General features: G+C 38.4%; 5 protein-coding genes and 3 pseudogenes across 5 annotated transcripts; 2 read left to right on the plus strand and 6 right to left on the minus strand.

The window, feature by feature from the left end:
- Window positions 1-1887: 1887 nt before the first annotated feature.
- Window positions 1888-2769, minus strand: LOC139106204 (uncharacterized; annotated as a pseudogene).
- Window positions 2770-19495: 16726 nt separating this feature from the next.
- On the minus strand, window positions 19496-21542 carry LOC139106205 (uncharacterized). Its single transcript, XM_070662768.1, has 3 exons — window positions 21441-21542; window positions 19696-20134; window positions 19496-19599 (listed from the first exon to the last, which is right to left on the minus strand). Exons 1-3 carry the CDS (start codon window positions 21540-21542, stop codon window positions 19496-19498), a joined length of 645 nt encoding a protein of 214 aa, XP_070518869.1.
- Window positions 21543-22853: 1311 nt separating this feature from the next.
- On the minus strand, window positions 22854-23667 carry LOC139106206 (uncharacterized). The gene has a single exon (XM_070662769.1). It carries the CDS (start codon window positions 23530-23532, stop codon window positions 22870-22872), a length of 663 nt encoding a protein of 220 aa, XP_070518870.1. The 5' UTR covers window positions 23533-23667; the 3' UTR covers window positions 22854-22869.
- Window positions 23665-27211, minus strand: LOC139106207 (uncharacterized). The gene is made up of 2 exons (XM_070662770.1): window positions 27115-27211; window positions 23665-24503 (listed from the first exon to the last, which is right to left on the minus strand). Exons 1-2 carry the CDS (start codon window positions 27209-27211, stop codon window positions 23665-23667), a joined length of 936 nt encoding a protein of 311 aa, XP_070518871.1.
- A 178-nt stretch (window positions 27212-27389) lies between these two features.
- On the plus strand, window positions 27390-28019 carry LOC139106208 (uncharacterized). Its single transcript, XM_070662771.1, has one exon. It carries the CDS (start codon window positions 27390-27392, stop codon window positions 28017-28019), a length of 630 nt encoding a protein of 209 aa, XP_070518872.1.
- Window positions 28020-42701: 14682 nt separating this feature from the next.
- Window positions 42702-44360, plus strand: LOC139105927 (uncharacterized; annotated as a pseudogene).
- Window positions 44361-44892: 532 nt separating this feature from the next.
- LOC139106033 (uncharacterized) lies at window positions 44893-46688 on the minus strand (annotated as a pseudogene).
- LOC139105928 (uncharacterized) lies at window positions 46317-47534 on the minus strand. The gene is given in 3 exon segments (XM_070662288.1): window positions 46317-46437; window positions 46513-46693; window positions 46786-47534. Coding segments are annotated over 3 exon segments (549 nt in total). The 5' UTR covers window positions 47033-47534.
- Between the last annotated feature and the right edge of the window lie 24555 nt (window positions 47535-72089).

The following is a 72089-nucleotide window of genomic DNA, read 5'->3' on the forward strand; positions in this document are numbered from 1 at the left end:
ACTCCCAACTCTGCGGCTTGCGCCGCCGGTAAATTAGTGGTCGTCTAATGTACTACTAGTAAAGCGGCAAACTCAGGATTGGTGGTCGCCTTAAAATTTCGGCGCAAACTTGTCGATTTGTCACAATTTGTTGGAATAATAAAAATCTTTGTTCCAAATTTATGCAACACTTTTTGTTTTCCCGGACAACGGGTGAGCAGGCCGCCGTAGGTTGGCCTGTAAGGGTATTGCGGGTCTGGTAGAGAGTCGATATAAAAGAGCTGTCTGTGTTTAGTCTATGTACAGACTTTATTTACAATTTATACAATGTATTTACAACGCTCGTAACGACACGAGTTGTCGCGTCACGAAATTTACATGAACTTGAAATTTATATGAATTTGTTTGCAATCGTGCGATGAGTTTGTTCGTGGTCTCACATTGCCGTCGGTGGCGGGGCCTGGTAAATTGTGGTTAGTGAGAGCACATTCTGATGTGGAGATTTAAAAATCCTCAACTGAGAATGAGAACACTTCTTTCCTTGAACTCCGTCGTGCGATGGAGGTGCCGGTGGACGAGCAAACCTCCTGTGGCGTAGTGCGTCGCAACCAGAGTCCGAGTGTCGGCCTAGAACACTAGGCGAAAGCAAAGCACGTTTCGCTTCGTGGCGGCTATGGATACCTGGGTTGGTCGGCGGATGGAACGCGAGAAGCAGGCAAGAAGACTTGGTGAAGACGTAGAACACCCCCTGTAGAAAGCTTCTCCGGTTCGACAGCTACTATTGCTCCGGATCGTGTCTCGAAAACGGATTCCAGGAAACAGGCACTTGGTTTTCCGAACCTCGTTCTTTTATCTCAGAAGAACGACGCGTTCGGTAAAAATTCGGTGCGGTGGGATTACTTCCTTCTGTCCGTTGTTTCTCGCGCAACTTCTGCCGTCGGCCTGTCACGAATTAAACCCGTCGCAGGTCATCGATCGCTTCCAAACATGCTCGGATCTGCTTGATGCTCGATTTAGCCGTGGTAAAGCTTTGTCGTCCGAGCATCTCGTTTATCGTAGGTGATAAGCGCGGTTTTTGGTTCGGCTTGAAAAGGATGCGGAGCGCCTTACGTCCCATCTTCTCACAGAACAGTTGATTGGTACGAGGGAGTCGGCTGGTGTTTGCCGGTAACAATACGCATAATCGTATCGTTACATTTATAGTTTGACTTATTTTAGTCTGTGTTCCGATAATGGTTGAGTTTCCAAAAAAATACTCTGGTTACAACAAAGTTATGCAGCTTACTTAACATTATCGATGTAATAAGTAAAAAACATTTCTTTTTATTTAAAAAAACTGTTTTTTATTAGTATTGTAAAAACGGAAGACATTTTAGTTTTCTCAAGGTCATTAAAGCATATCCCTCTAATTGTTCTGTAATTGTGATAATAAGTGTCATCTCTCTATCTGTAGCCATTTTCGACAAAAACATGGTGAAGTTTTTATCACACTTATCCTGTAAAATTGTAATATATGTATGAGATATTTTCTAACGAGATAGAAAAAAATTTGATAAATCTGAAGGACACGGGCGACCTCACGGATTGACCTGAAATTTTTTTGTGAGATAGATTTCCACCTCCTGATAACAAATCCGTAAGTTAAAAGTGTCGCTTGCTTCTACTTTAAAAAAAAAAATTTTTAAGATCGCAATTTTTAAGGTTAGAAAATCCGTCACAGCACTCGACAAAGATCAATGCTGGGGCACATATACGTTCCACGCAGACCAACCTGCTATGGTTGGTTAGAGTTAGGTTTCGTTAAACAATGCAGGCACACATATACATTCCACACAGACCAACGTTTTATTAAAAAATTCATAAAACAAAAAATTTATACAACAAAAAATTTATAAATCAAAAAATTTATTATATTAATTTTGTTATTATTAATATATTAACTTTAACTTTAAATATTTCACCTGTGTCTGGATCAACGAAATTCATGGAATGATTTACTGTCAAATGTTGGAAGCCTTTACTGCTTAAAAAGTTATATGACTTTCAACAATCTGACATTATCGTTATTCCAGGCAAAATCCATGTTTCAATTAATTTAGTTAATGTTCCTTCAGAACGATCTGGAACTGGTACTAAAAATATTTTCTTACTTTCTCGTTCGTATCCGCCAAAGATCCATTTTCCTTGTATAATTCGGCCACAATTGTATTTCCTTTTGCCAATTTTAGCCTCATCTATTTCAACAATTTTACCTGGGCCTCCAAGTACGGAACAGTTTTTGGTTGTCCAGTCAATACAAACCTATATATTAATATTATAATATATTATATATAATATATTAAGTAAATTTAATAATACTTACTTTTCGGCAAAAGGAAATCCAATCTACAACCGAATGGTCAGAAAGTCTTAATTCTGTGCATAAAAAACTATGCCTCGGTGGTTTCAGCATTATAAAATATGCACTTAATCTGCATATTGTTTCGATATTTAGTTAAGAATTGCTAAACCATGTATTAATTTTGCCACTGACTTTAAAGTTACAATTTATTTTAATTTTTTTTTGTGCTTGTCTTTTTCATAGAACACTTTATAACATTTAAGTAAAAAAGTTTCTTTATCGATTATTAATTTTGTATTGCACTTTGAACACAGTATGTCATTTTCAATTATTTTATGTTCTATTAAAAATTCAAATTACTTTTCTCTGTTACAAGTTACAGCTAAAAATTCGTACAGCTGCATTGTGACAAATGAAAAATAAATTGAAACTAAATGATAGTTTGTCATTGTAAACATTTTAAAACAAAATAAAGTTATATAAAACAAAAAAAATTTTGAATTTGAATTTAATAAACATATACTGTTATGAGAACGCTAGGGATATGCGGAATATGCCCAGAAGTTGAAAGTAATCGTTAAAAAAATGTAATTTTAAATATTTGTAAATTTTATTAATATTGTTACAAATTATAATTTGTTTTATCAATTTTTTAATAAAACGTTGGTCTGTGTGAAATGTATGTGTGTGCCTGCATTGTTTAACGAAACCTAACTAACCAACCATAGCAGGTTGGTCTGCGTGGAACGTATATGTGTCTTAGCATTGATCTGTGTGAAGTGATGTGACGGATTTCCTAAGCTCAAAATTGCGATCTTCAAAGATTAAAAAAAAAAGTAGAAGCGAGCGACACTTTTAACTTACGGATTTGTTATCAGGAGGTGAAAATCTATCTCACAAAAAAATTTTAGGTCAATCCGTGAGATCGCCCGTCTCCTTCAGATTTACCAAAAATTTTTTAATAAATAGTTTATGTTGTCGGCGTATTCTTTATTTAAATCTTGGTAAGAAATACAGAATATTCACTTTAATGTTCGTCAAAAGACTGATTGCCAGTCGAGTCTTCGCTGAGCCTCTTGATTCACATCTTTGTCACCAAGGGTTTTCGCGGTAATCGCCGATCATGTTTCATCTCACTTTACGCATTTACTTCTCGCTAATCTTATTTAATTTATTCGCTTACAATGGCAATATTATAATTTGGCGGTACATTATGGTAAATGAAATAAGATATACAGGGTTGTTATATCCCGAGCCCTTGGCAACAGAAGACTCGAGAATAACGTATAAGCCTCGCACGCGCGCGACAAGTTAGCAAAATCGGCAGAATATCGCCGATCAAGGTAACCCGTCATTTCCGACCAGGACGCGAGGCTTCTAGAACATTCGCGGTTGCCACCCGCAAATTGTTGATTGCTAAAAATTTTGGCTTAGCAACAGCACGGTATATTAAGGAGCAACCGCGGCCCGAGCGGGCAGTCGCTATTCAATATCAAACCGCGTGGCGTCAATTGCTGTAGTTAAAAGAAAGAAATAAAAACAGTGCTACGATAATTACTAGAACACATCTTTTTATTTATTTCGCATTACATTATCCGGAGAACGGACCCCACAGCACCCCCCGTGGTGCAACAGGGTGTCCCGCGGAAAGCGGAAAATTTCTCGGATGTAGGTAGACATTAAGAATATAATTATAAAAATTTAATACCAATTTGTTGAATTCGCGATCTTAACATTAATACGAATTTTTATAACCGAGCGAATAAGAGCGCGCTCTTAGAAGCGATCCACGCCTAATAGCATTGACTCTACCTCAGCTTTTTTGTCGCTTAGCGATTGGCTGATCCCTCCTTCAGCGGGTCGAGTGAAGGTAGGAGCCACGGATAGGAGACGGCGGCTAGCGTGCGTAAGTTTTAGGGTGGTGTGCGTGAATAACATCAAAGCGCCTACGTGTGCCGTAGAGCGCCGAAGAAATTGAGAAAATGGGGAGGGGAAGTGGCGAGGCGCGTTCTTTTTATTAGTTTTAATTACAATAGTATTTCGCTATACTTACCGCACCACCTATCGAGGTAGATAGTTTGGCGGCGCGATTTTTTATAAATATTAATATTTTTATTGAATTTATGTTTTAAAATTACTAACAACTTTATTTCTTATTATGCCTGTCTAAAGGTTGAATTTCCAGCAGAACCGAAAGGCATATTGTCGAACAGCCCGTGGATTTTTATAACCGTAATAGAAAATTTCGTTGTATTTCGTTGCGCGGTAAAATGTGTTGCATCTGTGTGTAATGGTACGAATGCAATCAATCTTCTTTAATAACTTTATAAATTAATGTCTTTAGACAAACTTAGTTTTTGGGCTACGCGGCGCATTCTATTTGTCGGATTAAAAACTTCTATGCTGCTGCGACGCTAAATCTTATACAGAATTATTTTAAACGGTAACATTAAAATGCAACAGTTTTCAACTACCTTTGCTTATTTATCGATAGATTCTAATGTTACCGATTAAAATAGTTCCGTATAAGATCTGTTGTTGCAGCAGCGTAGAAGTTTTTAACTTTCAATTGTTTTGTCTCGATTGCGACGTGTCTTTGTGTGCCATCGTAAAGTATTTCTGTCGGTGCAACTTCGCGTTTGTAATTTCTCTGTGACAATGAATTACTCAGCCAACGATTATACTAATATGATCATTTGCTACGGTATGGCCGACGAGGTAACATTGGAAGCAAGGCGCCTATACATTGATAGGCATCCGAATCGTGGAAGTCCTTCTGTAAATACGATTTTACGGTGCGTGTGACAAGTACGACAAACGGGCTACGTAGGAGGAGAGCGGTGGCCGAATTACGAGCGTCATGTTTAATGGCGTCTAGACGACGAAGAAAACGTGTTACGCGAGTTTAAAGAAGATCCGTCAAATAGTGTGCGTCGCATAGCCCAAGACTAGGATTATCTAAGACAGTAGTTCATAGAATTCTTAAAGAAGATGAGTAGCACCCATACCACTACACACGAGTGCAACACCTTTTCCGCGCGACAAAATGCACCGGGAAATTTTCTGTGAAAGTATATTTATTTATTTATTTACTCCTTTTAAATACGACGCGTTTATTTAATAATAATTTATAAAACATTTGTAAACTTCTTGGCACAGTGCCGTCGAAACGAAGCCTTTTCAGAACGTATTTTGTGGACGGATGAAGCGATATTTACGCTTAACGGCGTATTTAACTCGCGAAATTTTCTATTATGATCACATAAAAATCTACAGGCTGTTCAACAAAATTCGTTTCAGTTCCGTTGGAAATTAAACGTTTGGGCAGGCATAATAGGAAAAAAAATGGTTAGTAATTGTATAACTTAAAAACTTAATAACAAAATTATTATTTATACTATTTATTTTTAAATTACACCGTATTTTTGCCCCCGCGGTTAAATGGGCAGAAGTACGCCCGATTTTTGAAAGAGGAGTTACCCGTACTTTTAGAGGAGCTTTCTCTGCAAGTACGGGGAACTTTAATCTTTTAGCAGGACGGTGCTCCTGCCCATTTTGCTCAATGCGCGTGGACTGTTTTGAACAACATGTTTCCCGATCGTTGGATGGGCAAAGATGGACCGATTACTTGACCAGCGCGATTCTCAGACATAAATGTCGTAGACTATTTTGTCTGGGGACACAGTAAAGCGCGTGTCGAGCACGTGCGGGAGGGCACTGTAGAGGAGGTTCGCAATGAATTCATTGCAGCCTTCAACACAGTGACTTCCGACATGGCACATCATGCAACGCAACAAATTGTTCGAAAGGCCAAACTGTGCCTATAAGCACAAGAGCAGCACTTTGTTGAACAATTGTTGCGTTGAATTTTTAATTTAGATTGGGCCTACTGGGGATACCACGTAAAAAAAAAACGCGCCGCCAAGCTATCTTCTACCTCGATAGGTGGTAAGGATAGCAGAATAATCTAATTGAAGTTAAGAAATTGTAACGTGGTAATTTTATCGGTGGAAAGCTCGTTGGGAACCGGGGTACGAGTCAAAAGAGCGAGATGTGATTAATGTACAAAATAAAGTAATTTATTATAGAATCAAAGATAATAGTAATAAAATAACACAAGATAAATGAGAGAACAGAATTAATACTATATGGAACAAAAGAAAAGTAAATTAACGTCAATAATACAGAAAGTTAAGAATCTATCAGTCTACTCGAATAGTCGATTTACAATAATAGTCCGCTACCCTACTAGTCGCATACATACAGAGTAGGCCGACCAGGCCGCGTCGCATGGGTAGAGATACGCGGTCGCGAGTCGGCAGCGCGGTGTACAATGTGGGCCTTTTAGGCCGTGTCGTGCGGACAGAAGTACGCGGTCGCGAGTCGGCAGCGCGGTGTACAAAATAGGCCGTTTAGGCCGTGTCGCACGGACAGAGGTACGCGGTTGCGAGTCGGCAGTGCGGTACAAAGTGGGCCGCTTAGGCCGTGTCGCACGGACATAGGTACGCGGTCGCGAGTCGGTAGCGCGGTGTACAGAGTGAGCCGTTTAGGCCGTGTCGCACGGACGCGGCCGCGAGTCGGCGGGGCGGTGTGCGCGGAATCGTACACGAAATGCGGAGCCCGAGGCAGTCTGGTAGAGGAAAAGCTCGGGAGCGCCCGAGTCTAGGAGGTCGTGGCTTTGAAGGCCGGGTGAGCCCGGTCGAGGACAGGCTCGGGAGCGCCCGAGTCTTGGAGGTAGCGGTGTCGAAGGCCGGGTGAGACCGGTCGAGGACAGGCTCGGGAGCGCCCGAGTCCTGGAGGCAGTGGTCGTGAAGGCCGGGTGAGTCCGGTCGAGGACAGGCTCGGGAGCACCCGAGTCCTGAAGGTAGCGGTGTCCAAGGTCGGGTGAGCCCGGTCGAGGAAGGCTTGAAAGCGCCCAAGTCCTGGAGAATCGGTTTCTGGAGTGCTCTCCAGCGAGGAAAAGGTGCCTAGCTTGCACTCGAAGCGATTTATATACCAGTTGGCCCGAGAGTGGGGAAAACCCCCCTCCCGAGCGGTCTGTGGCGGTGCGCGGTACGGGCGGTTGGGCGGCCCATGTCACCGACTACGGTGGTCCGCGCTACGCGCTGCGGGCGATTGGCCCGCATAAATTAAAAATGGACGGTGTCCGCGCTAACTTAGGGCGATCGGTGGTAGTCGCGGCGCGGGGTCTGACGTTAGCACTAGCTTAGTGGCCTATGGCCACAAAATAATTTTGAATTACGGTAATTTTTTTATCGTACGTTTTTCTAAATACTCGCTACTTCCCCCGCGTCCTCGGCGCTCTACAACACACGTACGTACGCGCTTCGATGTTATTGTACAGTGACTGGCAATAATGGCCTGTCGCACTGCGGCGACGGCGGCTCCCGCGCGTGAGGTGGGGTAGTGTGCGTGAGACCTCACCGCGGGTCGCGTACGTGAGGCAGGGAACGCCGAAAAGAGCGAGAGGACGGGGGAAAATTTGGTGGGAGGTGTTCTCATGCTCTATCCCGCTCGCGACCCGTGCGTGTGAGAGAGAAAGCATGAGTGAAAGCTAAGAAGTTATTATAGGCGCACCTCCGCTCTCTCGCTTGCACGCGTTTGTGTTTATACGGGCGCGCAAGGATAGAAGTATATTGCAAGAGTACGCTATTAATTCTAGCGTATACTTTAACAAGGGGATTATCAAGCCGCGCCCCCCGGGATTTTGTTAAAAAAAATATATGTTGTTTGGCATCCCTTCCCGATATACGCGGTACAATAAGTCTTGCCAATGCCCATTAGTTAACGAGAAAAAAATTATTAAAATATTGCGCGTGTGTAATCTACCGAGACGATAAACCTAACTTCCAACTGTTAGCGTGGTCGTGCGTTGAAGGCGCGCGGCTAGAACGCTGGAGGTCTCGAGTTCGAGACCAGCTTTTTTGAATTTTTTTTTTTTTTTTTTAATATATGTAATTAAAACGTCGCAACAAATATTTTATTTAAATAAATTAATTTCTAGTATTTAATAAAAAAATAATTATTATATACTGTCACGATAATTTTTTTATTCTCTCCTCCCGGAGGAGAGAGTCGTGAGCAAAAAGGGACGACCGTGCACGGACGAAAAATCCGTGCACCGACGTGCCACGAGGGAAAGGGAGGGAGGAGGGGTCGCGGTACCTCGGCCGTATTCCGGCGCGGGACGGCGGAATCTCGCATGAACACGATTTTTGGGCGCCAGGCACGGGCTCTGCCGTGCCAATTTTTATCTCGGACTAGTTATCCGGTCCTCGACAATTCCTACCGAATTCGAATCGCCGTCACGCGCGGGGGCTAGCCCATTCGAACGGAGAGGGGCGGGGTATAGCGCGCAGAATTCTCGGACAAACGGGAAGGACGACACAAAATAAGGCGTACGCGAACACGACTATAAACAGAGGATCCGTTTATTAAGTTCAACGGAACAAACAAATATATAAAAAAAAATAACAAAAATTAAAATAAGCGTACGAGAGCTAGATCTTCTCGCGTCGGCCCTGGATGCTGTGGTGCCGGCCACGCGTCTCCCCTGCACGCGACGTGCCTCCACGGGACACCGCGACACGCAAGACTCTACGCGAAAACTCGCCTGTCGTCCGCGAGCTCGCTGGGTTTCAGTTCCCGACCTCGGCCGCTGCCGAGGGCTCTCCGTGTAGACGCGGGGTACGACAGTCTCTCAAATTATTACAATGTTTCGCGCAAATAAATCGGGTCGGTGTCTCCCGCGGGGTCCCGCCACCGGCCCTCAGACGCCCGCAGACTGCCACTCTTTAACGTTAACTCTAGCCTCACGACAACGATCTACCGAAGAAAATTACCAGGCCCGCGTGCCCGTTCTATGTGGCCGGGTGTCGTCTAAAGCCGCGTCGGTCTCCCCGGGAGGCGGAGGGCCGTACAAGATAACAATTCCGCAGTGCGGGTGGAGGATCTCACCGAAATGTGCGTCCCGGCTCCTGCGTCGTCCTCGCTCTCTCGCCCCTCTCGTCTCTCCGATCCCGATCTCGCTTCCGCTCGCTCGCTCCTATCACTAGTGCCCTCACTAACGCTTATTCTATCGCCCGCCTTGGTCGCCGGTCCGCACGGAAGAGAGCGAGGACCGCGCGAATTTTCGGCACGAGGCCCGGCGTATCCCCACTCTCGCGCTTCGCGGATTTTTCCGCGCTACGTTGCCGATTTCCCGCGCAAGCCGCTGCCCCCACAGAGCCCTATCGGCACTAGCCGGTTGGCGCGGGTTTCGGATCGTCCGTTGTCGCAACAATTCTTCCGCAGGTGGTTTTCGGCGTGGAAAGGTGCAGGCGACAAGCCTCCTCCACGGTTCTCGGGATGGGTGGCCTCCCATCCTGGGCCCGTATCCGGTCACCCTTTTCTTCCGGAAGTTGGCGCCCCCGCCTATGGCCCGCTCCTCTCGGCGAGGATAGTCGACATCTCGGCAACATACGGTAATAACATGATCCAAAAATCGCGATCATTACTCTCGGTTTCGCCACCAACCAAAAAGAAAACCCCTGGAGGCTTCCGCGACCCCTCCCCGCTCTCGTCTCTCCCGCGACTTCCTTAGCGCCACTGCGCTTTTGTGACGGCCGCGGGGAGCTGCACCGAAGCAGCTAAAGCCGCCACGTCACAATACATATATGTTTAATCACACTTTTAATTCATAAAAAATAAAATACTTTATATTACAATATATTATATTTTATTAAAATAATATATATATTAATCGCTGTGTGTGTGTGTGTGTGTGTCGTGACACACACACACACACACAGCGATTAATATATAAAAAGTAATTATTATGTACATATATGTTTAATCGTACTTTTAATTTATAAAAAATAAAATACTTTATATTACAATATATTATATTTTAATTAAAATAATATATATATTAATCGCTGTGTGTGTGTGTGTCACAGCGATTAATAAGAATTTTACAAAATGGTATAAGACTTTTCTATTTATTTTCGGAAGCTCTACCTACCATTAAAAGCGTTTTTACATGAACGTGGACACCTTGTATATACATATTTGTTACATTACATACATTTATTTATTAAATTTGAAATTAAAAAGTTAATTGTTTTATTTTTTAGTTTTACAAATTTTAGAATAATATAAATCATAAAATAAAATAATAATAAAAATAATTTGTAATATATTATACAATAATATAAATATAAATTACAAGAGAAAAAAAATTATGAAAAGAATGGAACACAAACCATCTGGTTTTGTAGTTTGTCACTTAGTTCTGTGCACCACGTCGTGTTTCAAAAAATAACTTTAACACAGTGGCAATTAATAATCATATCTGTTAAATTAATAGTATTTGCAATCAGAATGGAGGCCGACACTTTTCGAACACTGTATATTTATATTAATTTTTTTCTAATAAATATTATATTATTTTAAAGGGTAATAATTTAATGTCTTGTATAAGACAAAACAAAAGATGACCTCCATTCTATTAAATAAACGTGCCACAGAACACGCAGAATCATTCAAACTACTTTCCGTTCGGCTGTTTAAAAAGAAATCATACATTTTTTTAACGACGGCAAACTGGCTACGTAACAATATTTGTGTTAAAAATATTAATTTATAATTTGTTTCTAAAAGACTTACCTACCTCAAAGAATTTAATTTTATATGATGCGACACACTATATATAAAGCTACTAGTAATGTTTTTTTGTAAAATATATTTATTTATTATTTTCAGGCAACTTCACCTAGAACTTTGCCGAATAGCTCGGTATATAAATGATTTTTTTGGAATGCAAATGACTTTGCAGATGTTATCTTACTTTGTTGCTCTAATTAGTATGTTTATTTTTCAATATAACGCAATAGTGTATCTAAAATTAATATTTGAAAATGATACCGCATTAAAAATATTTCTTGCTACCAACATGTGGTTTATTATATATTTAATACAAGTCTTATTACTGAATTATATATGCGAAAGTGTTAACACTAAGGTAAATATATTTTATCAAAAAGAAATTGTTTTACAAACACAAAAATTCTACATAATCTGTGGTTTTTCTAAAAATTAAAATTTTTTGATAATAATTGTATCAAACTTAATACAAAAATTAATTTTTGTTAAACGCAAAAATGCTAAGTTGTTATTAAAATAATAACTCAAATATTATTAAAAAAAACATAGTTTTTAGTCTTTTGTGACCACTGGCTTCAGATGAAATAAAGGTTTTCAGATAGAAGCCGCGTTGAAGAACAGCGTTGATTCGACGTTTCGCAAACATTGCAGTTAGCATCATAAAGGCAGACGCTCCGATACTGAGCATACTTGTTACTGGATGGTTTTCTCTTTTTTTCTTTCCCTATGTACGGAGGGAGCAGAACAAGTGTGTATTGCCGACTGTTTAAAAAAAAATAAATGTAAGTTAATATTCATTTCAAGAGCATAGAGTTCTTTTCTTTTTATTGCTTTACTGTCGCCAGACTATTTACTGCATCTTATCCGGTCACGTAGGCAATCGGATAAATGATACACTTTTCAAAACACACGTACAGACTTCATTATGTGAAGTTTGTGCCGTAGAGTGCTGAGAAAATCGAGAGGGCGGAGGAAATGGTAGTGGGGCGCGATGTTTTAACTCCATTCTTCATCAAAATATGCAATGGAGAGAGAACGCCATAAGCGATGCACGGGATCAAAGCGGTATACACTAGCCCTCTCGCTCGCACGTGTTTGTTTTAATGGGAAGCGTAAGGACAGACATGTATGTTGCTCGAACGCTATTATTTCGGTCTGTTATATTCGCTTACACCGCACGCGGTCTGATTTATTCGTATACACCGCGAACGCTAATACTTTTTATATTCATATGTACCGTGCTTCGGAATTGCCTTCAAACTTAATGGCGTGAAAATAATTTATTAATATTATATTTAGAAAGAAAACATGTTGTTTTTCTCAAGACAGCGAAGTATTAAATTGTCTTTTTTAAGACAGTAACATATATTTTTAAAATTAAAATGATAATTTTATTAATGAACAACATGTTTTCTTTCAGATCATGATATAAATAAACGATATTTCACGTTCTTTGGATCTCGGCGCTTCGCGGCACACGTACGGGCTTCGTTGTGTGAAGCTTGACGCGCTAGGGCACGCATGTCACCGTCTCCACAGACCAAAATGACTTGTGCACCGCGAAACACTATTACTGGCAAACAATGTACATTTTTCAGCATAAGCAAGGTATCTTGTATACTCCCAATTTTTCCAACTGTGGACTTTAGTCTTTGGGAATGGGGAGTATCTGGTGTATTTTTCTTTGAAATTTAAAGATCACCTTAAGGTTGTGTTTACTCAAAACCTTGTTGATGCGTTCTATTGTGCTTTGGATGTACGGGAAGACCACCGTCTTAGTCTTTTCTTTCTCTTTTTCTTTCTGTAGTTCGGTGTTGTTAGGACTGTAGAATTTATTTTTTAGGTTTTTTATTATTCAGTTCATGTGTTTACCGATATATCCGTTTCTTGTTAGGGTTTGTTTCAGGTGGTCTTGCTCCCTATTTAATGACTTCGGTTCCAATATCATAAGAGCTTTGTAAACTAATGAGCTGATAACAGAGTTCTTTACGTAGGAATGGTAATGGGAGGTGGCATGAAAATATCTGTTAGTGTGTAATAGACTTGATGGCTTAGCGTACCGTCACTGTCTATCAGTACATTTAAAAAAAAAATTTGGCCAATGTGTTCCGTTTCCCATGTGAATTGAATACTTGAGTGCTGGCTATTTAGAAATGTGAGGAATTGTGAAAAAGTTTTCCTACCATAGTTTCAAAGAACAACGGTATCGTCTACATATATGTGGCGGATCTCTCCGACGTCACACGCCGGATGACGCCACCTCATACATTACCGGTCGTCCGGAAGAGGAAGCAAAATTTTAATCCCGCGGCCTTTCTTTTAATATTAGTCACTCCGTGGTCATCGTCCAACATCAGCTTTTGTCTCGGAACTTCCCCGGTTGATTACGGTTAATCTCCCGGGACTTTCCCGATTTACTTTTCTAAGACAACGACTCGGAAGGCTCGTTGCGTCAGTCGAGCCCTCAGAGTCTCTCCGAGTTTCAGAGCGAGCACATCGCTAAGCTGTCGTCTTCCACGACACTTAATATTTTATACTGTCGATCGCATTACAGTTTGTGCATCGAATACATACGTGCAAATTACACTGCGTGCCCAAGCCTGGCCAGACCTCTTGCGAATCACGAACTGCGAACTGCGAATTACGAACTGCGAACTGCAAACTGCGAACTGCGAGTTCCTTGCGTCTGCTGCTGACAGCATCTTTCCGCCGCTGCGGAATACAGATAAATCGACGTGGTCTATACCGACCCGCTCTTATTTCCTCAAATGAGAGGATTACTTTTCTTTATTATTTGTGTGCTTCTTTTTATTACTTTTATAATCGCGTGTTATTTTCTTTACTTATTTGTTAAATATATTTGATTATTAATTGTGAACTGTCAAGTGTTTGCCTTTCTGTCCTAACTTGTGACTCTCTTACTCTGCACGACTTGTAGCGCCGGCTGGACACCGTCAACGTCCACAAATCTAAACCACTGGGCGGGTTTAAGTGAAGCAGTTTTGAGAACTTTATTTTTAAAATGCTCTATATAAATGTTGACTATAATCGTTGAGATTGAAGATTCCATAGCGACCCCGAAGGTTTGTTCGATGAATTCTCCTTAAAACTGAAAATAAATAGATTCTAAACAGTGTTTTATTAATGGAAAGAGGTTGGTGGGAATTTTATCGGACTCCTTGATAATATTTAGGTTCCTTTAAATTGGGACGTTTGTGAACAAGGAAATCTCATCGAAGTTGACCAGAAAGTCGTTACTGTTTACTTTGATATCGGTGATTCTAGTCACAAAATCCATTGAATTTCTGATATGAGAATCATTTAGTCCCACATGTATTTGGAGAAGATTGGTGAGATACTGGACTAGTTATTAAGTGGGGTCTTCAATTTTGCTGACTATGGAGCGCAAAAGCACCGTTTTCTTGTGGATCTTGGGGAGAGGTTAAAATCTGGCGGCTAATGAATTCCGTAGATCTAAATTTTTGATGGTTTCTGAAGAGAAGCCGGCATTTTTGAGAAGCGTGGTTGTTGTTTTTTCTAAGCTTAATGTAGGATTGCATTTGAGTTTCTTGTAGACGTTGTGATGAAAGAGCACGGTATTAATTTTCGTGCAGTAGGCATTCTTATCTATAACCACGGTGGCGTTGTCTTTGCCTGCTGATAGAATTACAATGTTATTGTAGTGTTCTAAATTGCAAATGTTAGCTGTGTATGATGTTGTTTTCGCTGCTGTAAGTAGGTTGTAGATGATTGTTTCGAATTGGCTAAAAATTTTTTCTGTAGGTATTTTGATTGGGGCTGTAAAATTAATTCTAATATAGTTCAATGAAATTAATAAAGTGCAAAGCAGATATATCACATTTTTCTTTTTTATGACGGTGGCTCCGGAATTATTTAATTTATTTATTAGTTTTTCGACATCTGCATAGAAAGTATTTGTATCTTCATAACCAGTTTCATCATATATCAAAAAAAGAATTAGTTCAGTGATAAATACAAAAAAAATAAAATAAAATAAAACAAGCAATTCTTTTATTAATATACGTTATTAATGTACAAAAATGTGTGCTAGTTTTAATATTAATTAAAAATTATTAAGGCTTTACTACACTATCTTGCTTCTTTGTCTTCCATTAGATAGCATTTCCATATAATTTTATCACTATTCCACTTGTTGATTTCCTGTCTATTTTATTTGCTGCCCAGTCAGCATTCACGAAGCAATTTAATATTTTATTATTTTTATTTTTTTGGTATATTAATTTCATGCTTTTAGTTAGATAGAGATATTTTTATATTCTTAAGCCATATTTAAAGTAAGTTTCTACATACCAATTTTGAAAGCAACTTAAGTAATTTACACAATAATTAACGTTTGGACGTGTTCCAGTGCTTACGTAAAATAATGCTCTTATTAAATTTCTATATTTTATATTGTTGCATACTTACTGTGCTGGCTAAAGTTTTAAATTTTGTTCCATTGATGTATTATGTAATTTGACGTTATTTATATTGTATTTTATAGCTAATAATTCTATATAATTCTCCTGATCTTGTATTATTATTCCTTTTACTCTATCATCTTCAACATTAATTCCTAAGTATGCTTTAATCTCGCTCAAGTCTTTCATGGCAAATCTCTTTGGTAATTGTTCTTTTATATCATTTTTAAGCATATTTCTATGTTGGTTAAATCGACGACGTAGAAATGATGAGACAAGCTTTCCTTAGACTAAGAGATATATATTTTATTTACAATATGTACAGTTGTGTTCGAAGTTCGTTTAAATTGCGCCCACCGGCGCCTTTACAAAAATCAAAATGAGGCGAGTTATAGTCATCGCTAACGATACGATATGTGGTGGGCCGTTAAGGTGACTCGAATTGGCCTTCACTTTTCATCTCCGGGTAGCATCACAACTTCGACTTTGGACGAAGATGTTGTTGCCCACGGATTCACTTGGGTTCTGCTCTCTGAGGCGTGTTGTATTGTTCGCTCGGTAGTTGCTAATTCAACCTGGACTCTTCTCTTTATTTGTGCCGGCGTTGTCAGTGGCAACGGAGATAGCGCGGTAGAAGGCGCTGCGCTTTACCGGGAACTGGTATAACGCCAAATCTGGCGTCTCCCGGCGCTAGGAGTATTCGAGGAGGCCGAGTAAAGCTGGACAGCGTATAGTTCGCCAGCTGTGGCTTCCACTCCAGGAAGCTGAAAGTGTGCGTGTTGTGGAGGTTTCATCGGTCCTGTCGGACTTCAATATTCCTACAAATGGCTGCTGAGACGAGAAGACTTGTATGAATGTTATCTGCGGTGCCCTGGCGACCCCGACAGGTGGTGATGACGGGCTAGTTGGCACCAATTCTGGAGTCAACGCAGTCTTTGTTTTGCGCCTTTCTCGTCGTATCTTCTTTCTCCCGGGTGTCCCCTGCTCAGGATTCGTCTCCGTTGGTGTGGCTGGCAACGACATGCGTTGGCTTCTAAAATGTGCTTCCAGATATCGAGCACTATCTTGTCGGCTAGCGTAATCGTGCGTCTACTAGAGTACAGACTATGCTTTTAAAAGGATTTTCCGATCACCAGGATCATAGTGATAGTTCGAACTTGCACGGCTCGTCTTATACAGGGTGTCTTATACTAAACGGACATAATTTGAGAAGTAGGTAGAATTGGTCTAGACGAATAGAAAAGTTTTAAATAATTTTGTATTTTTTGCAATAATAACCGAATTAATAACATTTTAAAACATCAATCACGCCGCATGAAATAGGCGTAGTCTTCTCACTGTGCGATGCACTTCCCACTCGGGCGATGCACGCCATTTGATTACTGTTTGGGGACGAGACAAGCGAAAACGCGCGGGCGAGACGAGTGACAACATGCGGGCGAGACGAGTGACGACGCATACCAGGGGCAATGTGAGCGTGTCGAGACATACTACCATGCTATGCTTTATTAAATTTAACGCGTAAATAAAAATTAAGTTATTTAGCTTAGAAACGCTATTGTTTCCACTCCACTTCACGAGGTAAATAGCACGGCGCGTTTTTTTAAGTGGTATCTCTATTAGGTCTAATCCACTGTTCAAAATTAATGCAATAATTGCTCACAATGTTTTCCTTGTACTTGAATACATAATTGAGCTTTTTTATTAATTTGTCGAGTGGCACGCTGTACCATGTCTGGCGTGATTGTACGGAAGGCCTCTAATATCGCTTTACGTACCTCCTCTACGGTACAATCACGTACGTTTTCAGTTAAATTTTTGACAATGTGCATTGCAGATACGCAACGTTTGTAAACACAACCAAAATTTTGTAAAGCCTACAAAAAAATTTGATAAATATATGATTAACCAAATATTTTGTTCCGCTAAGAAAAAAATTTGGTTCTTTTTTCTTTAGTAGCTATAACCAAAGTAATTTGTTTGTGTACAATAAATATATAGGTATTAAATATTACTATATTTTCAGTATAAAATTATTATATTTTTATATAATAATAAATTCGCTATCAATACATTTTATTACAGAGGTAATATTATAACAATCAAACTTACAAATTACACTTTTTCAAATGTTTGTACGCGACACGCGATAAGCGTATAAATGTCTACAAAAACCAAGTGTTTCTAAAACTTTGTAACGATGCCCCCGGTAAGACGCATCGTTCCCGGATAAGAACTACCGGAGGCCGAGACGACCACCTTCTCGGCCAGGATATGGAGCGCGGGGCGCTCCCGAAGAAACTAATCATCGGCGCGGCAATTTATTAACATGTTAAGGTATGCGCGCAAAGTCCCGCGAAACGGACTTACACGAGCGGCTCCGAGCTCGGCCGAGCGAACACGCTGCGTTTAGTACCGCGGAATACCGCGTCAAGCGCCACGTGCCGGGATACCCCCGGCATTCGCCTTTTTCATATAAAGAGGCGAATTTGTGCGAACCAAGGTCCTTCTTGATCCTTTCGCCTCGCAGCGAACATCCGGACCGACCGACTCCTAGTGCGAAGCACAAAAACGGGGTAGAGCGCACTCTGCCTCGATCAGGCACTCCTGACGCTTGCTCAAGAAGTCTCCTACCCGAAAGTAATCATCGATACGCACGATCGGCTCGTGGGGTGAAACGCACTTCGCCTTTTTCGAGTGATCTCGATCCCGTGTCTGCGATCATATTACCGAGGCAACTTTTCTATCGCACCGTTGCACAAAACCGGGGTGGAGAGATCTCCGTCTCGGCCGAGCACTCTCGGCTACTGCAACACCGAACAAGTGCTCCATCTTAATCTGTTCCGAACAGCGTTCGCGTCGCGATCTTCGACATCTCGCGCCTACCGCGTCCCGCGTCTCGTACGCGCTCGAAGCCACGTCAAGGCTCGCGATCGCGGATAAGATTCGCACGATTAGCCCCGCGATCTATTAGGGCGTTATCTAGGCGGCCGTTTGAAATTATTATAACGGCCCGCCTATCGAAGATCCGCGTATCGATAACCGCCGTATCGATCCGACGCAGAAACGTTCCTGTCCACGCGACACCGTTGCATTTCTAAATTCTGTTCTTTCATTGTTCTATTCGGCGACGTCTCAGCTACGCGTTCGTCAGATTGTTATTTCTTAATTAAATAAATACTCAATTAATTGTTAACTCAGTCTCGGTACATTTACGGACATTACAAATTCTATTTCGAATCCTGATTTCCCGGCGAGCATATTCGGACATTTACCGCAGGCCCGATATTCGAGGCACAGAGAATTACGGTCGTTTCAACTTGTACAATAAATTACGGTTTTTTTTAATTTAAATAAATAAACTGGATAATACCAAACGTTGGTAATACATCCACTACACTTAAAATTACCACGCACTGAGGTTTTATTAAAATATTTTTAATTTTAATCCACGAGACAATTGTGTAAGTTTCCGGTAAGTACTTTTTAAATAAATCAAAATGAAGATGAGTATATACAACATTATTAAAAACACTTGGTCCAACATTTAATTTTAATTGATGTTTTAACGCAAGAGTATAGGCAAATTTTTTCTAGATGTTATAATATGTGCCTCTATTTTTGATTCTTTATGCTTTGCCTCAAAATGCATACACCAAACATTTACTAAAGGCCCTACACGAGTCATAAGTTGTGGGTAATGTAACATATTATGATGTTTGGTTTTAAACGTGTTATCGAATAATCTAACATAAATTTCGTAATGTTCCGTTACCAAACATTGTAAATATTAAATTTCTTCCACCGAAGTACATTTTGTATTTAAAATATCAATTATTGCTCTTAAAGTAAGATATAATTCTCAGTGAAGATCATTTACGAGTACAAGATCGCCGATAATTAAACCAAAATATTTCATAAAACGCATTACTTGAGTTGCAGAAAAACCTAAATAATAATTTTTTAATTTTTATTTTTTAAGGAAAGGAATACGATTGCCTAATGTGCTTACGCTAAAATTAAAAGCTCCGATACGGTTATTTAAATTTTGAAATGTAAACAGCTTTAAGTTGATATATTGTAAAAGAATTTAAGATAAATCGAATTCACTAACTCCTTCATAAATATCGTGCATTATATCAAAAGAACTGTTTTTTAAAATGTGAAAATCTTCTATTTCATTAAGTACACATACTTTATTTATACCGATTGTAGTAACATCATGTTTTTCAATATCAAATTTGTAATTCTGCATAGTGCGTAGAAGCTAAGGTTTTTCATATGTTGCACTCAGTAATTCATTACGAGATATTTTACAAGTTGAACAAGGGTAATTGGCTGAAAAAGATTCCACGAAACCACTAATTTCATAGCGACCAAGATTATCAGCTACAAAAAGACGACAATTTATACAAATATCTATATTTTTATTGGTCGTGTAAATAGGGTGCGTATGTAAAAATCTTAATTCTTTAATTAATGGTAGAAAAGTATTCCGGTTCCCAAATTTTTTTCGATAAGTACTAGAAAATAATAGTGAAATATATATATTTATAAGTTGAGATTGAACATTTGGAGGTATACAAGGAAAGAAATAATATATGGCACCAATTTTATGAGTGCCACTTTGTGAACCAAGTAGATCATTGACTTTAAATTTGTCATAATAAAATATAAGAGAAATAACTATTCTATTGGGATACTTTTTTCGTAATTGCTTTGAAACGACCTATTAATTTTGTGAACCGAATATCGGTTTTGCGAGCGATTACTCGGGGCACTCGTCGGGATACAGGATTCGATTGATAGGTCCGTGAAATGCACCGAGACTAGATTAAGTAATAATCGACGAACATTTATTGTATCAATAACGATGACGTACGTTTGGAAAAACGCCGTAGGTACAATGATCTAATTACGATAGATAATACGCGAGCGCTATAACAAAGTATCCAGATGGTTGCAATAATACACGCGGGTGAACCCGCTTTACAATACTTATGTGTCGCGTATTGGTGGGCGCGACGATCGGCGGAAGCGCGATAAAGCGCGGATCGGTGGATGATCTTTTTCGGGAGGACCGGTGGTACGCGGGCCGCGTGCGCCTAATCGGCAGGCGTGGTTTGCGAGACGCGAGGCGTGCGACAGCGGAATCGCGTGTGCAAACCGGCTGCGGTTCGGTAGACGCGGGTCGACGATACTCGATGAAGACGCGGATAACAATGTCGATGCGTAGGCGCGGTTATTAAATCGCGGTTGTTCGCGGCGGCTAGAAAGAAGATGCACTTTGCCAGGTGTCGCTTAGTCGAGAGTGCTCGGCCGAGGCGGCGAACATTCCACCTCAAGAATCACAAAGGTGCGACGGGAACGTATGTCTGACTGGCGATTTGTTCGTAGACGTCGGGTCGAGAGTCCTCGAAAGAGGTGAAGTACGCTTCACTCCGTGGATGGTGCTTGTCAGGAAACGGATCGGTTTCTTGTTCGCTTAACGACGAACGGAACGAGAACGGTCCCGCTGAGATCTGACATTGTCTTTTTATAGCGGAAAGAGACGATGCCGGATTTCCGGGACTCAGCGGAATTCGTGACGGTTCTGATTCGTCGCACCGAGGCCCCAAAAAGCGGCGCGATTGGAAACGACGAGCCTCGGTGTCGTCGGCGCGTTTGACGGACGCGTAATACAGAGTATTAAAAATGTTCGGGGCGCACCACGCCCCGGGTCCCCGCCGAACGGTGTTATGTTTGGCGGTCGGCCGATATTGTGGCCAGAACGGTGCATCGCCGGGTGCACCGTTACAGCTTAAACGATTCAGCCTGAATTATATTTGAAATACCATTCAAGTCTATTAATAAATTTTACATGTAATTTAACAATGTATGTAAAAAATTAGGTAAAGTAAAGAAATTTTTGTATAACTTGCTTTATAGAAATATATTGACCGGTTACATTAGTAGGAACAATAACGTAATTTGAATTAATTTTTTTCCAATAGTTTGTTGTCCAATTACATACGATTGTGGTTCTATTAAAGTACCTTGCTCTCTAAAATATTTAAACCGCTTAAATTCTGGATCAAATGAATCGGATGGGTTTTCAAATAAATAGAAGATTTGTTTAATTTTAATTTCGGTCTCATTATCGGTATTTTTGACAACACTTAAAATATTTGGCTTTAGATAACCAAATATTATATTGTTGACAAATGTGCCCGTAGAATTAATAATTGTTTGCACATGAGTTCTATTCATCGACGATTCATTATAAAAATTAGAAGCAAATTTGGTAGTTTTACGTAATAACTGATCCTTTAAATCCACAAACTTTTGTTCAACATTGTTAAAATCAAAATTTAATTTATTTTTAATCACAGATGAATCAGAAGTAAAAACATCGAAATCTCTATAATTATTATTATCATCTATGACTGATACACCAGAAGCAAGAGCTCTTATATTCTGAGAAACACAATTATCTTCTGAATGATTAGTAATTAAATAATTTTTAAAAACGTTTATGTTTTGAAAAATCCGATTACAATTATTTTGCATACATATGTACTGATCATACGTTTGAGATATATGAAATAAGGGAAATCGACGTGTAAACATGTCAATATTTTCAAATATTGTTTCATATAAATGACATCAAAACATTTTTTATAATATAAACAAAACTGCAAAATGTGCTTTTATATAATTCTATACTTAATTTTGTAGAATAATATATACGTGAAATATAAGACTAGAGATATATCTTTAAATAAACTTCCGGTTCCGGTAGCATAAATGAATGTTGTGTGTCTGTGAGCGGAAAAAATAAAATGGGCTAAGGTTTGGAAGTTATTAAAATTTTTTGCAAAGTGGTGGAAATTGGGGTAGAGAGTGATGTGGGAAGTAAGGGTGATTGGAAGGAAAGGAGGGGAGCAGGTAAAGAGGTAAAAAATTGCGTTCTAATTGGAGAAAAGGAAAAAAGGTTAGGGTAATTTGCAATTTAAAGTAACTAATTTATTGAGAATAGTCGACATAGAAAGGAAGGTGTAGATAAAGAAAAAAGTGACGAGGTAGCCAGGGTTAAAAAAATCAAAAGTAATAATGTCGGTAAAAGGAAACTAGGGGTAAGGTAGAAAGAACGAATTAAAGCAAAATAATGAGTGACGATTTAGAACAAGAAAATAAAGAAAGGGGGAAAAAAGAAGACGTAGATTCTAGTTTTTAGGTTTTCGAGGCCATAGACTTTTGTAGCAATGGAGATTTCCGAATAAGAGCCGCGTTAAGAGACAGCGTTGTGCCGACGTTTCGCAAACTTTGCAGTTTACATTATCAGGACAGAAGCTCCAATACTGAACTTGCTTGTGGTTTGGTGGTCCTGATATACCTCTTATTTTCCCCTTCCCTCGTTGTGACTGGAGGGGGAGAGGCAGTGTTTATTGACCAATCGTATTGTTTAATTGATCAGCTGGTCAATTAAAAAAAAAACGGGAGGGCAGCGTGCCAAATTGGATTAAATTGCAAGCCTTTGTCTCGATTGAGATTTTCTGGGTGTTTCATAATCTCTAAGCCTTCTCGATGTTTTCTGGTAAAGTACTCTTGTGAGGGTGCCAGTGTTGTTGCTTTGTCGTATTGTACTGAATGTCCTGTCTCTATCCAGTGTTCTGCCAGGGTTGATTGAGAGAAGTAGCGGAATTTGACGCACCGCTGATGTTCTTTAATTCGTGTACTAATCTTCCTCCCGGTTTCTCCTATGTACACTTTTCCGCATGTGCAAGGGATTTTGTATACTCCTGGTTTGTCCAACCGTGGTCTTTGGTCTTTGGGGTTGGGGAGTAGTTGGTGGATCTTTCTTTGTGGTTTGTAGATCACTTTGAGGTTGTGTTTGCTCAATACCTTACTAATTCGTTCTATTATATCTTGGATGTATGGGAGGACCACTGTCTTGGTTGTTTCTTTCTCTTTTTCTTTTTGTGGCTCGGTGTTGTTGGGACTGAAGTGGTGGTGATGAGAGGTGGCGTGGAAATTTCTGTCGGTATGCGTGGGTTTGCGGTAAACTTGGTGGCTTAGCGTGCCGTCGCTGTTTCTGCTTATCAGTACGTCTAAGAAGGGAATTTGACCGTTGTGCTCTAATTCCATTGTGAATTGGATGCTTGGGTGTTGGCTGTTTAGGAATGTGAGGAATTGTGGAAGAGTTTCTTTGCCGTGCTTCCAGATGACGAAAGTGTCGTTTACGTATCTGAACCACTTGGTGAGTTTGAGTAAAGTGGTTTATAGGATTTTGTTCTCAAATTGTTCCATGTAGATGGTGGCTATGATCGGTGAGATCAGAGATTCCATGGCAACCCCGGTGGTTTGTTCGTAAAATTCTTCTTGAAACTGAAAGTTAATAAATGTTAAGCAATGTTCGATTAGTGGGAAAAGGTTAGTGGGTATGTTGTTGAATTTCTTTATTATGTCTATTGTCTCTTGGATTGGAACGTTTGTGAACAAGGAAACTACGTCGAAGCTGACCAATATGTCGATGTTGTTTAGTCCGATGTCGGTGATTTTGCTCACGAAATCCCTTGCGTTCATGATGTGGGAATCATTGAGCCCCACGAGTTCTTGTAGAGGTTTGGTGAGGTACCGTGCTAATTGATAAGCTGGGCCTCTGATATTGCTAACTGTTGGGCGCAGAGGTATCGTTTCCTTGTGGATCTTGGGAAGGCCGTAGAGTCTAGGGGCTGATGAGTCTCGTGGCGCCAGATTCCTAATGGTTTCTGAGAAAAAGCCGGCTTCTTTGAAAAGTGTGATTGTTTTCTTTTCTATTTTTGATGTTTGGTTCCGTTTAAGTTTTTTGTAGATATTGTGGTCTGTGAGCATGGCTTTGATTTTTCCGCAGTCGTCGTCTTTGTCCATGACTATAGTGGCGTTGCCTTTGTCTGCTGGTAGAATAACTATGTTGTTGTTTTGCCTTAGATTGCGGAGTGCCAGTCGTTCCTCTCTGTTTATGTTTTGGTTGGGTAGTTTGACTTTTCGTAAGATGTTGGCTGTGTGTTGTCTGATGTTGTTTCCCTCTGTTGTGGGTAGATTGTAGATGACTGTTTCTATCTGGCTGATAATTGCTTCTGTGGGTATTTTGGATGGAGTTACGGCAAAATTGTGTCCTTTAGCTAGGATAGATATCTCGGATGGTGATAACGTGTAGGTGCTAAGGTTTTTTTACTGTGTGTGTCATGGCTGTTGTTTGGGTACTGGGTTCGATTCTCTTGAACTTTTCTTTTAATTTCTTTGTTCTTTCTTCTGCGCATCGCATGGCCTGTTCGTGCGTTACTCGATTGAGTGTTTGCCAGGTCTTGGTTTCTATTGCATTTGAAAGAGTCAAGTGTAGTCTGAACAGTTTTTGGAACGTTTCAGATATGTCTTTTTTGGTCGCTGAAATTTTTTCTTTGATTAGTTTTAATAACGCTTGTCGAAAAATAGATTTTGATTGTTTTGATTGTGTCACTGGATTTTTTAATTGAAAACACTTTGGTACCACTTGTTCGTTGCGGCACCGTTTTAGGAAGGTTAGTGATGTTTGCACAGTTTGATGTGCAAGGACTTTCTTAGTTTGGTAAATGCATTTACCGATCCTAGAATAGCTTCTGCGTGGAGGTTCTTAATTCTAGTTTTTAGGTTTTCGCGGCCATTGACTTCTGTAGCAATGGAAGTTTCCGGATAAGAGCCGCGTTGAGAGACAGCGTTGTGCCGACGTTTCGCAAACATTGCAGTTCGCATTATCAGGGCAGAAGCTCTGATACTGAGCTTACTTGTGGTTTGATGGTTCTTATATACCTCTTTGTAACGATCGCGAATTTGAACGTCGCGCGGTCCTTGCCGGATTTAAGGCTCGCCGGAGCCAGGATCCGTGCGGGCTACGACGGAGCGTAATAATTCGGGTTTTAGTTGCGGCCTGGATCGACGGAAACGCCCGTCGGAGAGACCGAGGTTGCTCGGGCTGACCCGAGGAGCAACGGTCTGGAGCGCCCGACCGCGGCGATGCTGGCGACTGGCTGTCGCGCAGCGGATCCGTTGTTGGACGAGAGCGCCCATCCGGGGGATCGTGTAAGCACTGAGTGCCCCTAAAGATGGCGACAGTCGGGAGCGCTCAACTGCGGTGACGCCGGAGGCTTAGAGACCGCGCGGCGGGTCCTAGACTTGGACGGGAGCGCCTGTACAAGAGAACCGAGGTTGTCCGGGATAACCCGCAGAGCGGCGGTCGAGAACGCCCGACCGCGGTAGTGCTGGCGACTAGTTGTCGCGCAGCTGATCCAGTGCCTAGCGGAAGCGCCCGTCCGGGGGATCGTGTCTAGCACGAAATGCCCTGGAATCGGCGGCAGTCGGGAGCGCCCGACCGCGGCGGTGTCGTCGGTGGCGTGCAGTACGATAAATCCTAGAGCCTAGACGGGAGCGCCCGTCTGGGAGATCTCAGTAGCCCGGACCTGGTAAATGCTTTTACCAAACTAAAGAAGTCCTTGCACATCAAACTGTGCTTACTAACCTTCCTAAAACGGTGCCGTAACGAACAAGTGGTACCAAAGTGTTTTCAATTAAAAAACCCAGTAACACAATCAAAACAATCGAAATCCATCCTTCGACAAGCGTTATTAAAACTAATCTGTACGTGATCTTGCACGATCACGTAAATTTCAAGAAAAGAATTGCTCAGTAATGAGCTCGACGCGTGATTCAAATGAGAGGGAACGAGAGAGTGATCCGGTCGCAGTGATTGAAAGAAAAAGAACATTTAAATAATAGAAGAATTGAAGCAAATATATTTAAACAATCAAACAAACAAAAAAAAAGTACAATCTCGATTTTGAAGACAAGGATAGAATTTAACGAGCGCAAATCTTCCTGACCCGGCTTGTCCGTCGAAAATCTTGGAAGCAGACTAATGATCTACCCGATCGTCGGAGATCTTGCCGCGTACGACGGAGATCTTGAGAGCGCGAGCCGATGATCGCCGCGAGCGCGAATCCTTGCACTCCAGCGATAGCAACAATTGATAATAAAATTGGCGCCGGAATAATTAATTTAATGAAAAGCGAATTCGACGATTTGCGTTTGAAAGCGCAAGAAAAAAAAGAGAGAGACTAGTCGAAAGTCTTCGCGCGAGAGCGAGCCGATAAACGTAGGCGATACGCACAGGTGCGGAGTTCGAGCGAAACTGGTGATCTTTTGCGGTACAGAGCCTAGAATTGTCGTAACCCGGCGACGAAAACAAGGCGAAGTCAGCGAAATATTCAGTTTGAACTAGATTAGACTGACTTCTGCCAAAAACGAAACGCTTTGAACCATCGGCGATTCAAGGAGACCGACAAAATCAACAAATACGCAACGGTAGATTCGAAATATCGCGAAGCTGGAGCGCATACTAGGCGAAAGAAATATAATATAATTTAAACGCGTTGAAATTCATAATCGAATGAACATAATCAAAGAAAAAATTTCAGCGACCAAAAAAGACATATCTGAAACGTTCCAAAAACTGTTCAGACTACACTTGACTCTTTCAAATGCAATAGAAACCAAGACCTGGCAAACACTCAAACGAGTAACGCACGAACAGGCCATGCGATGCGCAGAAGAAAGAACAAAGAAATTAAAAGAAAAGTTCAAGAGAATCGAACCCAGTACCCAAACAACAGCCATGACACACACAGTAAAAAAACCTTAGCACCTACACGTTATCACCATCCGAGATATCTATCCTAGCTAAAGGACACAATTTTGCCGTAACTCCATCCAAAATACCCACAGAAGCAATTATCAGCCAGATAGAAACAGTCATCTACAATCTACCCACAACAGAGGGAAACAACATCAGACAACACACAGCCAACATCTTACGAAAAGTCAAACTACCCAACCAAAACATAAACAGAGAGGAACGACTGGCACTCCGCAATCTAAGGCAAAACAACAACATAGTTATTCTACCAGCAGACAAAGGCAACGCCACTATAGTCATGGACAAAGACGACGACTGCGGAAAAATCAAAGCCATGCTCACAGACCACAATATCTACAAAAAACTTAAACGGAACCAAACATCAAAAATAGAAAAGAAAACAATCACACTTTTCAAAGAAGCCGGCTTTTTCTCAGAAACCATTAGGAATCTGGCGCCACGAGACTCATCAGCCCCTAGACTCTACGGCCTTCCCAAGATCCACAAGGAAACGATACCTCTGCGCCCAACAGTTAGCAATATCAGAGGCCCAGCTTATCAATTAGCACGGTACCTCACCAAACCTCTACAAGAACTCGTGGGGCTCAATGATTCCCACATCATGAACGCAAGGGATTTCGTGAGCAAAATCACCGACATCGGACTAAACAACATCGACATATTGGTCAGCTTCGACGTAGTTTCCTTGTTCACAAACGTTCCAATCCAAGAGACAATAGACATAATAAAGAAATTCAACAACATACCCACTAACCTTTTCCCACTAATCGAACATTGCTTAACATTTATTAACTTTCAGTTTCAAGAAGAATTTTACGAACAAACCACCGGGGTTGCCATGGAATCTCTGATCTCACCGATCATAGCCACCATCTACATGGAACAATTTGAGAACAAAATCCTATAAACCACTTTACTCAAACTCACCAAGTGGTTCAGATACGTAAACGACACTTTCGTCATCTGGAAGCACGGCAAAGAAACTCTTCCACAATTCCTCACATTCCTAAACAGCCAACACCCAAGCATCCAATTCACAATGGAATTAGAGCACAACGGTCAAATTCCCTTCTTAGACGTACTGATAAGCAGAAACAGCGACGGCACGCTAAGCCACCAAGTTTACCGCAAACCCACGCATACCGACAGAAATTTCCACGCCACCTCTCATCACCACCACTTCAGTCCCAACAACACCGAGCCACAAAAAGAAAAAGAGAAAGAAACAACCAAGACAGTGGTCCTCCCATACATCCAAGATATAACAGAACGAATTAGTAAGGTATTGAGCAAACACAACCTCAAAGTGATCTACAAACCACAAAGAAAGATCCACCAACTACTCCCCAACCCCAAAGACCAAAGACCACGGTTGGACAAACCAGGAGTATACAAAATCCCTTGCACATGCGGAAAAGTGTACATAGGAGAAACCGGGAGGAAGATTAGTACACGAATTAAAGAACATCAGCGGTGCGTCAAATTCCGCTACTTCTCTCAATCAACCCTGGCAGAACACTGGATAGAGACAGGACATTCAGTACAATACGACAAAGCAACAACACTGGCACCCTCACAAGAGTACTTTACCAGAAAACATCGAGAAGGCTTAGAGATTATGAAACACCCAGAAAATCTCAATCGAGACAAAGGCTTGCAATTTAATCCAATTTGGCACGCTGCCCTCCCGTTTTTTTTTTAATTGACCAGCTGATCAATTAAACAATACGATTGGTCAATAAACACTGCCTCTCCCCCTCCAGTCACAACGAGGGAAGGGGAAAATAAGAGGTATATCAGGACCACCAAACCACAAGCAAGTTCAGTATTGGAGCTTCTGTCCTGATAATGTAAACTGCAAAGTTTGCGAAACGTCGGCACAACGCTGTCTCTTAACGCGGCTCGTATTCGAAAATCTCCATTGCTAAAGAAGACGTAGAATTGAATGAAAGGTAGAAAAAAAGGAGAGAAGAAGCTTGGACGACCATTTAAAGCGGAATACTGGGGAAGGGATATATCGAATAATCTGCCGATTATTCGATCTTTCAAAGAAGGAGAAAAAAGGAAGGAAAGACAAGGGGATAATAGTGATCTAGATAAAGCGGAAGCATTTAAGAAGAGTTTGAAGATTGGAAGATTACCGTTAAAAGTAATAGGATCGGAGAGAAATCTGATGGAAATGGATAAAAACGGGGAATCTAAAAAGCAAAAGACGGATTTAAATATGCTTGATATTGTAAGAGAAATGAGAATAGCTTTTGAGGCAAAAAGAAAAGAATTAAGAGAAGAAAATAAAATTGAGAAGGAGGTTAAAAAATGGATTGAAAATTTGAGAAAGGATTGGGAAAAAGAAAAAGAAATGTTAGTTAAAAAAATAGAAGGATTAGAAAAAAAATAAAGGATAAAGAAGAAAAGGAAAGAAAGAAAGATTTGGAGGAAAGTAAGGTAATAAAGGATAATACGGACAAGGATATACAAGAGATAAAAAAAAAAGTGGATGAGATAAGGTTAGAAGAGAGAGTAAGATTGTTGGAAATAGAAAAAGAAATAGAAAAAAAAAAATAAGAAAATGTAATGTTATTATAAGAGGGATAAAGATAAAGGAAGGAGAGGCAGAGGGTATGAAGAGACAAGTAGAAGAAATAATAAAAGATTTAGGGGTAAATGCAAAAGTAGAGGAGGTTAGAAAAATAGGAGGATTAAACAAGGGCGGTTTTGATATGGTTTGGGTGAAATTTGAAAACTTTAAAGAAAATCTAGATGTGATAAAAGAAAAAGGAAATTTGAAAGACAGAAAGGAATGAATAAGTGATGATTTGACGATATGTGAAAGCAAGGTGGAATGGAAGATAAAGGTGAAAGCAAAAAAATTAAAGAAAGAAGGAAAAAAATTAAGATTGGATATATGAAACTATGGGTGGAAAATGTAATGTGGATCTGAGATAATGTGAACGAAGAACTGATGTAGTTAAAGAGGAAAGGGGTAAGAAGAGATAAAAATAGAATATAAAAAGAGAGTGAAGAAAAGAACACAAAGGAGGTTTTTTAAATGGGTGCGGGAAGGGAAGAAATTAGAAGAGAAAGTCGGTGAAATAGAAAAAGAGAAGAACATTGGAAAAAAAGAGCCTAAAATGATAATTATAGATGATAAAAAAAATAAATCTAAGTATGAAAGAAAGAAGAAAAGAACTTTTAAAATAGGATTTTGGAATGTAGCAAAAGTTTTGAATAAAGATGAGGATTTTTGGAAGGAAATTGAAGAATGGGATGTTGCGTGTTTGATGGAAAGATGGTTACAAGGAAAAGGGTAGAAAAGTATAAAAAGAAAAATGCCAAAAGGATATAAGTAGAATGTATAAAGGCCTTGAAGCAGAATAAAAAAGGAAGAGCAATGGGGGGTATGTTGGTGGGCTGGAAATTTGATCAGGAAAGCGATAAGAAGGTAATAATAAGTGAAGAGGAGGGGTTAGTATTATTGAGAATTTGTTTGGATGGAGAATGGTGGAATGTAGCAGAAGTGTATATAAATGGAAATTTTGAAAATATAATGGAAAAATTGAAAGTTTGGATGAAAGATAGAAAGGAAAAAGAGAGAAGTATTGTGGGGGGGGGCTTTATGTAAGAACAGGCAAAGAAGGTGCAGGGATAGGAAATAATATGCCAGAAGAAGGGAAAGAAGAAAAAAGATGTTCAAAGGATGTAAAGATAAATGGAGAAGGAAGAAAACTATGTAGAATTTTAGAAGAATTAAAGTGAGAAATTTTTAATGGTAATATGGAAGGGGATGAAAAGGGAAAATGTACATACATGGGAGGCAAAGGTAACTCAGTAATAGATTATATAATTAGAAATGAGGAAACAAGAGAGAGAATGTTAAGTTTAAGTATTGGAAATGAAATGGACTTAAACCATCACCCACTGATTGTACAGATTAAAGGGGGAAAAAACGGAAATAAAGTTGGAAAAGAAAAAATAAAAAGGGGCCATGTAGATTATCCTGGACGAAAGAGGAAAAAAAAAGTTTAAAGAAAAATATAGGGGAAAAAGGGGTGAAACAGATGGAGAAGAGACAAATTGGACAAATTTAAAAGATAGAATTAATAAAATTAAGGAAGTTGTAAATAAGGAAACTAAGAAAAAAGAAAAAAAAAGGGGAACAAGCAAAGGAAGGATGGTGGGATGATAAATGTAGAAATTATAAAAAGGAAGTTAAGAAAGTATTAAAAGAGAGAGAGGAGGGAAAAGGAAGGAGAAGGTAAAAACTATAAAAAAATAAAAATGGAATATAGAGAATTATGTAAGAAAAAAGAGAAAGAAGAACAAGAAAGATGGGAAAGTGAAATAAAGAAAGTAGGGTCGGAAGGGGATGTGTGGAAAATAATTAATAGAGGAAGAAAAAGAAGGAAGGAGTTTAACGAAAAAATTAAAATGAAAGAATAGAATAAACATTTTAGGAAATTATTGGGAGAAGTGGAATAGAGAGTGGTGGGAAAAGTGAATTCAAGAAAATTAGATGAGGAAGAGATGGAGATTGATTTAGAGAAAGTAGCCAGAGTAATGAGAAAATTGAAAGGAAGTAAGGCCACAGGAAGTGATGGTATAGAGAATGAGGTATGGAAGTGAGGAAGAGATGAAATAAAGAAGGAGTTATGGGAAATATGTAAAAAAAATATGAGCAGGAGATGAAATACCACAGGAGTGGAGGGAAGGAACGATTATGCCAATTGTTAAAAAAGGAAATGGTGAGAAAGTAGAAGATTATAGAGGAATAACGTTGACACAGACAGCGTACATAGTATATGGAGCGGTATTGGCTGAGAGATTAAGGAATGATGTGGAAGAAAAAAATATTTTGCCGGATAGTCAAGCGGGTTTTAAAAAAGAGATGGGAACAATAGATCAAGTATATATTCTGAATTACTTTATTAATAAGAAAATTGAAGAAAAAGAAGGAAAAATTATAATTACTTTTATAGACATGAAAGCGGTTTTTGACTCAGTGGACGGAGATAAATTGATAAGTGCCATGAGGAAAAGAGAGGTAAGGGAGGGTCTGGTGGAAAGATGCGAGGAAATTTTGGAAGAGACAATAAGTAAAGTTAAAATTGATAAAAAGGAAGAGAAAAAATTTTGGACAGATAGAGGGGTAAGACGAGGATGTCCTCTGAGCCCAAGTTTGTTTACGTTGTTGATTGTGGACTTAGATGATGAATTAAAAAAGGAGGGATGGGGAGGGGTAAGAGTTAAAGGGAAAAAATTTTACTCGTTGGCGTATGCAGATAATATTGCTATAATGGCAGAAAGTGAGGCGAGAATGGTTGGGGTGTTAAAGAATTTAGAAAAATATGCAGATGAAAAGGGATTGGAAGTAAATGTGGATAAAACAAAGATAATGAGGTGTCGGAAAAAAGGAGGGAAATGGAAAAAGATAACACGGAAATGAAAGGGAAAAGAGAAGAAGAGATAAAAAGTTTCAAGTATTTGGGTTATGTTATGATGTCAAATGGAGATCAAAAAGAACAAGTAAAAGACAGGTGTAAGAAAGCGGCGGCAGTAATGGGAAAGGTATGGAGTATTGGAAAAAGAAGATTTGAAAGAGATTGGTCAAGGAGAGTCTGGTTGTTTGATAAATTGGTATGGTCGGTTGCGAGTTATGGAGTGGAGATTTGGGGATGGAAGGAAAGAAATGAAATAGAAAATATGCAAGAAAGATTTTTAAGATGGGTACTTGGAGTAAAAAGATATGTGCCGGGTTACATGGTAAGAGAAGAATTGCAGAGGGAAAAGTTAAAAGGGATAATGGGAAGTAAAGCATGGGGATATGAGAAAAGGCTGAAGAGTGATAAAGGAGATACATTAGCAAGATGGTGTTGGGAAAAAATGAAAGAAAGAGCGAAAAATGGAAAGGTAAAAGGGAAATGGGAATTGGAAAGAAAAAAATTTTTTGCAGGATTAGAGTGGGAGGTGGAGGAAGTAGAAGAAATGAGAATGAGAGGTGAAATGAGGGGGGAGGAAATGGTGAAAAGAGAAAAAAGTTTACAAAGAGAAGAGAGATGGAGGAAGATTGAGGACGCAAGATTTAATAAAATATATGGAAGAATAAAAAGGAAAAGAATACCGAGATAGTTTTATTTCGCTCGTCTTGCACGCGTAATCGCTTCACTTTGCTCATGTTGTCGCTTCGCCTTGTTCGTACGTTGTCTATTCGTATTGCTCGCCTCGCGTTGACTCCGCCCACTGTCTATCGTGCTTTCGCTCAAACCCGCGCTTCCTTGTTGCTCTTACGCGTAAATTAATTAATTTTTTTCTTAAAAACTACTGAGTATTTTTTAAAACCGTAAAGGACTTTTCGTCTTATTTCGGCGAGTTCTACCTAAAATTTTTGGGTCAGTCCACTGATCTGAGACACTCTGCGTATATACAGGGTGTCCTATACTAAACGGACGTAATTTGAGAAGTAGGTGGAACTGGTCTAGACGAATAGAAAAGTCTTATATCATTTTGTAAAATTTTTAACAGTTATTGAGAAAAAAATTAATTTGTCTAGCGCAAAAGCGACAAGGAAGCTACGCGTGAATAAGCGCGACAAGCGACGGCACCATTTTTAGCTACTCGTCTGTCGCGCTCATTCAAGCGTAACTTCCTTGTCGCTCTTGCGTTAGACAAATTAATTTTTTTCTCAATAACGGTTGAGAATTTTACAAAATGATATAAAACTTTTCTATTCGTCTAGACCAGTTCTACCTACTTCTCAAATTACGTTCGTTTAGTATGGGACACCCTGTATATATATATATATATATATATATATACAGGATGTTCCAAAGTCATGTAGACAAACTTTGGAACAAGGTAGATCTTGTTATTTTAAGACGAAAAGTCCTTTACCATTTTTTATTCTGAGTAATATTAAGCGAGATAAAAATTATTAAAAATTAGGTTTTTTGGGCGGATCTTACTGCTCCTCACACCGCGCGGAGACGCTCTATCCATCGGTAGTCCCCAATCCATGCTTTCTTGATCATCGATAATTTTTTTTGTATTGTTACGCGTTGTCGCCATTTTTTGATTCCTGGTTTAGACCAGTTTATTTAGGCGGGCCGATCGTAATCGCCTGTCTTGCCCCGCGCGCCTTTATTTTTCTTATCGATGATTGAGAACGCAAGGATTGGGGACTACCGATGGATAGAGCGTCTCCGCGCGGTGTAGGGGGTAGTAAGTTCCGCCCAAATGACATAATTTTCAATAATTATTATCTCGCTTAATATTACTTGAAATAAAAAATGGTAAAGAACTTTTCTACTTAAAATAACGAGATCTACCTAGTTCCAAAGTTTGTCTACATGACTTTGAGACACCGTGTATATACATACATATATACACACAATAACAGTCAACCCATCTAGCGAGAAAATACGTAAATAATACTGTTATTAAGCTATTATAATATACTAGTTAACCAAAAGTCGTGAAAATATGAAAAGTGATTTTAATATTTTTATATTTAATTTTTTAAATAAATATTTGTTTTACGGCAAATATGTATAGAACATAAAATGTGTATCTTAACGAGCTCTACAACTTTTGTTTGAAACATTTTTTAAAATTTGCAGTATTGTAAGAGATAAACGTAAAAAATCGTTTTATGGTTTCTTATGATTTTCGCCATAAATATCCATTTCCGCCAATTTTGACTATGGGATTCATCAATAGCACGTTAAAATACACAAACCCACAAAAGGTCATCAAAATCGGAGGGACACCATTTTCGGAAGTGCACCCATTACTAGTACATATCATTATTTGTATATATGGTATAAACATTACGTGTTAAAATATTATATTGTTTTACCTTCTGCTATTCCAGTATCTAAAATTTCTCGATACAATGCACAGTAAGATTTATCATTCATGTCATTTTTATAAATAGTTTGTAATTGTGGCATTAATTTTGACCACTCACTAAAAATATTAATTTTATCTATAAAAAAAAACCATAATCGTTGTCTACCTGTAGATAGTATAAAAATATTTGAATGCAAAATATATTATTTGAACATGTATATAATATGTAATATGTATGTATGTACTATTTATATAAGACAACTTTATGTAGGGCAATACAATAAACCAAAATTTGTTTCTCTGTAAACAAATGATAAAATACTTATCTAATAAGAAGTAAATGATATATTTTTGCAGTAAATCACAATTACGCGCACGTATATCACTCTCACACAATGTATCTTTTTTAACGCACTACCAAATACTGATGAAAACTACGAACAAAAATTGCGTTATTTTCAACAAGCGAGTAGCCTGTCGCGCTCACTCAGCTTCCTTGTCGCTCTTACGCTATACATTTTAATTTTTATCTCAAAAACGATTCAGAATTTTACAAAATGGTACAGGACTTTTCTACTTGTTTCTAAAAATTTCACCTATACCTAAGAGTTGCTCACTAGTCAACCAGACAAAAAGTTTAGTTTGATAAACAAAGTAATTTTGTAAATACTATAATATTTTATAGTATAATATAATATAATAGAGTATAGTATAATATAATAATATAAATAAATGTAATATAGTATAATATAATAATAAAGTTTGTTATTTTACGTGTTAATAACTAATCAATATTTATCTTAATGGTTTATTATTTTATTGAATGCAACAACTTTTAATATTTTAAAGTTTTTATGACCATTTATTTAAAAATATTCAATTTTTATGTATAAAGTGTGAGGACAAAATCGTTCAGTTCAGAGAACAAAACAAAATATTACCTTTAGTAAAAACAACCAAAATTTTGGTTACATTAAACAAGATATTTGTTTGCTGTTAAAAAACGTCTCAAATAAACCGTTTGTTTGTAAATACTTAATTATTTTTTCTAGTGCAGTGTCGTTTGTCCATAAATATACTTTTGTACAAATAGCCATGTGTTCACAAGCAGGTAGATATTTGATGCACAGAACGTGGAATATTTTGTACAGAGTGTCGACAGCTTTTAATCCTTCTCCATTTTGTACATAATATCATCAATGATGATATAAAATGCCTAAATCGCAGTTAACTGAGCACCCACAGCAATTATATATGGCTGCACAGCATCTTTTAGTTTAGTAGCTATTTCTCGTCTTCGACGTTTTACTTTTTCCAGTTCTGCCGAAACTTAATAATATAACATAAATTTTTATTTAAAAATATACAATATATAATGTATAAAATAATTAATAACTTACTTTAATATGACAAATAAAAACGTCTATCGATTCCGCTATAGTAGGTCGCAATATCTTTTTTCTCCTGGTATTTTTAAACGTACGTTAAAAATTTTACCACACCCGCCATATTCGCCAGACATTGCTCTATCTGATTTCCATTTGTTTCGATTGATGGCGCATGGCTTGTCTGAACAGCATTTTACATCATATAAAGATACAAAAAATTGAATCGATTCTTAGATAAACTCAAAAATTGAAGAATTCTTCCGACGCAGTATCCGTATGCTGCCTGAAAGATGGCAATAAGTAGTCTCAAACGACGGACAATACTTCGATTAAAACACAGGTACTGTTTTTTTGTAACAAATGCCCAATTTTTATAAAAAACGGCGGAAATTTATTTGTACACCTAATAAAATTTTGTAAAAAAGAATTAATATTTTTGGTTTATAAAAACTACAAAAAGTATACGTAATTTGGCTTACCAATTTAATAGTATCTATTAATAATTTCCTTTTCTCAAGAAAACAACGTATTTTTCCAATTATGGTTATTATTCTCTCTACTTCAGTTTCAGTAATATTTAAAAAAGCTTCTTTATCAATATTTTTTTTTAAAAAAAATTACATAAACAAAGAATAAGTTAAAATAAATAATTAATAATATATTAAAATAATATAGAATATTTCTACAATATTTGTCTGAATATTTCTATTACCTTTGTAGAAGAATTAAATACAGATGTAATATTCTGTATAAATTGTTTTAATGTGAGTGGGAGTGTGCGTGCGTGCGTGCGAGTGAGAGAAAGAGAAAGAGAGAGAGAGGGAGAGGGAGAGGGAGAGGGGGAGAGGGAGAGGGAGAGAGAGAGAGAGAGAGAGAGAGAGAGAGAGAGAGAGAGAGAGAGAGAGAGAGAGAGAGAGAGAGAGAGAGAGAGAGAGAGAGAGAGAGAGAGAGAGAGAGAGAGAGAGAGAGAGAGAGAGAGAGAGAGAGAGAGGAGAGGAGAGGGAGAGGGAGAGGGAGAGGAGAGGGAGAGGGAGAGGGAGGAGGGAGGGGGGAGGGGAGGGAGAGAGGGAGGGAGAGGGAGAGGAGGGAGGGAGAGGGAGGGAGAGGGAGGGAGGGAGGAGGGAGGGAGGGGGGAGGGAAGGTGGGAAGGTGGGAGGAGAGGGAAGGTGGGAAGGTGGGAGGGAGGGAGGGAGGGAGGGAGGGAAAGAGGGAGGGAGGGAGAGAGGGAGGGAGGGAGGGAGGGAGGGAGAGAGGCTGATGCGAGCAGCCAACGGACGGATGGTTGAGTTACTCAACAGCCAATGAAAAGCGTTACAGAAAACTCAGGCACGCTAGGCCAATAGTGATAATCGCGCAAAACATGAATGCCGCTAAACAACGCATGTATATGCAACAATTAATATTGATTAATTATATGAAACACTGCCGGCTGTGTAAATTGCCGTGCTCGAACTAACTTAGACAAACATATTTCGTCGTCATGGTAATCGAAAAACATTTACGAAATGCATTATGTAACGCTTGTGTTTTTGCCGGGATGCGTCGTCAAGGATGGTTTTTCTTTTATCCTGATTCTTTGTGTTAGTATTAAAACGGACACCACATAATACACGTTTACCTGCAGGGTAACATTATAAAGTATTTGTACGCTATTACATAAATGTTTTGTAGTGTTTACGCTATCTCGAAAGAGAATGATAAGCTTGAGTGTATGTCTTAAATGCTAAGGTTTTATTTACAAGAATGTACAATTTTGTTTGGGTTGCTTTAAATCGCACCGCTAGGGTGCTTTCCATAAAAGTTTGAGAAGCCGGACTCTGTAATAACTGGTGCGTGTTGCACGGCGTGTGACGTTTTTTCTGTCTGCGTACCCTGGTGCATGGATATCGGCCTGGGCGTCGATGGCACTCGGTACCGGGGGCTCGTCAGTCGATAAGCTCTAATGTCTCCGGGTAGTAGTGCCGCTCTCGGGGGCCGTGTGAGTTGTGGCGGCGGCAGTCGCAGAGCGCACGTTGCCCAGGGTAGTAGCGTCAGCGGCGGTAGTCTCGGTGGCAGCTGTAGTATGACCGACTGCGGCCTCGGCTGCAGAGTTACTAGTGGCTGCCCCGGTGGAAACGTCTCCACGGCCAGATGTTATAGTCACGTCCGTTAAATAATTGAATTTTTATTGCTTCTTCCGTTTTACAATCTTCTGGCAAAACACTTTCTTCTGGCAAGACACTTTCTTCTGACAATGATGTTTCTAACAGGCTTTTTTTCCAAAAATATTTTGGTGACTTCTTTTTTATTCATTTAATTTGAGTCAAAAAAGGTAGTTGAACAACGCACGTGAATATAACCTCCTATAAAATATGACCTTCCTGTGTTGAGACAGAGATTTACGACCTTTTGGGGTTAGAACTCAATAAGATCCAGCGGAATTAAGAACTGCCTTTTATTTGATTAAAAAGAACTAGAGAGATTTGAACCTGTGACATTTGTGTTCTAAAATAGAACGTCGGAGTTTAGCCTAGAGACCATCGTGCGTCATTCAAAATGTACCCTTTTTTCTGCCTACTTTTATTGCACTGTTAAAGATAAACTTTTATTTTTACTGATTCGGTCCTGTATATTACAACGTAATTTATTTCTTTTGATCGCAACTTTCTTCAATCTTTCACCAAATTTAGTTAACCACGTTCTGCTACTATGTAAAATTAATTAAATATTCGGTGGATTTATTACATATTAGGTAAATTGCAATGAAATAAGATTGTAGTATGAGTGATTTATATAACTAGTTTAGATGTATTAGATATGGATAACAAAAGAAAAAATAAGACAATTAGTTAATTCGTTACACGTGTACGCTTAATCAGTAGCAACAGAACAGAAGAAGAAACGAAGGTAAGTAAGAATGGCGCGCAACGAAAATCACGTGTGTAGTTTAGGCAGTGCCTCAAGCGTTAACTTATCATACTAAAGCATATTATGGAGCGCTATTTTTTCTTTACATTACACAAATTAAATGATATTGTTTGTCAAATTAATTAATTATCTTTATTTCTCTTCTTTAATATATGATTAGTGGTTAATTTTTAAAGACCGAATAAAGCATGTTATTCTAAAAGAACTTAAGGTACAGAGGCTACAGCAATAGTCCTTTCCTAACTCGTCTCTCACTACTCTAAGTTCTCGCTCTTCTTTTTGTGCAGCTATTCGTACCGCCTTGTGGCCTTTAATCATGAGTTTATTATACATAAATTTATCATTATTCTAATAATTTCCAACAACACCGAGCCACAAAAGCAAAACAGAATGAAATGACGAAGATGATGGTTCTCCCAGATAGTACATCCAAGGCATAATAGAACGCATCAGCAAGGTTTTGAGTAAATCCAACTTTAAAATAATTTTTAAATTTTAGAGAAAGATACACCAGATACTCTTTAATCGTAAAAACCAAAGACCATAGTTAGAAAAATCTAGTGTATGTAAGATCCATTGCGCATGCAAAAAAGTGTACATAAGAAAAATGGAGAGAAAAATTAGTACACAAATCAAAGAACACTAGTATTGTTCAATTAAATATTATAATTGATCGGTAACACACACTTATCACATTCCCTCCCCACCATGGTAAAAGAAAGAAGAAAATTTAAGGACAACATAGTAACAAATAAACTCACTATCGGAGCATCTGCCCTGATGATGTTAACAACAATGCTTGCGAAATGTTGGCCAACGCTGACCCTCGACGCGGTTTCCGCCTGGAAACCTTCATTTCTACTAAAATTAATTTGGCTCTTACAAATATAAAATATAATTTAATTAATTTTATATTACTTTAGGTGCGAGAAACTAAGGATGTCATACATAGATTAACAAATCTTTTATGCTTTGTCGACATACACGAAGAGGTAAACTTAGGCTTTTATATCAATTTTTAATTAAAAATAATTTTTTTATTAAGAAATATTTAAATATTTATTGCTTTATTATGTAAAACAGATTTCTCAATTTATTCTACAAATATCATTACGGCCGTTAAAGTTTAGTGGATTAGGACTATTTTACTTTGGCTACGATTTTCTTCGTAAGGTAAATCTTTGATAGCACTTGTATGCTATTAAAATTTAAACTAACAATAGTTAAGTATGGGCTTGCCGCGGAGCAGCACCTCGTAGCCCATTATTACGGATCGATATCGACTTCCTCGTTCGATTATTGCCTTTGATTCTCGATACCGGCAGTGCTCGAGTGGCCCTTTCTGCTTACTCATTGTACGGAGATTATGGTGTGCTACTCTTGTGCGGTTTTTGCGGTACTTAGTGATCACTCATTTTCTATTCTATTTTCGTTCGAGTCATTTTTTTGTGTTACTCGTGATTCACTCACAAGGAAACCTCGCAAAGTGGGAAATTTAAAGAAATTTGAAACTTTGCACACATTTAGGGGTTAATATTAAATAAATTTAAAAAATAATATTAGCTGCTAATATTCGGTATTGTAGAACAATACCCTTAAGTAAAAACTTTACGTTATAGATTCATCTATATAAAGTGTATGGGAAAGGGTTTCTGCCAATTAATTATACATATACGTTTTACTTTTAATGTTTTATTTTTATTCGCTGACGTTACTCCGACTATTTGTTAACTTTACATTGAATTATGACATTAATTTTATTTATTTATTTATGTGTCTATATTTATAATAGAAGCAAAAAAAGGAAAATAGATATGTATTTAAAAATAGATATGTTTAATGATTTGAATCAGAAATTACGTAGTATTATATTAGAAGATAAACATATTTACGTAAATGATGTGCAAATAATCATCAAAGACTTTATAAAGGCGAGAAATATTACGCATAATTTTAGTATAAAAGTAGCTCACAAATTTAAAGAGCTGAACCAAAAGAACGTTGCGTATTCAAGATTTCAGATTTTGATGAACCTTTTTATACATGTAGGGGTGAATATTAGGTAAATTAAAGAAAACAAAAAAAATATATATTTAATATTCGGTTTTAAAAGGTCAAATCACCTTTTAAAGTTGAGACGGCTTTATACTTTTTAAAATATATCTCAAAAAGTAATTGAGATATAAAAAAATGTTTCATACAAAAGTTTTATGGTAAAAATAGTTCTATTTAGCTGTAGTAATAATATTAAAAAACAAATTTTTATAACAATTAAACAAAAAAAATTTGTAAAATTTTTTTTTTAATTTTGTTACTGCAGTTAAATAAAACTATTTTTACCATAAAACTTTTGTATGAAACATTTTTTTATATTTTAAATAGTTTTCGAGATATATCCAAAAAAGTATAAGGCGGTATTAACTTTAAGAGGTGATTTTATCTCTTAAAACCGAATATTAGCAGCTAATATTATTTTTTAAATTCATTTAATATTGATCCTTAAATGTGTGCAAAGTTTCAGATTTTTTTAAATTTTCCACTTTGCAAGGTTCTCTTGTCAGTGCGGAACAATCAATTTACTGATTATCAATTTGTAGTACGAATCAAGAAATCTCACCGGTCTGCACGCGGCGTGTTGAGCTTCGTGCTCAGTAGATCGGCAGCTTCTCATAGTACGCGGCTCGTATTAATTAATTTAATCCTACGCGGTTAGTATCTATTAATTTAATCCTACGCGGCTAAACAAAATCAATTAGCAAAGTTAGTGAATAATCAAGACATTGTGCAAACACTCAATCCAAACATTGTGCAAACACTCATTAATTACAGTGAAACTCATCTCATTACCACGTGCGTGATCACTCGCTCTCCGCGTGACCCTCTTCAATCAAAGGGCATTTTAACTATCTTCTCGATCTGAGAACGATCAGGCCACGGTCGCATTTACCATTTTTGCGTTGTAACCATTGACAAATTTCGTACATATACCATTATGTAAAAATTTAATTTCTACAAAATTAAAATCTTAAACAGTAGTGTTTTTGTTTTATGTTTTTAGTTCTTTGTCACGCTTCTTACTGCTGTTCTTTTTATGGTGCAAACAAACGGTCTTCCTATATTTCAAATTTTAGATAATTACAATATAACACTTTACAATAAAAAATAGAAAATGTATACACAAGATAAGAGCTAAAATAAATAAAAAAACTGAAAAATTAATTAATACAGTATTTTGAAACGACCGTAATTCGTAGATCACCGAATATCGGGCTGGCGGCGGATGCTCGGTGTGCTCGCCGGAATTTCAGAATTTGGTCGAATTAGGTCCGTGAATGCATCGAAACGTGATTATAAGAAAAGAATAAATAATGTTTATTCAGATAAAATAATAACTGACGGGCGCGTGGTAGTAACGCCGTCAAATGTTAACATAGATTTACATAGATCAAGATATCGGTAGGCGCGGTTGCGGTGACAATTAAGTATTTGTGGTGACGCAGCGAGGCGGTAAACGACACGCGTGATTCGGTAGGCTAACGTGACAATAAAATCGACGGGCGTTGTGATAACGCCCTCGATACGGCGTAGAGATGGTCGCGAGGTTTTTCGTAGCGCGAGCCGCGTGGATAGGCGTGGCAATTGCGAAGTGATAAACGCGGTATCGGCCGATTTGACGGTAACGCGCGAGAACAATTATGATTTACGTGGACGCGTCACGATTAACGGCGGTTTAGAACGGAGCACCTGCAAGGTGTTGTCGTAGCTGAGAATGCCCGGCCGAAACGGGGAACACTCCAGCCCGGAGGTTGACAACGGTGCGAAAGGATGTTTAATTATCGGTCGCTCAAGTATATCAGACGCGGAATCGAGATCTCTCGAAAAAGGCGGAGTGCGCTTCACCCCACGAGTCGGTCGTGCGTACTAAGTTTTAACCGAGAAGAATATGGAGCGAGCGTCAGAAGTGTCTGACCGAGGCAGAGTTTGCTCTACCCCGTTGGTGTGCTTGCAGAAGAAGTCGGAAAACTCGGATGTTCGTGCTAAGCGAACGGATCGAAAACGGTGTCGATTGTTTTTAACATTGCCTTTTTATACTCAAAAAAGCGAACGTCGGGGGTAGTCCAGTACGTGACGCTTGACGTGGTGTCTATTGGTACTTTTCGGGACCGTACGCTGCGTGTTCGCTTGGGTGAATCGGATCACCAGAATTATTGCAATAACTTTACTGCAGATATCCATCAAGATAATTATTTATCTTCTAATAATAATGAACAAGATAACATTATTCTTGAAGAAAGAAGTGGGGACGAGTTTCTTATTGAATTATTTAGAGAGCGTTCCTTTTTATATGATAAAAGTAACAAAAACTTTAAAAACATTTTAATGAAAGAGAACGCTTGGAAGGAAATTTCAAAAGCAATGATAGAAACAAATTGTGGTAAGTGCAAATTTCCTAACAAAAAGAAAGTAAAAATAGTTAATAAATTTTCTTCATAAACGATAAACATGTTTTTATTTATTTATTTGTAGGTGACTGTTATACGCCAGAATATTGTTTAAAAAGATGCACTTCGTTAAGAGAGCAATACAATAGAGAAAAAAGGAAAATTGAAGCTCAATGATAAAGTGGAAGCGGTTCAAATGCAAATGCTCATAAGTTCCCATTTTTTAAGCAACTATCGTTTTTAGACACAGTTATTAAAAGACGAAGGTGAGTACCAGTATATTGTATATAAATATGTTAATGTACAACATTTTGCAGAACTAACTTTTACATTTGTTTTAGGTCTTATATTATTGTATCAAATTCTCCAAATAAAAAATTTAAAACAGAATTGTCAAAAGATAATAAAGAAAATCTACAAATAAATTCTGAATATATTGTTAAAGAAATACCGTCTTCAAAGCCAAAAATAAAAAGTAATCAACTTGAACAAACGTTTTTAGATATGAGTAACAAGATAATAAGTTATATGGGTGAGTCCAAACTGTCAACAGCAGATACAGCTTTTATTGAATTCATAAAAGCACAATTTGCTAACGTTCCTGAAAATGAAAAAAATACTTGAAGAAAATTAATTATAGATGTTCTCTCTGCACCATTAATATAAGCATTTTTCAATTTTTATGTTGCGTTTTGTTTTTTTTGTATTGCTATAATTATTCTATAATATATTTTATGTTAAAAGTTTATTTTAAAAATAAAAAAAGATTTTATTTATGTTTATTGATTTAAACAAAATTAAAAAAGATAATTTTAGTTTGCAATATGATTTCATATTTAATATGATATGTAATTCAAAATAAATAAGAAAAATGTACTAGATTTGTATGAAAATGTATGTCCGTCACATTTATGTACCTGCGTGCAAGTATAGTGTATGTACAAAAAAAATTTTTGCGAGTTGGAACATACGTACATACGCGTACATACACATGTATATTTTTTGAAAACATTAAAAAGAATAATAATAAATGGTTAATTATACAAATATCTTACATTTTATTCACATCGATAAGTAAATACATTCAAACTTACACACAAAGATACACACGTTTCTAAGTTAACTCGCAATGCAATTATTTGTAAAAATCGTTGTTTACATTTGAACAAAATATAGTTTTTAAACGTAAAGTTGGATTATTATATTTCATTGGTCTGCATGAGTACCTCTACGTATAAAATCATACTGCCATGCTAATTCTCCAACTGGAAAAACGAAATAGTTACTTAAATTTTCTCTTTGTACTTGTGCTTCTTTGGCACAACCATTGGTTTTTTGAATATTTTTTAACGGCAACAACATATTCTGTAATGTTAATTATTAATTAGATTTAACAGATATGTGAATCATGTGTATAGTAATTATTTATTTTTACAGTATTTTTATTTTATTTTATACCTGATTTGTATCATCTAAAATTACATCTTTACTATAAAGTTTGTATCCACTGCATTGCTCTTCTTTCAAAACATAATTATGCAAACAGACCGAAGCTGATACTATTATATTAGCAGTTTCTGGTAACATGCAGATAGATGTGTGGAATATTCTCCACTTGTTTGCAAAAATACCGAAAGCACTTTCCACGGTTCTTCTTGCTCTAGAAAATCTGTAATTACAAATTTTTTGTTTCTCACTTAAATTTTTACCACTATATAGTTTCATTATTTTATTTGACAGCTTAAACGCATCATCAGCGAGAAAATATGTGTACGTTTTATCGCTGTAAGGAAGATTAGTAATTTCTTTTGGTAAATTTAATTGTTCGTTATACAGTTTTATCCCTATTTGAGAATCGTTAAAAATTTCTCCATCGCTGTCACCTGAAATGATTAAAATTTAAGTATTTACAATATAATTGAACTATAATATTCTTATATTCATAATACTTATTTCCGTAGGCGCCAATATCAACTAGTGTGAATCTATATATGTGATCTGCCACTACCATTAAGACAATACTATAATATTTTTTATAATTATAGTATAATGTTCCAGAATATGGAAGACATCGCAGTCGTATATGTTTGCCATCAACTGACCCAGCACAATTAGGTACGTTCTATTGCTTCCAGTATCCATTAACATAACTTTTCCAGTCCTGCTCAGTAGGAGGATTAAGATATAATGGTTGCAGAACTTTAATTAATACCAAACAAACTTCTATTACGATTTTTCTTACTGTCGATTCTCCAACTTGAAACGCCAAGGCTATTGATAGTGGTAAGTCACCTGTAGCAAGATACCTGCAATTTTATATTTCAGATTGTATTACATTTATTTTATACTACGTATTAGCTTTATGTCCAAACAAAAATATCAAGTATTAAAAAATTTTAGATGACATTATTACCTTAAAGTTATAATAAGTCTATGTTCAGGAACAAGAGCACGTGAATTTGTTTTTACAAGATAAGGTGTTGTTAACTCCAGAAGTTTATTAAAGTGTGTAATCGTCATTTTAGAATAGCGATAAAACAGTTGTCCGTTATTTTTTAATTCTTGAAATAAATTTTCGTAATCTCCGTAGAGTAATCTCATTTGATTTATTGGTCTAATAAGTTATCTCCTATGCACTCGTTTCTTTTTCCAATTTTTACATTTTAGTAAAATATATAGCGACATACAATAAAATACAATAATAGGAAAATTATTTGCATTTATTGATACATTAGTATAAGACCTAAAACAAATGTAAAAGTTAGTTCTGCAAAATGTTGTACATTAACATATTTATATACAATATACTGGTACTCACCTTCGTCTTTTAATAACTGTGTCTAAAAACGATAGTTGCTTAAAAAATGGGAACTTATGAGCATTTGCATTTGAACCGCTTCCACTTTATCATTGAGCTTCAATTTTCCTTTTTTCTCTATTGTATTGCTCTCTTAACGAAGTGCATCTTTTTAAACAATATTCTGGCGTATAACAGTCACCTACAAATAAATAAATAAAAACATGTTTATCGTTTATGAAGAAAATTTATTAACTATTTTTACTTTCTTTTTGTTAGGAAATTTGCACTTACCACAATTTGTTTCTATCATTGCTTTCGAAATTTCCTTCCAAGCGTTCTCTTTCATTAAAATGTTTTTAAAGTTTTTGTTACTTTTATCATATAAAAAGGAACGCTCTCTAAATAATTCAATAAGAAACTCGTCCCCACTTCTTTCTTCAAGAATAATGTTATCTTGTTCATTATTATTAGAAGATAAATAATTATCCCGATGAATAACTGCAGTAAAGTTATTGCAATAATCCTGGTGATCCGACATACTGCAAATAAAAAATAGAATATACAAGTATTAATTAAAAATGAGATGTAAAATAAAAAATTTAACTATTGCAAATGATTTAAAAATTACTCTTTAAACTTGCAAAATAATATACTTACCTTTGATCATGCACATTAAATTTTTTAAATTAATTTTAACAAGTTGTTGTACTTCAGCACGTGGCTGCATTTAGACTTTCGCCTGTGGTTATGGCATACAAGTTATAAGACTTAAGTTAAGACTTGTGCGCCTCTTTACGTCTAAGACTTAAGTCTGTTACGTCGCTGTTGTGCGCCGAGCCTTAGTTGACAACCAGACCTCGAGTCATTAACACGTAGCTCGCTCCATTAATTTTCCGCCCATTGTAAAAGCAGGCTTGTTATAAGCCAAATAAAGCAGTTCAGTGAAACTCATTAGTTAGCCACGTGTTCATTTGCCACCGAAAACGCATATTTCTCGACAAGTCCCGCGGCCTTACAACCCGCGCCAGGCGGCGACTGAGTCCACAATCTTTTCTCCTCATTATTTTGGTCTTTCGAGCCGGATACACGGCAATCGGCGGAAGAAGCTGTAAGGCTGTGCAGCCAAGGTACAGGTATTCACTCGCTTTCGGTGATGTATTCAGCCACAACCTCTGAAGGCAGCGGGCGCATGCTACATTCGCATATTGGAATTTTCGCAAGAATCAACAACTCGAGGAAAAGATTCGGGCGCGACACGCCCTAGGATCGCCACCCACGTTCTCATCACGTGGCCACCACGTTGGTGCAGGCATTGTTCCTGCCGTACAACCAAAGGGCGCCAACGAGCATCGTCTCATCGTGATCCCGCTAAGACAGCGGTTACGGCAGAGCGGCGGACACCCAGGCGCCGTCCTACGCAGTTCGACGACGACGTCCGGGCTCTTCTCCACGTAAGGATCTCTGCGCATCATCGGGGCGCTATTCTGCGTATCGTCACGGCGGTGTTCCTGCGCGGCAGCGTGACGTCATTTGGCCCAACCTCACGGCGGCGTTCCCGCTCAGCAGCGCGACGTCACTTCTGCGCATCCTCAAGGCGGTGCTTTCGTGCATCAGCGCGGCGTCGCTGCGGCGCATCCTCAAGGCGGTATTCCAGCCAATCAGCGCGGTGTCGCTGCAACACATCTTTAAGGCAGTGTTCCTGCCAATCAGCGCGGTGTCGCTGCAACGCATCTTCAACGCAGATACACGACGGCATCTCTGCGCATTAGCGCGGCCTCACTTCTGCGCATCAGCACGTGGACGTTTCTGCACATCTTCACGGCTCTGTTCCTGCGATCTTCGCATCATCGTTCCGGTCGTCCGGCAACGCAGATTCTACAAGAGACTACCACCGGCGAGTCTCACAAAGGATCCACAAGGCGCGCAAGTCACTGTCTGTATTTTTATTATAATAAATTCGATTTTTTTGTTGCGATTAGCAAATAAGGTTATTTTTTTGCCCGGTATTAATTATCGGTTTTGCACATTGTTGACGTGTCATATCATTGGCTCGCGGATCGGTATTGTCGTTCGCCTACGTTTTTTGCGGGTGATATTTTCAGGTCCCATTCTCATTACTGCGTTATTCGGGTTGTTCACAATGACCGATCAACTAAATGTATCCCAGCTAAAGAAGCGGCGCGCTACATTAAAATCCGCTGTCACGCGAATTAATACTTTTGTAGAAACGATTCAAACGCTCAATCCGCTGACTTTGTCCGAAATTGAGGAGCGCAAAAATAAATTAGAATCATATTGGATCAAGTATGAGAAGTTTCAGACCGCTCTGGAATTTCTTAAACCGCAAAAAGTCGCGGATTGGAATGACTTCGAAAACAAGTTTTACAAACTGGTCGCGAAAATGCGGTCCATGTTAAGATCTCCGTCATCACCTAGCGTATCAGTTTCTCTGTTTTCACCCGCGCCGTCGACAAGCTTAATTGCGCCGACATCGGGCATGCATAGCGTACGTTTGCCCAAGGTAGATATTCCTAAATTCTCGGGAAAATACGAAGAGTGGTGCGCATTCCATGTTACATTCCGGTCAATGGTACATTCAAATGAGTCCTTAGCGGATATTCATAAGCTTCATTATTTGAGGGCCTCAACGATTGACGACGCGCATAAGGTTATTAGTTCTCTCGAGATATCAAAGCATAACTACTTGGTTGCTTGGAACCTATTACGGGAACGTTACGACAATCGACGCATGATTGTTCAGAGTCATCTCAAGGCAATGTTTAAAATTCCCCAAATGCAAAGAGAAAGCGCGATGGACTTACACCGTATATCTGACGGATCTTCGCGGCACATTCAAACCTTAAAGGCGATGTAGCTTCCCACTGATTCGTGGGACGATCTCCTTATATATATCTTATCAGCTCTAAGCTGGATTCAATCACTCTCAAAGAGTGGAGAAAGTCTCTCATTGACGACACTTTGCCTACGTTTAAGCAATTTATTAACTTCATTAATCGTTATTGTCAAATCCTTGAGGCCACTCAAAAGAATAATGACACATCAGTCAGGCATATGACGACGCGTTACCATAATGCCACTAAATCAAAAGCTGCTTGCGGTGCAGTAGTAAGGGCAAAATGCCACTTGTGCAACGATGAGCACTTCATATTTCAGTGTAAACAATTCTTAAATTTGTCTGTCTCGCAAAGAATAGATAGGGCTCGGTTCTTCAAGCTGTGTCTCAATTGTTTAAAGTCGTCCTCGCATGCGGCCAATAAATGCACTTCGGGAAGCTGCAAAACCTGTGCGCGAAAACACAACACTTTGTTGCACATTGTGAGCAATTCAGTAGATAATCATAATGCTAGATTGGAAGCGGTCGCGCCTACCCCTTCACCGCAATCGGTGGTTCCTAACCCGACGAGGCCTAGTCAGCAAATGTTGCCAGTGTCAATTCGGACTGTATCTTCTTATCCACGGCAGTAGCTTCGGTTACCTCGAAGAATGGTTCTCCGTGCTCTGCTAGAATACTATTAGATTCTGGCTCTCAGGTGAATTTTGTCACCAGGCACTTTGTGTAAAACTTAGATTTAGCTGCGCGTTTGGTTAGCGTTTTAATTACTGGCATAGGTGGGAAGGTCTCGCATTCAAATGAAATAGTACGGCTTTGCGTTCGTTCGCGTTTTCAGTCATTTAGTTTTACTGTCGTGTTGCACCAGGTAACGGTGCAAGGGGTTTGTTCTCCCGGAACACTTATGTACCCGCGAGGAGCAATAAATAGATTTCTTTGTTAATGTAACTGTCTTTATTTTCTTCCTTCGAATCGTACAGGCTTCGGGCAGCGTTACCGCGGCGTAGTGCTTATCAGAATAACTCGCGGACGTTCGGCGGCCGCGGGTTTTATACGCGACTGTTGCTAAGGCGGAAAAGCAACAGTCCGCGGATTTTGGTCACATAGGACAGTGACCGCGTTCGGTCATTGCCTATGTGAAAAGTGCAAGGCGTCAATCAATCAGCGGATTCCGCGATCGGAAGATCCGATCGACGCCGGTTGTTAACCCGGCCTGCGCCTTTGCGGACGCGATCTTGCTGTTGCCAGGGTCGGGTTACAACAGTCGATTCAATTGTAACCGATCGCATAACGGATTCCATTTCGGGCGTTAGTTTTGCGCGCTCGACGTTTCAAATTCCTCGCAATATAAGGCTTGCGGACTCCGGTTTTTGCACATTCTCGGAAGTCGACATACTTTTAGGGGCGGGTATATTCTGGGAGCTAATTTGCGTCAGTCAGGTAAAGTCTTCTACTGCTCATCCTACGTTGCAAAAGACAAAGTTAGACTGGATCTTGTCAGGATCCCCAAGGAGGTCTCTTTCTATCTCAAAGGTATTTCAATCATTTCACGCTATAATTAGCAACGCCGAATTGCACAAACAAGTTCATAAATTCTGAAAATTAGAAGATGTACCTGATTTCAGCTCTCCTCTTACGGTGCAATGGTTGCAATGTGAGCAGCATTTTTGCAACAACGTGTCTCGAAATGAGCAAAGTCGGTACATAGTCAAACTTCCCATCAAGGAAAGAGTTCTCAATAGCATAGGCAATTCGCGAGACTCAGCGTTGAGACGTTTCCATGGCATAGAGAAGCGCTTTCTTAAAAACTCCAATTTAAAGACTCATTACGTCGCCTTTATGCAAGAATATGTTTGTCTGGGCCACATAAGACTGGTGGATAATCGATCTATCAAACCTAACGCTTATTATTTGTTTCACCACTGCGTGTTCAAGGATGACACGAAGAGAGCTAAAATTAGAGTCGTTTTTGATGCCTCGTGCAAAGGAGATTCGGGAGCTTCTCTCAATGATGCCCTTTTAATAGGTCCTGTTATTCAGGACATCCTTGTTTCTATTCTATTGCACTTTCGGGTTCATCAATATGTCATTACTAGTGACATAGTAAAAATGTATCGTCAGGTGCTCGTGCATCTTTCTCAGACTCATCTCTAAAGAATATTGTGGCGTGAGGACGCTCATTCGCAAATTCAAGAGTTTGAATTAATCACATTAACATACGGAACTGCCTCGGCTTCATATTTAGTCAAGAGATATCTTCTGGACATAGCAAACAAGCATGAGAATGATTTTCCGTTGGGTTCTTCGCGCGTAAAACATGACTTCTATGTGGACGATCTCTTCACGGGAGGGGACTCGATTTCGGAGGTAATAAATATGCGCGACGAGGTGGTTCAAGTATTGCGGCAGGGCTGCTTCGAATTAGAGAAGTGGCAAGTCAGCTCACCGGAGCTGTTGAGAGGTGTTGTCAATCAGGCTAGCGGATCATTATCCATTAGTCAAGAGAAAAACGTGCGCATCTTAGGCTTAGCCTGGAATACGGATGATGATACATTTCATTTTTCTTACAAGGACTCTAAACAGTTAAGAATGATAACCAAAAGAAACATTTTCTCGGAGGTTTCGAAGTTATTTGACTCACTAGGTTTGATCGGACCTGTCGTGGTCTTAGCTAAAATAATTATGCAGGACCTCTGGTCCGCTGGAGTAGACTGGAACGAATCAGTTCCCCAGGAAATTTACTCAAAGTGGTTGCATTTCATTTTTCAGCTTCATGAGTTGAACAATTTTAGAATAGCTCGCTGCGTCAAGTCAAACGCGAGTCTTGACTCTATTTAGTTATTAGGCTTCTGTGACACCAGTCAGCGTGCCTATGACGCCTGTGTCTACATGCGCACTCTTGATAGGTTCGGAAACTATCAAACGCACTTGTTGTGCTCTAAATCTAGAATCGCCCCTCTCAAGGCAACATCCTTGCCTCGACTCGAGCTGGCCGCAGTCTTGCTGCTGTCACAGCTAATTGATGGTGTCAAAAAATCTATCGGTTTAGTAAACGCACTTGTTTTTCTGTGGTCGGACTTCACGATAACCCTCTATTGGATTGCATCTCAATCCAAAAAATGGTCTACGTTTGTAGCGAATAGAGTGGGACAAATACAGAGGCTCACTGACATAGGTTCATGGAGGCATGTAGCCTCCGCGTACAATCCTGCTGATTTGATATCTAGGGGCTTGTTTCCCAGGGAATTGAAGGTTTCTCAGCTGTGGTGGTGCGGACCCGATTATTTGAAGTTGCCAGAGCAACAATGGCCTGTTGATAAGATAGAAGTTCGCGAAGAAAGCGTACCGGAGTTAAAAACCGTAGTGGCATCAGCAATAGTTAATGAATTTACCGGTATTACCAATTTATTCGCTCGGACCTCCAATATTCATAAAATATGTCGAATCGTGGCATATTGTTTAAGGATGCTCAAGCGAGATCCATTCAAATCATATAATCTTAAAATATCGTCTTAAGAATCTTCTAGGGCGTTAATAGCATTATGTAAATCCGTACAAGCACAATGCTTTTCAACGGAATATAAACTTTTGAGTTTGAATGAATGCGTAGATAATAGCAGCAAATTAAAATCGTTATCCCCGTTTGTAGATGACGAGGGCTTGATTCGGGTCGGCGGGAGATTAAAGAATACTCAGGTGCATTATGACACGTGTCACCCGATATTGCTTCCTCATGGTCACGCAATCACTAAGATGATAATACGATCTGAGCATCAGCGGAATCTACATTGTGGGCTTCAGGCAACCATGGCCTTTGTAAGACAGAGGTTTTGGCCGGTAAGATTAAAATCAACGGTTAAGAAAATTCTAAACTCTTGCATATCTTGCTTCAAGGCGAAACCTACTCTCTCCGAAACTGTAATGAGCGAGTTGCCAGCGCCCCGGGTCACGGTGTCCCGTCCTTTTTCTCATTGTGGCGTCGATTACGCCGGTTCTCTGCTTCTTCGTGAAAGCAAACGAAGGAACGCGGGGAGGCACAAGGCTTATCTTGCTTTGTTTGTTTGCTTCGCTACCAAGACGGTTTAATTGAAGTTAGTGAGTGATCTCTCAACCGATTTGTTTTTAGCGACACTTAAAAGATTCATCTCTCGCAGGGGAAGGCCGAGCCATATCTATTCCGACAACGAGACGAACTTTGTAGAAGCCAAGCGAAATATCAAGGAATTGTACGAGGCCATTCAATCTGACGACACACAATGTGGTATTACGATTTATTTGCATGACTCCAAAATTGAGTGGAGCTTCATACTTCCAAACGCCCCACATTGCGGTGGGCTTTGGGAGTCCGCGATTAAGTCGGCTAAGTTTCATATCACTCGGGTGGTAAACAATGCTTCATTAACATTCGAAGAGATGCATACCACGTTATGTCTTGTGGAAGCGATTTTGAATTCGCGTCCCATCGCACCTTTAAGTTCAGATCCGAATAATCTAGCGTATCTCAGTCCGGGTCATTTTTTAATTGGATCTTTTTTAAATAGTTTTCCAGAAGACGATGTAAGCGACATCAATGTAAATAGACTGTCAAGGTGGCAACTCGTTGAGCAAATGAGACAACACTTTTGGTCTCGTTGGAGCAACGAATACATAATTTCCCTTTAGGAAAGACGCAAATGGACGCAAAACAAGGGCTTGCAGTTGGAAAGCGGTTAATTGGTTTTAATTAAGCAGCAAGGCTTGCCTCCTTTGCAATGGCTTACTGACCGTGTTCAGGAGGTTCATCGAGGTTCTGACGGGCGTGCGCGTTCTGCGTTAGTAAAGACTGTTCAAGGGACCTATGTAAGGCCACTCGCGAAGCTTGCGATATTCCCAATCTGACTCCAAGGAGTTGTCTCATTTGCAGTGCAATTTAAACTATTTGCGTCAAACCACTATTGGCAATTCAGCAATTGCTTTTGCGTACCTATTTATTAAATTATGTTATGTTATATTTGCGTGTTGTAATATATTTTATGTTGCGTTCATTTAATTTGTAATTTTGGATGCGTTGCGTAACGCAGTATGATTTGTAGTTGCAATGTTAAGTTATAGTTTTGCGTGCGTTGAGTAATGCATCACACTTTGTATTTGCGATATTCTGCGAGTTGCGTTTGTTAAGTAATGTATTACATTTTTATATTTGCGTTAAGTTCTAGCTTACGAGCGTGGTGTACCACCACATTCCAAATCTGCGTTCAATTAATTATATTTGCGTTTTTTCTTTGTATTATATCCGACAACCAGGCGCGTCTTCGTGCAATAATGTTGCGAGTTCGCGCATATAAGATGTTGAAGAGCAGACGCTTCAAGGCGGGCGGCGTTGAATAATTTTAATATCGATAGCGTTTAGTTTGCACGGCTTATCTGTTAAGCGCTCATTAATCAAACCACTCGTATCAAGCTTTTCGGGCTTTCGCTCGTTGTGAACGGGCCATGCGGCGTTGCGCGCCGTCTTCTGTTCATTTTTGGGCATGCGTATAATGTTTCGGCGCAACACGGTGACGATCGCCATAATCGCAGTTAGTTGGCAACCAGACCTCGAGTCATTAACACGTAGCTCGCTCCATTAATTTTCCGCCCATTGTAAAAACAGGCTTGTTATAAGTCAAATAAAGCAGTGCAGTGAAACTTATTAGTTAGCCAGGTGTTTATTTGCCACCGAGAACGCATATTTCTCGACAAGTCCCGCGGCCTTACAACCCGCGCCAGGCGGCGATTGAGTCCACCATCTTTTCTCCTCACCAGTTATATACAAGACGGAACGGTAACAGTAGGTTAGCGTCGCGGTTACGGAATTAGAATTTAAAAGCTATTGTTAACACGACAAGACTTGGCGTTGCGATCATGAAACTAAAACTTAAGTCTTACTATTTGCAAGTTGAAGTCGTAAAGCAAAACAAATTTACAACTGAAAAGATTCTCAGAAAAGCGGCCGTTTGCAGAATATACGGGATCAGTGAAACCAAGGATTATGAAGCAGTCACGACTTGAAATCGGGAAATTTTTTATCGAATAATTAACAAACTGATATTTTTGAAGTTAAAAAATTTGTCGCCCAATAAATATCTGCACATATTCTATATGCCTTTCTTCAATATTCTTAAACTTTTAATACATACATTAAGAGGCATGGTAGTGCCTCGCATCAAGTATAGACGCAACGTTCTATTGAGATTTTCTTACGCAAAACGTCGCTTAAAAATTTTTATAGATTATCGGATCTTAACAACGGCTCAACCAATTGTTTTTTAAACTAGGTTGATTGTATACCTAGAGTCAATTTGTATAATAAACGTGTTTTTATTTTTTGCTACGTAATCTATGAACGAAGATATGGCAATCTAAAGTTTAATTTCAGGAATAAATCATTAATAAGAAACGTCGTTAGTAGAGAATAAACACGGGTTTTAACTAAGAGTGTTGAAGGAGGCGAAGGAACGGGGGAAAGAATTCTCAATGAAAGAAGCGCGGGGAGAAATAACTATAGGCAAAAAGAGACGAAGAGGGAAGATTATCAGTCATTCATATTTCCCCCTCCCCCGTCTCTTTCCGCCTATGGTTACTTCTCCCCCCGCTTCTCTCATCGAGAATTCTTCCCCCGTCCCTTCGCCTCCCTCAACACTCCTGAGTTAGAATCCGTGTTTATTCCTTCTCACAGCACCCCGCGCTAGCAGCCATTGTTTGCGCCAACAACCATACCCACACGCTGTGAGCGAGAGACCCATCAGTCCCCAAAAATTTTGCATTATACATAAAAGAATCTTCGATGAGAGGAACAGCTTCCTGCGGCAGTCACAAAGCGCAGCGTTGCCGGACGGATCACCGTAGCTAGAGGGGCTAGAGGTCGTGGGCGTTTCCGGGGGTCGCTTTTGCATGAAAATCGTTATCTGATTATCGCAAACTTTCTGTCGCTGTTGTATGTCGTGAAGTCTCGCGAAGACCTTTCACTGGAGCGAGAGCCTTGTAGATCAGGCGAACGAGGAAACGAGCAAGGGCACCGGGGGACAAATTCTCCGAGATGACAACAGCGCGAGGGATGTGCCCGGGATGGGAAGCCACCCATCCCGAAAGCACCGGAAGAGACCCATGACAAAGAAGAAATACGCAAACACACCTCATTGCCGAGAGTTGTCTGCGGGAGAATTAACGCAACAGAAGATCTGCAAAGGACTATCCGAAACCTGCGCCGATCTATTATAATTATCGATAAGGCCACACGAGGGCAGCTGCACTCGCGGGAAACTAGCAGCGACATTGCGGAAAACAAGACAGGACGTTGAATAAATTGTTTTCTGTCATTTTCAAATAATTTAAATTTGGATTCATCAGAAAATAACAGTTTTTTCCAATCTAGTACCGTCCAGAGTCGATGATTTTCGGAAAATTGCAATCGGGCATTCTGATTTTTTTTGCTAATGAGAGGTTTTTTTACACCGATTTGTTCAAAAAGCTCAACATCTCTTAAACGTCTAGATATTATGATACGATTTACATTAGCAACGTTTTCGTCGCGTAATTATTGAGCAATCATACCGGCAGTTTTTCGAACGTCAATCACAGATTTTTTTCTCTCTCTTTCTCTCTCCATCAACTTTTTGAAACCAAGAATGCTCACGCACAAGGTTAATGTGTGTGAGTATCGTTTCTAACACAACTAAACCGTTACGGTAACGGAATCGACGGCCGACGGCTGGATCATTCAGTAGCAACATGTCGAAAAAAACGAGTCGGCCAGCGGGACGTTTATGTGAGTGTAAAAATGTGTAAATTAGTGCAGTGTAAATTCTTGCATGAAGATTGAGGGGGGAGGGGAGAGAGAGAGAGAGAGAGAGAGAGAGGCGCGGAGACGGGAGAAAAATCTATGACAAGAGGAGCGAAGGGAGAGTAAATTTTAATAGCGTAGAGACGAGGAATTGCGAATATGAGTAATTCACCCCTCTCTTTTTTTCTCTCTTATGTCACCTCATTGGCGTGGTGACATAAGAGAGAAAAAAAGAGAGGGGTGAATTACTCATGAGTTCCTCCTCTCCACACAGTTCCCTCACCGTAGATTTTTCCCCCGTCCCCACACCTCACTCATTGCTCCCAAGAATGAGAGGAGCGTAGGGAGGAGAATTTTCAATAGTGTAGAGACGATGGATTGTGAATAATTCACACCTCTTTTTTTTCTCTCATATGTCATCACACCAATGAGTTTCCCCTCTCCATACAGTTCCCTCACCGTAGATCCTTCCCCCATCTCCGCATCTCACTCATTGCACCATGGATTAGAACTCACGTGTCAGCAAAAATTTTTCGTACTTGCCATCTTTACGCATCGTATGTATCAACTATTTTTACACATTACATACATACAGGGTGTCCCGCAAAATGCAAAAAATCTTTCAAGTATAGATAGATATGAGGAATAAATTTAGAAAATTTTAACATCATTTTGTCGAATTCGCGATTGTAACATTTATACAAATTTTTATAACCGAGCGAATGAAAGCGCGCTCTTAGAAGCGGTCCACGCCTAATAACACTGACTCTGCCCCAGTTTTTTCGCTGCTTAGCGATTGGCCGATTCCCCCTTCGGCGGACCGAGCAAAGATAGAAGACGGCGATAAGTTATGCAGGCTAGTCGCCGTCTCTTATCTACGCTCGGTCCGCCGAAGGGGGAATCGGCCAATCGCTAAGCAGCGAAAAAACTGGGGCAGAGTCAGTGTTATTAGGCGTGGACCGCTTCTAAAAGCGCGCTTTTATTCGCTCGGTTATAAAAATTTGTATAAATGTTACAATCGCGAATTCGACAAAATGATGTTAAAATTTTCTAAATTTATTCCTAACATCTACCTATACCCGAAAGATTTTTTGCATTTTTATACACAAAACCCCACCATATCTATTACCACCACCACCATTATTAATAAAAATGTGTCAGTCAGCTGAATTAAATTTTCATTGCAAACTGTAGGGAATTTTTTTATGCGACACATATAGGACATATCTGACATGGAATTATCATGAATAGTGAAAGTCTACAATTAGTACAAGATCTGTCACATAGAGCATCGTGAACATTGATTTCATGTTTGCGTACGAGATGCATTGATACACCTGTATCATTCAAATTAATCATGCATGATGAGCATATTGCAATATCACCATTAAGCGTGGAATAATATACAGACGTCATACAATGTCTAGTACGCCCATTAAGTGCACAAATTTGCGATGAGTCTAATGTTATGCGGGCACGATCTTCGAGGTCTTCATTTTGATCACTCTTGTAATCGCTATTACTGGACAATGTGACATTGTCTTCATCGTCTTCATCTGATAACTCAAAATCCATCGGTACATTGTCACCATTTATATCATTCAAATTAGCCATCTTTATCAGTTCACATAAAACTACACTTTGATGGCCGAAGTCACCGAATGTTATGACGAAAAAAAAATCATAAGTTAGCGAAGATTATATTAAAAGATGCAAAACTTGTCGACACTACTATAAGATCAGCAGGCACGTGTCAAAGTGCGGCATCAGCAGTTTTTTCGAGAAATGTGAAGACCAATGCATTGAGATAATCAAGACACGTGTATTTTTAAAATACCGATTGCGCATATTGTTGAGATAATATTTTACAACTAAAAAAATGCTTACAACATATGACTAATATCATGAAAAAAATCATCCTTAATATATATATTTGATACATATGACGCAATAAAAATAATGCGCATAAAAACCGCTCAGCGTAAATAATATACATCATTAATCGTGTAGAAATCTCGAGAGCAGTAATGGATCAGCGAGAGCAAGAATTGGTGTCACAAGCAGCTCAATCGAATTCATGTGAAGAATTGAATATATGGGAGCAACATTGTAATGAGTACATTGAATCTATTAAAAAACATGGTCGAAATTAACATCCAAGATTATCCATTGGTGTAAAGCAATCACATGTTGCCAGTATTGCACGTATCGAGAGTTTACGAGATTCAACGCGACAACGTTTTGTTCACACTGGTGCTGGATATAATACATGCGAGTCAGGACTTCGATGGTTGAAAATAGATACATCTTTTAAAAGTCGCATATTAACCGGTGCCGTAATCAATTCAAAATATATTGAACTTCGACAATTTCTTGAAGATGCGCGAGACATTGTGCTTAAATGTGTTAGAAATGTTATACATGAACATCATAATGTAAAAATAAATACTGTGTTTAACGGCGAATTTGTGGCGGGTGATAAAACTGCAAATAAAAGTGTGTGTACGAAAAATAGTGAACTTTTTCGCTCATGTGATTTATTGGAATGGTATGAGTCGCAAGTCATCGAGCCTATTCTCTCATCTTTAGATGAGTTTCAAGAACGTGATAGCGGCTGGGCATTGTCTCGCATACAAAACCTAACTGTAAATGTTAATAAATACAATCCATTGTATGCAGGGTGTTACATCAAATTGCCATGTAAAATTAAAACGAAAAGAGCCGTGATCAGTGTGCAATCTACAGATAATGCATGTTTCGCATGGTCGGTTGTAGCAGCGTTATATCCAACTGAAACGCATACTGAGCGATTAACATCATATCCACATTACACAACAGTATTAAATCTTCAAGGTATTGAATTTCTAGTAACCTTGAAACAAATTAAAAAATTTGAAAATCTTAACAATATTTCCATAAATGTATATGCTGTTGAAAAGAAGCAAATTTTACCAATACAACTCACAGAAAAAAAAGAGACGTGCATATACATATACTGTACATGCAAGAAGATAAAGATGTTGGACATTTTTCACTAATAAAAAATTTATCGCACCTCATGAGCTCGCAGTTAAGCAAGTCGAAGAACAGAAAACACTTTTGCGATCGGTAAATATCATAATTTTATGTTATAACATACATTATAAATAATGTATTAATATTATATTTTTTTTAGATGTCTACACTATTTTGGCTCCAACGAAAGATTAGAAACACACAGCGTAGATTGTGGAAAAATCAATAAATGTGCAATTATGCTACCGAGTGAAGATAACAAATGGTTAAGTTTTAATAATTATAACAGGAAGAAACGAATGCCATTTGTTGTATATGCTGATCTCGAATGCACTTTGGAAAAGGTGAATGCTGATTTTGCAACATCTACATGCGCACAGCAGCATCACAAGGTATTCAGCATAGGGTACTATATGCGTTGCTCATATGATGACACGTTATCAATGTATCGATTTCGTCGTGATAATAATTGTGTTTCATGGTTTATCGAAGAACTTAAAAATTTAGCTCACAGCGTAAAAACAATTTTATCTAGCAATGTTATCTAGCCATGGCAGTTTTTACGCAAAATGATTGGGAAGAATTCAAAAGAGCTACGCATTGTCATGTGTGTGAAAAACCGTTTGCAGCTGATGATGCGCGAGTACGTGGTCATTGTCATTTAACTGGACGATACAGAGGACCCGCACATTTAAACTGTAATATAAATTATATGGATTCAAATTGTATTCCTATAGTTTTTCACAATTTATCAGGTTATGACGCGTATTTTATCATCAAAGAAATATCTACTGCCTATGAGGGATCAGTAGAGCTGCTTCCCATTACAAAAGAAAAGTATATATCGTTTACAAAAAATGTGAAAAGTACTACTGACGAGAGAAATGATTGTATAAAATTACGATTTATTGATTTATTTAAATTTTTAAATACTAGTCTTGAGAAATTAGCACCATTTTTTAATAAAGATAAACTGCGAGTGTCACGATATGAATTTTCTAATTTAAATAATAAAAATTTTGATTTATTAACACGTAAAGGTGTCTTTCCATATAAATATATCGATTCTATTGAAAAGTTAGAAGACACATGTTTACCACCACGGGAATCGTTTTACAGTTTTATTGACAGATGACATAGTATCCGAGAGTGATTACGCACACGCTGTAGATATCTGGCAACAATTTTCAATTCAAACGCTTGGGGAGTACAGCGATTTATATTTAAAAACCGATGTCTTGTTGTTGGCTGACATATTTGAAAATTTTAGAGACAGCTGTATAACGAGTTACAAACTTGATCCAGCGTATTATTACACTTTACCTGGTTTTACATGGGACGCGATGTTAAAACATACAAATATTAAATTTGAACTTCTTACCGACATCGACATGGTTATGTTTATTGAACGTGGAATAAGAGAGGGATTAAGCCAATGCTCTGGTAGATATGCTCATGCCAACAATAAGTACATGCAGTCATACGATTCATCGAAACCATCAACATATTTGATGTATTTTGATGTGAATAATTTATATTGTATGGGCAATGTGTCAACCGCTGCCATACGCGGATTTTCAATGGGTTGACAATGCTTCTAATTTTGATGTGATAAATGTACCACTAGATTTACCTGATGGTTACATTCTTGAGATTGATTTGAAGTATCCGCAAAAATTACATGACGAGCATGTTGACCTGCCGTTCTGTCCTACGCGTGATAAACCGTAGGTAAGCGGCAGGACAAACTGCTTGCAACTTTATGCGATAAGAAACGCTACATCATTCATTATCGTAATTTGCAACAATGTATTCGTCATGGTTTTCACGTAACAAAAATACATCGCGTATTACAATTCAAGCAATCTCCATGGCTTCGCGTTTATATAGAACTTAATACAAAATTTAGAACGCTCGCTAAAAATGATTTTGAAAAAAATTTATACAAATTGATAAACAATGCTGTATTTGGCAAAACTATGGAGAATGTGCATAATCACGTCGATGTGAACCTTGTAACACATTGGGAAGAAAGATTTGGCGCTGAGGCGTTGATTGCGAAACCAAATTTTCATAGCTGTAGTATCATTGCTGAAAATCTTGTGGCTATTAAAATGCATAAACTTGAGGTAAAATTTAACAAGCCAATTTATGTTGGTATGTGTATTCTAAACATATCTAAGACATGTTTGTATAAATTTCACAATGAGTATATGCAACCTCTATATCATAATAAATGTAAAATTATGTATACCGATACAAATAGTCTTATATATTATATTGAATGTGATGACGTTTACGAAATTATAAAACATGACATTAACAAATTCGATACAAGCGATTATGCGATTGATAATGCATATGGTCTTTCACTCGTTATAAAAAAGTACCGGGTTTAATGAAAGATGAAAACAATGGAGCAATTATGACTGAATTCGTTGGACTTAGAGCAAAAATGTATGCTTTGCGAATTGAGGGTAAAAAAGATACCAAAAAAATTAAAGGTGTTAAAAGTATTGTTGTTGCTAAAAAAATAACGTTTAATGATTACACACGATGCTTGAATGAGGAAATAGAAATGACTCGTCAGCAAACATGTATAAGATCCAAGTTGCATGAGGTGTATACTATACGTGAGGAGAAAACTGCTCTGAGTTCATATAACGATAAGAGATACATTATACCCGGTTCTACTGAAACTTTACTATGGGGGCATTATAAAATACCACTATAAATAAAAAGTTTATATTCCATACTTATATGTATTATTATAATATAAAAAAAATTTTTTTATTTATGTATTATAATATAATATAAAAAAATGTTTTTAATTATGTATTAAATTTTTTTATAAAACATTATTCTTGTGTATCCATGAGTTGTGTGAATTATCAAATCCCAACCACTTTACATAAATATTATTTCCATGTTTTTTTAATATTTTTTCAACGAGGTATACATCAGTAGATGTATATAGGCCGGTTCTGAACCACTATGTGTTAGTGTGTCCGTGTGACCTAAGGCGAGGGGTAATGACGTCACGTGGGTAAGGGTGTTTTTCCAGGAATCGCCCCTTTGTCAGCGATTCTCAGAACAGATTGTTTATAAAAATAACAAAAACAAAAATTATGAAATTTGATATTTTAATAACATAATTTGATATTTTTAAAATAGATAAGTGCGTTATCGTGCCGCGGTATTTTCATGCGGCATCGCAAATTTCAAAGGATTGGAATTTTTTTTCAAATGGGGTAAAGGGGGGGGGCAAATCTTATTTTTTAAAAGGGGTAAATTGGGGGGGGGTAATCACGCGAGTCTTAGTCATGGCGTCGGCGGCAAGCGGCGGGGCGGCGGCAGATCGCAAAGTATCGCGCGCCCATCGTTCCTTCTCGCTCGCACCCGTTCGCGCCGTCTATTGTTTATCAACAATTCTTTTACACGCTCATACGATTCGAATGCAGGTGACGCTGCACATACACCCCCGGCTAATCGCTCCTCCTTCTTATCTTATTTCCCTCTCACCGAGATACGTATGTTGCACACGAACGAGGCGGACTCATGCCTCACAATTATAATAAAATAAAGGATGGAATAGAAGCGATTAAAAAAATGATACATGTCGATTACAAAAGTATATATTTATTTTACGAATATGCGTTACAATATATTACATATTTTTTCACGCGAGTCTTAATCAAAGCGTCGGCGGCGAGCGGCGGGGCGGCGGCAGATCGCAAAGTATCGTTTCCTCTCGCTCGCACCCGTTTGCGCCGCCTATCGTTCCCTCTCGCTCTTGTTCACGCGTTTGTCACCATCGACTACAACTCGCAGTTCTCATGCGTAGTATGTTGCTTTGAAATGTAATATTAAACAAAAGTTGACACTACGAGGATGCACAATTGTGGGCCCAGGGCTCGAGTGTATTTTCCTCTTCTTATTATTCTTACGATAAGAAAAAATTTTAAGAGATTGCGTTGGAGTTTCATACCGAGAGGGTATCGTTTCTTAATCAATCGCTAATGTCGTGTTTATCAATCGCTCATGTGGTATTGATTCCTTACCCAAGACAATCATTGAAGAGCTGTTGTGACGTCCTGACGTTCGTCTCTATTATATGGAATACTTACGATATTCTTCTTTATTTTTACTAACGAATATTCATTTAATATTTTTCTTTCAAGTTTATACTAATCCTTTAATACTTAAGAATAATTAATTATTCTATTAACGTTTCAGCTACTTTAAGTCAATTTATTAACAATTAATTTACTCATTGATAAATTACCCGAAGTCGGTAATTAATAACTTAGCTCTCTATTAAAAAGTCGGTAAACGGAAAATCTACTTTACCGACCGATGGTAATTGATAAGTTAGTTTCTTAAAGATAAGTCGGTAAACGGAAAATTTATTTTACCGACCAATGGTAATCAATAAAATAGATTTTTACTGATAAGTCGGTAAACGGAAAATTTATCTTACCGACCGATGGCAATCGATAAAACAGTTTCTTAAAGATATGTCGATAAACGGAAAATCTACCTTACCGACCGTCGTAAGTGATAAAACAGAGCGTAGTCGATAAGTGAGAAACCTACCTTACCGACATGGCATATGATAAGTTACCAGTTATACCTTCATGTTCTCCTAATACCTCCTCAATTTAAAACTTGCCAAAAATCGTACTTCCCGTGGTCTTAACGCTATAATACCACTACTAATATTTTTTTAATACTATTCTGCATATCTTCTACTACTTTTTACATTCCTGCTGCCTAAAAACTTTTATTCATTATAATACACCCTTATAATAAATCCTTGATTGCTTCTTCATAATTTCTGTACCCCTGCTGCATGAAGACTTATAAATTTTTACTATACTTTGTCTAACAGAGACTGCAAGAAACCTCTTCATGCTTTTTACTTCCCTATTGCAGAGAGACTGTTTAAAGCCAATTTACGCATTATTTAACAATGTTATTAATTTTTAAGCAGTCTTATAAAGAAGCTATGCCCAATGTCATGCCATAGTATAAGCGCAGCAACCTTCAAAGGGCGCCATAGTGTCGGACTTAATAAAACTTTCTTATACGTATTATTTCAGCCTTGAAGAGGCCTCTCTTTTCAATTTATAAGGATACATTTCTTTGCATATTAATCCACCGGAAAATTAAGTCGCAACAAGTAAGATAATTTTTTTGTACAAAGAATTCTGTCTGGAAGCTAAGTCCCAACATTCGCAAGAATTTTGCAAAACACATTTCAGGCTGCCGATAGTAAAAATTATCTTATCGACCAAGACTCAACATCCTTCGCTTTGAAAATGAACGATAACGACACTATGCGCAAACCTTTGTCGAGACAATCGTATATAAGCTCGAGCGGTGCCCTACCCCGGTGCCAGTCGGATTCAATCAGTCATACAGTGCACATCGTCCGTACCAGTCTATTCTTTATATCTGTCATTAAGACTTAGTTTTGTGAGAGCGTTAGCAATACACTTGCTACTCAGCTCAGTTTTACTGTTCTACTTCAAGGATTAATTTTGTGAAACATCCGACGCCTGGAACTACATTCACAGGCCGGTGGCTACATTTAAGACTTATTGACACCCGAGGATATTAATTTCTTCTGACAATCAACAACGTAAGTTCTATTCATTTTTTAAATTTGAGGGATTACACTTAAATTAGCTACCGTGATCAATTCTATTTTAAATTTAATTCACTTTCGTAAGCCATTGCAATTCAAATTCAAATTTAATTAAGACTTTAATATTATAAGTCTACGACAACTTACCTCAAACGCGAATCGATTACCATTCATATTGTACTCTCTTTTATTGCATTAAATATTATATTCAGTGATCGAGTCAACGGTTACACTATTTGGTCTCTACCCCGTTTAATTTCAATCCTAAATTCAGCGTTAGCATGTCGGTGTGACTCCGCCCCATTAGCACGAACTTTGAGTGATTTATTCTCTTTTAATTTGTGACATTGATGCGGTACTAGTCAGTTTGAGCGTACGCGAATTCGCTCCATACGACTTAGCGTTCATGCGTTTTGTCGACAGGCGACAGCGTTCATGTGTTATCATTTTAAAAGGTGAATACACTTTGATTCTATTTGCTTAATAGGCGCATACATCTAATTGCTATTCCGCTGATCCATTCTATTTCTATTTCCTTCCTTTAATCCGGGTTTGTGACGTGAAGCAGGCGTGTGAGACCCGCCAAGCAAAAGAGTGTTCCGAAGTGTTACTCCGCTCCATTAGCGACGGTACTGAAGCGCTGGACCGCCCCATAAGCGTTAGCGTTTGAATTGCTACATCGCTTGACAGGCGAAAGTGTCCATGCATTGTCAGCAAGACAAGCGATAGCATCCACGAGCGTCTCTCTAGCCCGGCGAATCATACAAATCTTTATTTTACGAACCCATCCAATTCTGAAGAGCTACTCCGCTTTGTGCCGTAACACAAAGAATCGAGCACTGCGCCACAAGCGATTGCTCCGATGATCAAGTTCTTTCTATAATTTCCATTTTTCTTCTTTATTCCATCACATTGACACAAGCGGCCATACCGCTTTACGTAAACACAAATTACACTTACTTTACACTACACTTACACCAGCGAAAGCTAGCAACAGCTATTCCGCTTTCAGGCTAAGGCGTTAGCATTTATTTGCTACATCGCCGCCTTCACAACACTCCACAACATTATCCACAAGCGTGAGCATTTTAATTGCTAAAATCGCTTATCATGTTTTTTTCCCTTTTACCTTAGATGGTCTGAAATCCAAAGCACAGAGCCGGTAAACGTGAACGCGCCCGGATAGAATTCTTGAAAAGGAAAGCAGCGGCAAAAAAAGCAAAACCAAAAATAATATCTATTGAAAGCGGAATATTCCTAACACCTTTGCAAATACGACAAATTCGGCGAACTTTGCGACCACCGACTTTGCCAGTAATAGACACAATAGATTTAACTTTAGACGAATCTCCTATTCCAGACACTCCTAAAACTTTTCCTATTCTAGACACCTCAAGATCTCCTACACCAGAAGTCGAAAAGATCTTCGAATTTATAGAAATAAGTGAAAACTCTAACAGTTCATCATCAATTACCTCTAAATCCTCTTTTGAGATTGAACACAAAAAACAGATAGACTCATTGTTTAATCAATTAATTAAATTACAAGAAAACTTTGTCTGTAAGAAATAAAATAAATAAACAATTATTTTAATGTAATTTAGTTTCAATTTTATTTGCTATAACCCTGAATTTATCCCGAACAAAATCAGTAACGTTCTCGCCAATTCCCGAGCTATTGCCGGTATATGCAGGTAGGCTCAAAAATAAATGAGAACGGCTTGCGTCGTAGAACCGAGGTATCTGCGGCGACAGTAAAACAACGCGTAGTGCTCCCCGAGACGCAGCATGACGTGACACTGTGCGATTCATGTAATCCGTAAATGGTAAGTATAAAGAAAAATAAAATAAAAAATATTTTTATTCGTACAAATAGTAGCCGTAAAAAATTTTAATACTACAGAAGGACAATTTTGCGTAAAGCCAACGTCACCGGCGTTTTCATTGCAATCATCATCGTCGTCATCGTCGTCATTGCTCGCATCATATCGATCATTCGTATAACATAATATCGTTAAAATATATATACAGTAAAGATATATAATAATATAAAATAAAAATATATAATCAGTTTTTTGGCCAGATCTCGGCTACTGGTGAATTCAGATAGCTCGAAATAAACCCGTATGCATTTTCTTTAAATGCCGCACAATGCTATGTTGCCAAATATCAAAAGTATTTTTTTTTTTTTTGGCCATACCTCGGCTGATGGTGAATTCAGATAGCTTGGAATAGGTCCGTATGCATTTTTTTCAAGTTGCGCACAATGCTACGCTGCCAAATTTCTAAAATTTTTTTAATCGTTTTTTGGCCTTATCTTGGTTGCTGGTGAAAATAGAAGGCTCGGAATAAGCTTGGATGCATCTCCTTTAAATGCCGCACAATGCTACAATGCCAAATTTTAAAAATATTTTTTTCGTGTTTTGGCCATATCTCGGCTACTGGTGAATTTAGATAGCTTGGAATAGGTCCGTATGCATTTTTTTCAAGTTGCGCACAATGCTACGCTGCCAAATTTCTAAAAATTTTTTAATCGTTTTTTGGCCTTATCTTGGCTGCTGGTAAAAATAGAAGGCTCGGAATAAGCTTGGATGCATCTTTTTTAAATGCCGCACAATGCTACGTTGCCAAATTTCAAAAATATTTTTTTTTGTTTTTTTGTTATATCTCGGCTGCTGGTGAAAATAGAAGGCTCGGAATAGGCCCGTATGCATCTCTTTTAAATGCCGCACAATGCTATGTTGTCAAATTTCAAAAATATTTTTTGCCGTTTTTTTGCCATATCTCGGTTACTGGTGAATTCAGATAGCTCGGAATAGGTCCGTATGCATTTTTTTCAAGTTGCGCACAATGCTACGTTGCAAAATTTCAAAAATATTTTTTTTTGTTTTTTCGCCAAATTTCGGCTGCTGGTGAAATAGAAGGCTTGGAATAAACCCGTATGCATCTCTTTTAAATGCTGCACAATAATATGTTGCCAAATTTAAAAAATATTTTTTTTTGTTTTTTGGTTATTTCTCGGCTACTGGTCAATTCAGATAGCTTGGAATAGGTATGTATGCATTTTTTTCAAGTTGCGCACAATGCTACGTTGCCAAATTTTTGAAATATTTTTTTCGTTTTTTGGCCATATGTCGGCTGCTGGTAAAAATAGAAGGCTCGGAATAGGCTTGGATGCATCATTTTTAAATGCAGCACAATGGTACAATGCCAAATTTCAAAAATATTTTTTTCATTTTTTGGCCATATCTCGGCTGCTGGTAAAAATAAAAGGCTCGGAATAGTCCGGTATGCATCTATTTTTAGTTGCGCACAATGCTACGTTGCAAAATTTTAAAAATATTTTTTTTTGTTTTTTGGCCAAATTTCGGCTGCTGGTAAAAATGGAAGGCTTAGAATAAACCCGTATGCATTTCTTTTAAATGCCGCACAATAATATGTTGCCAAATTAAAAAAATTTTTTTTTTGTTTTTTGGTTATTTCTCGGCTACTGGTGAATTCAGATAACTTAGAATAGATCCGTATGCATTTTTTTCAAGTTGCGTACAATGCTACGCTGCCAAATTACTAAAATATTTTTTATTGTTTTTTGGCCTTATCTTAACTGCTGGTAAAAATAGAAAATGTGGAATAGGTTTGGATACATTATTTTTAAATGCCGCACAATGATACGATGCCAAATTTCAAAAATATATTTTTCGTTTTTTGGTCATACCTCGGCTACTGGTAAATTCAGATAGCTCGAAATAAGCCCGTATGCATATTTTTTAAGTTGCGCACAATGCTACGTTGTCAAATTTCAAAAATTTTGTTTTTTATTTTTTGGCCATATCTCAAATGCTGGTGAAAATAATAAGATCGGAATAAACCCGTATGCATCTTCTTTAAATGCCGCACAATGCTATGTTGCCAAATTTCAAAAAAATTTTTTATTGTTTTTTGGCCATATCTCGGCTACTGGTGAATTCAGATAGCTTGGAATAGGTTTGTATGCGTTTTTTTCAAGTTGCGCACAATGCTACGTTGCCAAATTTTTGAAATATTTTTTTCGTTTTTTGGCCATATCTCGGCTGCTGGTAAAAATAAAAGGCTCAGAATAGTTCCGTATGCATCTATTTTTAGTTGCGCACAATGCTACGTTGCAAAATTAAAAAAATATTTTTTTTTGTTTTTTGACCAAATTTCGGCTGCTGGTGAAAATAGAAGGCTTGGAATAAACCCGTATGCATCTCTTTTAAATGCCGCACAATGTTATGTTGCCAATTTTCAAAAATATTCTTTTTCGTTTTTTGGTCATATCTCGGTTACTGCTGAAAATGAAAGGCTCGAAATAAACCCGTATGCATCTCCTTCTAATGCCGCACAATGCTATGTTACCAAATATCAAAAATATTTTTTTTAGTTTTTTTGCCATATTTCGGCTGCTGGTGAATTCAAATAGCTTGGAATAGGTCCGAATGAATTTCGTTAACATCTTTGCTCCAGGTGGAAGTAGAACGCTGAAAATGATTACGTAGGAATCTGCTGACGTCACCGCACGATGTTACGTTCTTAAAACTTCAAAATTTTTTTTCTTGTTTTTTGTTATTATTTTTGTTCCTGGTGAAAGTAAAACGCTGAAAATAGTCACATGAGCATGTGCTGACGTCACCGCACAATGCTACGTTGTTAAAACTTCAAAAATTGCTTTTTTGTTTTTCGTTAATATCTTTGCTCCTGGTGGGGGTAGAACGCTGAAAATGGTCAATTGAGCATTTGCTGACGTCACTTCACGATGCTACGTTGCCAAATTAAAAAAGTTTTTTTTGTTTTTTGTCAATATCTTTGCTTTTGATGAGAATAGAACTATTAAAATAATCACGTGGACATGTGCTGACGTCATCGCACGATGTTACGTTGTTAAAATATCAAAATTTTTTTTTTTGTTTTTTGTTATTATCTTTGTTCCTGGTGAGAGTAGAACGTTGAAAATGGTCACATGAGCATGTGCTGACGTCACCACACAATGCTACGTTGTTAAAACTTTAAAAATTGCTCCTTTGTTTTTCGTTAATATTTTTGCTCCTGGTAAGGGTAGAACGCTGAAAATGGTTACGTGAGCATCTGCTGACGTCAGCTCACGATGCTACGTTGCCAAAATTTCAAAAATTTTCTTTTCGTTTTTCGTCAATATTTTTGTTCCTGGTGGGGGTAGAACGCTGAAAATGGTTTCATGAGCATGTGCTGACGTCACCGCACGATTCTACGTTGTAAATACTTCAAAAATTTTTTTTTTGTTTTTTGTTAATGTTTTTCCTCCAGGTGGGAGTAGAACGCTGAAAATGGTTACGTAAGCATCAGCTGACGTCACCGCACGATGTTACGTTGTTAAAACTTCAAAATTTTTTTTCTTGTTTTTTGTTATTATCTTTGTTCCTGGTGAGAGTAAAACGCTGAAAATGGTCACATGAGCATGTGCTGACGTCACTGCACAATGCTACGTTGTTATAACTTCAAAAATTGCTTTTTCGTTTTTCGTCAATATCTTTGTTCCTGGTGGGGGTAGAACGCTGAAAATGGTTTCATGAGCATGTGCTGACGTCACCGCACGATGTTACGTTGTCAAAACTTCAAAATTTTTTTTCTTGTTTTTTGTTATTATCTTTGTTCCTGGTGAGGGTAGAACGCTGAAAATGGTTTCGTAAACATCTGCTGACGTCACCGCACGATGTTACGTTGTCAAAACTTCAAAATTTTTTTTCTTGTTTTTTGTTATTATCATTGTTCCTGGTGAGAGTAGAACGCTGAAAATGGTCACATGAGCATGTGATGACGTCACTGCACAATGCTACGTTGTTATAACTTCAAAAATTGCTTTTTTGTTTTTCGTCAATATCTTTGTTCCTGGTAGGGGTAGAACGCTGAAAATGGTCACATGTGCATGTGCTGACGTCACCGCACGATGCTACGTTGTTAAAATATCAAAAATTGTTCATTCGTTTTTCGTTAATATCTTTGTTTCTGGTGAGGATAGAACGCTAAAAATAATTACGTGGGCATCTGCTGACGTCACCGCACGATGCTACGTTGCAAAATTAAAAAAATTTTTTTTTTTGTTTTTTGCCAATATCTTTGTTTTTGGTGAGGGTTGAACGCTGGGAATAATTACGTGGGCATGAGCTGACGTCACTGCACGATGCTACGTTGTTAAAACTTCATTAATTTTGTTTTTGTGTTTCGGTAATATCTTTGCTCCTGGTAAGAGTAGAACGCTGAAAATGGTCGCGTGAGCATTTGCT

Source organism: Cardiocondyla obscurior, linkage group LG10 (assembly GCF_019399895.1).
Source record: "Cardiocondyla obscurior isolate alpha-2009 linkage group LG10, Cobs3.1, whole genome shotgun sequence".
NCBI lineage: Eukaryota > Metazoa > Arthropoda > Insecta > Hymenoptera > Formicidae > Cardiocondyla > Cardiocondyla obscurior.

Bases quoted from the DNA above. Each gene is read 5' to 3' on its own strand.
- LOC139106208 (XM_070662771.1), top strand. From the start codon at position 27,390: ATGGACAAAGACGACGACTGCGGAAAAATCAAAGCCATGCTCACAGAC.
- LOC139106207 (XM_070662770.1), bottom strand. From the start codon at position 27,211: ATGACTGTTTCTATCTGGCTGATAATTGCTTCTGTGGGTATTTTGGAT. The intron at 24,504-27,114 runs GTGATAACGTGT...AAATACCCACAG, and splicing joins TAGGATAGATATCTCGGATG to AAGCAATTATCAGCCAGATA.
- LOC139106206 (XM_070662769.1), bottom strand. From the start codon at position 23,532: ATGGAATTAGAGCACAACGGTCAAATTCCCTTCTTAGACGTACTGATA.
- LOC139106205 (XM_070662768.1), bottom strand. From the start codon at position 21,542: ATGAGACCGAAATTAAAATTAAACAAATCTTCTATTTATTTGAAAACC. The intron at 20,135-21,440 runs GTACTTTAATAG...CAAAATTAATAG, and splicing joins TAAATATTTTAGAGAGCAAG to GTCGTTTCAAAGCAATTACG. The intron at 19,600-19,695 runs GTGCAACATATG...GTATAAATAAAG, and splicing joins ATCTCGTAATGAATTACTGA to TATGTGTACTTAATGAAATA.